We start from the raw sequence: 72089 nt of genomic DNA, 5'->3' as shown, positions 1-72089 counted from the left end.
AGCTGGGAAACAGTTTGTCATCAAATTGCATCCCTGTTTATCAGTGGGTACATTCAGACCTCAGAGGTTTTCTCGAAAAAAGAATAATGTCAGACAGAACTGGTTCAATGGCAAGGAGGGCGTGGCAGAAGATGGGGCTGGTAGGTTACAACTCTATAATTTGTTATTGGCAAAACAACCTCTGAGTCACTTTTAATTAATTATCAGTGGCTAACATGTCAGGAAAACAAACTTTTGTAATGCAGCTGTACATTATATTGTAGCGTATAGATTGATTGTAAATCTAATCTTAATCATTTAATATTGCTCATCTCGATTTTCGAACAGTTTTCATTTTCTGGTACATTTTTTGATACTTTTACCATTAATAAACTACTATCTTGTACAAGTTGGAAGAGATGGTGGAATTGTATTGTGTTTCTCTGGGAAAAATTATTTATATTACGTGTAGTTTGAAAGTTGTATGCCCTCCCTGTGAAGGTTTTTTTGGGTTGAACCCTTCCACCCCTCCAGAAATTCCAGTCTAACTTCATACTTTTCTATAAAATATTTGGCTTTTGAGATCTCCCACAAACTGGGGATTTCCAAATTACGATGCTCTCAACAAATATAAGCTCTAGGGTGGGTATGGATATTTCCTCAAACCACACATTGGGTATAAAAAGTAACTTTTTAAACCATTGAGTACATATTATATATAAAACGTTGCTACATGTACAATAAGTATTAATATTTATTTGCAATGTTGTGGCCTCTATTAACAATAATTCTTTTCTTGTTTTGTGTTATGTTTTTTAGACACAGGAATACCAACACCTCATTACAACGCCTTGGTGTTGTCTGACATGTTCTTGGAGCAGCACCTTCACCATTTGTATAAGTGCATTACTGATTTCCCAGGAATGAAAGACGCAGTGGCTCTAATAAAAGTTTGGCGCATCAGTGCGAACTTGATCAGGGTTTGGCATTTTCTGTTTCCATTTTACACTTTGTCTTGTAAAATTTTATAGTTAACTCGGACTGAGGTGTAAGTGGTGACACCACTTTCTAATATTCTTTCTTCACACAGGGACGAGGCCGTTGTGGGGGATTTTTAGCGTCTATGTTGATCTCTCATTTACTGTCAGTTAAAAAGATCAACAAGCACGTGAGCTCATACCAGATTCTGAGAGTTTTTCTGCAGTTCCTTGGTAAGCAATCAACATATGATTTCTCCTTACAACTTCATGCATTATCAAGGAGACATTAAGTGATGAGAATAAAAAGAATCATTAATAGGCTCAGCCTTTAACATGGTTTGCACTGCTCCTAGAAGTCATTGAATACTCCTGGAATTTTAAAATGTACTTTTCAGTCCCATGGGAGGACTCATGGTTAGTGCGCTTGTCTCCGGATTGAGTGATCTGGGTTAAAGTCCTGGCCGGGGGACATTGTGTACATGTATGTTGTGTTCTTGGGCAAGACACTTCATTCTCACTGTGCCTTTCTCCACCCAGGTATATAAATGGGTAATGGCAAACTTAATGCTGGGGGTAACCCTGCCATGGACTAGCATCCCATCCAGGGGGGAGTAGAAATGCGGTGTATTCCTAGTCCCTTCATACTACAGAGACTGGGACAAGCTTTGGTCTGATGAGTCACTTGGCTGGTATGCAGCATTTCAGGACTTAGAAAATGTCTTGAAAATTCTCTTTTTTCCAACCTACCCCTGGAAAACTTGTGGAATTTTGTAGGAGAAGAAAATTCTATCAGTTAACTTGGTAATGTTAAGTCAAATACTCAGACCGTGTTTTTTAAAGCATCAATTTTTACACCATGAAAAAGACTGCGTTATATAGTATAGTTTTATAGTAGTTCGTACCGTGAAAAACATGGAATTCCTATCATTACTGAGTACGTAGTGCAAACTCTGTTTTAAGAAGAATGCAATTGGATTATCAAATGATAAACAATGTAAATCTGATTTATGATATTAGGGGTACATTGTGCATGATTTTATCAAGGGGAATCAAGGGCAGTTCTACATTTAGTATGTTTCATTAAAATGACTTTTATTATCCTTTTGTCGAGAACACCTCCAATGTTTATTAGGACCTCCACAGACCAGATACTTAGTTGTTGACAACTATTTTGTTATCGACACCTAAATATTATGGCACAACTAAAAAATGTAACGTACATGAGCTTTCGACAACTAAAGGCTTAATTTTTAGTTGGCAAAAACAAAGCGGTTTCCATTTTCGAAAAGGAAAACTGCTTTTAATTAGTTGTTGAGAACTACGTTTTGACGATTTTTCCCGTGTGTAGTCCTGAATGTTGGTTTAGTTGTCCACAACCATCAAAACATGACACACCTTTGACATGCTTATTGTGTTTTGAGCATGCATAGTGAATGTTCCCAAGGTCTTGCTGACCTGACTTGGACATCGACAACTAACACTCCAATGTGTGGAATGCTCACTATGGACACAATTAGTTGTTGATAATATTTAGTTGTTGTTAACAAATAGTTGTCAACAATGTTAACTAAGTGTCTAGTCTGTCGAGGCCCTTTAAGTCCACTAAGACAAAGAAAGGAGAGTTTCCACAGTGGTGCTTAATACATTTGGGATCCCCTGAAAAAATTGCCAGATATTTAATAGCTAGATGTTGTAATCTGTCTGACAGAGATGACAACACTGAAACTAATAATTCATAATTATTTGTTATTTCTAAAATGCTCATTAAAATCATGTTAGGATCCACTGACTGGACTAAAGAAGGAATAATGATGACCAGAGAAGACATTGAAGAAGGGAATGTGGTAAGCTGATTCTGTAGATTTGAATTATTTATTAAATACTAGCCCTTGCAGCTGTACACAAGACATTGTTTACTCCAGCACCACTGTTGTACATAGATTAGATAAAACAGTAGAAACCCACCCTACAGTTAAATTGTATGTTGTTTAACACAGCGAGGACGATTTTTTTCCCCAGTGTGGCCCTGCGCTTGGTTTATGAGACATAAATACGTAATATTTAGGTAACAAGCCTAATGCCTTTGATACATGTACTACCAGGTTTTTGTGGCATGCTGACTGTCAGATTAATAGGGTTCCACTATATATGAAGACATGATTGATCATCACAGTTATATACACAACTTTTTAAGCAGTTGTGAAATTAAAGCCTGAAAAAAGCTATCAGTCTTGAGCGGGATTCGAACCAGTGACTTCTACAATACCAGTGCAGTGCTCCATCAACTGAGCTACATGTATCAAGCCAACTGGGAGCTGAGAACGTGACCAGCTCCCAGTTAGCTTTCTTTTTTTAGGTTTAACATATATGTACTTGCTCTATTTTCTCAGGACAGTGCACAGTAAAGCAGTTAGAGGTTCTAAAGAGGTTTTTAAAATGTCAGATAAATGTTGTGTTGGACTGACTGTCATTTCATCATTGGCTTTCTTCTTCATGCCACAAAATGGCACAGTATACATGTAAGTTAACATGTATCAGTCCTCGTGCTCAAGGTTTCCGCAATCAATTATGTTTTACAGGGTTGGAAGACTAGCCCATTACTTACCCTCCAGGCTTGAGCTGGGAAGACCAGGACCTTTGCCCCTTTAGTCTTGTGAATTCCCTTACAGTTTGGGTTCTGATATCCATAATAAATAGTCACTGATTTTATTCAACGTCACAGCTTCACTCACAGTTTGCCCTAATCTTAGTAATTTTCCACTCAAATTGCTTTGTCACATAATACTCATTCCCGGTTGCCAACACCCCTTAGTCAATCCGGCAAACTCCTGTAGGCCAGACCCCCAGGGACTGAGGCCCCAACCAGCAAAGCTCCCACAGTCAATAACACATGCAATCTTCACCACCACTAGAAAGTTAAAAAAACTGTGTCTTTATTTTGTCATTCTTACAGTCCTCCAAGGCAGATTTTCATTCCGGGCTTGATGTTGTGTTTGTTGATCCATCTGGCTACCTTAACTTGTGTGCTGGGATGACTGCAGCTCAATACAGGAAAGTAAGTGAACTGTGTTGTCAGTATTAAACATTACCGGCCGTACCTAAATTTGCAATTAGGCAATCAGAAGCCTTGTCTGCTGTCCTGAGCATATAAGAATCTTCAATTGTCACATTTGTCGAGACTTGCGAAGTACATTTTAATGACACAGGAAAGATGCCATTTTGCTGTCATCAAGGGTTGTACTTTTCATGATTATTTCTCTGATTAATTGTCAGCTGCAGCACAAGGTCAGGTTGTTGCTGGAATTTTTGGACAGTTAAGTTTTAAAGACAGCTTTGAAGTGCTCTCCATGAAGCCTGTGCCATTTATATGAACATTTGATCAATTTTTACAGTGAGTACGAGCATGTCAATGTTGTTGGTTGTTGATTTAGCTGACATTGAATTTTAATTTGACATACGACTTTAAATGTTCAAGACTGAGTTTAAAGAACCCTGAGATTCACTGATGGGACAGAGAAATTACCAGCAAGTCAACTGCCATCAAAACATGATAGATTTTATTGCTAAATGTACGTGTAGGCAATACAGGAAATTTAAATTAAAAATAAATTGTTTTCAATTTTCTGTGCACATATGTACAATTTCAGTGAAATTATTTGTGATCATGGCTCATCATATTGCTGGGAAGGATTTGTGTCAAAATGTGCTGTTCCAGAAAACATGCATATTCCTCCCACAGATGGGATTGAATTTCCTGGGGGTGTGGTGGGGGTTAGGAAGTTTCTGTGAAATCAAAAAGTTTAAAGAAATGTAGGAAACTTAATTAAAACGAAGGGGTGGGAGGTCTTGGAAAAAAATCCCTTAACTGTGGGGGGACGTATGGATATTTTCTGGAAGTACGTAATCAGCGTTCCATGGGCAGAACTTGAGGTCCAGGTTTGTGTTAACGATTCACCCATACTCAAACACTTTTGTTGCAGAATTCCCAATATCAGTGCTTTAGAAGTGGTCTGCAGGAGAAATGGTCTTCTCTGTCACCTTATGGATCATCCAGGGGACTGGACCCCAGTTGTCACTGATTGGCTGCTTCATCTTGTCACTAGAGGCCTGGGAAAGAGAGTAGAGATGCTTTACTTCAAACCACAAACTCCACTTCAGGTGAATTAAATTTAGGAGATCGTCAGGGGAACTGCATTTGTCTTGATATTTTAGCAACTTCTTCAAACTAGTATTATAAGAAATGTCTGGTGCTGAGTAGAGAGAAGTTGTTTGTTGATGATGGAGTTTAACTGAGGCGGTTGTTTGCATGCTATTAAATATAGAATCTTTAGAAGTTCATATGTCACATTTTGGAAATCTTTTGGATGTCATTGGTACTTTTTGAGAAGTCTTTGTGTCAACTGGAAACTATTCATGCATTATAATTTTCAGCAATCTTTGCAGTAAATTTTCCTTGCATTCAACAATTAGTGCTTAAATTATCTTGATACAAAGCAACATGGAAACTACAACATACATGTATTTGTTTTGCAATTTATTCATTCCATCATTCATTGTAATCTTCAATTGCAAGAATTTTTATGATAAATTTGCCGTAGATTTACAACAGTTGGTGCTGAAAGTCTTGATATTAACAACAAAAATTATGAATTCATCAGAATTTTTACCATTTGGTTAGTATTATAAATTGATGGTTAGTTAAAGCATGCAATGGTTATCTACATGTATATGTTGTAGGTAATTTTTTTCTTCAGGTAAATTTGATTTTTACCTAGGTAATATTTTTTTTAACTAGGTAATTTTAAAACAAATTTTTCTACCTGGATATTTTTAATCTGTTATGATGTTCTTCATTTTCACATAGTAGATCAACGGATATTGACAAAGCTGGAGTGCCGGTTAGCCAGATTTTACCCGTTAGCCCGTGTCGGTTAGGGGTGACACTATTTGGCGCAAAGACAGAATATCACTAGTTTGCTTGCGGTTTGCTTTCACTTCAGTTTGCTTGCGGTTAGCTTTTTTTAGGTAGTTTAGGCAATATTTAATATTATTGTTGTTCCGTCATTCCACCTTGAATCGTCCACTGCTTTCGTTTAATGGCCGCTGCATCGGTCTTGGTTAGTCCAAATTCTGCTTCATTTTTGCTGTCATTCTTTAGCCAGTTTTTTACCTTGTCGTAAAATTGATCGTTGATAAACACAGTTAATTTGCTTTCCTTCTTTTTAGAGCTTTTTTGCGCATCTAACTTCTCATAAAACATGTCTTTGCTGACACAAAACGTGGCAGTTTCCATTGCTTTCACGAACGAAGTCCCGTTTTCATCCAAGTGCGCATGTGCACGTTTTGCATAAATTAAGTTTGGACCGAGGTGAGTCTGGGACCCAAAAAAGCAATAATTAGGAGAAAAAAAAGAAATTTTTTTCAACTTGAGCTGTGTAGTCTAGTGGAGATCGAGATGGACATGTAATCTGAAGGTCTTGGGTTCAACACACGGTAGGTACTTGTAATTTCCTTCTTCCTTTGAAATTAATAATTAGATAGGAAAATAAGAAGAGGTAGGCAAAGAATAGGGAGATAGTGAAAGAGAAGAAGAAGTAGGTGGGAGCAGGGAGAGATGAAGAGAAGAGTAGGAAATGAGATTTTTCTCCTCTTTTTTTACCTGGTTAAAAAAAAAAACCTAGTTAAATAATAAATTTACCTAGTTAAAAAAAAATTACCTACTGAATATTTTTAACTGCAACATATACACCCAGCTAAACCTTATTTTCTAAGTGTAATACCCTTTTGCAGCTATAGGGAATTAGTATATTCTCAGCTCCGACTATTGCATTTCTAGCTCTCTGATTGGCTCAAAAACTCCGACTATGAGCCATTAGTCGGAGTTTTACCTTATATGGAAAACAGTGCGCCAAGTTTAAAAATTTTCCGCTCTGTAAAATTGTTGAAATAAAAATCGGCGGCAAAAACCCGATTAAGAATATACTAAAACAATTATTCCATTCGACCTTGTTGGATATGAAGTGATCATAACCAACTCGCGCTACGCGCTCGTTGGTTATTTATCACTTCATATCCAACGCGGTTTCATGGAATAATTGTTAATTAGTTTTAAGTATGTAATGAACCACTGTGGATTTAGATTCTCTATGTAGTTAACACACGGTGTGTTGTTTCAAACTCTTGCTCTTTTAATGTAGTGGCCTGTGAACAAAGCTCCACTCTCCAGAAGTCAAAGCAGTGTGACACTGGGCTTGTTATTGAATTCTGACCATGCAGATACCGTGCTCGACACAGGGCCCCCAGCTGACAGTAGTGAGGTCAGTGGTTATCTGTTCTATTGGCATGTACTCTGTGTATGGTAGTCAATGCACATAGGACCCTGAGCTGACAGTACTGAAGGTCAGTGGTTATCTGTTCTATTGGCATGTACTCTGTGTATTGTAGTCAATGTACATAGGACCCTGAGCTGACAGTACTGAGGGTCAGTGGTTATCTCTTTTATTGTATGTACAGTGTACACTGCTAGTTGTTAATACAGCTCCTAGTGTGAGGGTCAGTGGTTATCTCTTCTATTGTATGTACAATGTACACTGTTATTAATTGTCAATATACATGTAGAACACTCAGCTGACAGCACTGAGAGTCAGTGGTGTTCTTTATTTATGTATGTACCAGTGTTCTAGACAAGCTACATGTACATGACCCAACAAATTGACAGAAAATCTATAATGATTTGGTTGGAGCAGTGGGAATTGACCCATTGGAATTCCATATGTTGACACCCTACATATGTACATTGGCAAATTAGCCAGAACCCTGACATACATGTACAGTACAATGTATCGAGCTTTCAATATCAGAAAAACAAAATGAAACAAAGTTTTCAGCTGCAAATGAGATACAAAATATTAAATAAATGTATATTGAGAAAAATCTGATATGCTTCCTGTACCTTCAATCTCCAGCCTCCCCTTCCTTTGCCTGTGTGTCCTTCCGCCCCCCCTCCCCACTGTGGTGGCCCAGTTGCCACTTGATAATACCTTTTTATTTACTTTGCCTTTAGTTCATAAGGGATGGATCTTTTTGTTGGAAGAGGTTGTGGGGGATTGGACAATTGCCAAAATGGAAGTAAAAAGACTGAAAACGTCCTTTTGACCTTGGGATACTGCGTTTGCTGAAAAATATCCTTGGTGAACTTAAGGGTGGGAAAAAATCTTCATGTTTGGTTAAAATTTTTCTCCTCCTCCCAAAGGAAAAGATTTGTTCCTAAACTGCACATGACGCATTTTCACTTATTGTTATTTTTTTGTCCTGGCAGGCTCCATCTTTCCGTGCATTTTGGGGTGAGAAATCGGAGTTGCGCCGATTTAAAGATGGTTCTATTCTTGAGGCGGTGGTTTGGTCCTGCGACAGCATGGCAGAGAGAAGAACTATCTGTGGGAGAATTATTAAACATCTTTCCCCCTTCCACCCTCCACCTTCTTCACCCCCCTCCCCTGAAGCCACCTTTAACTGACCCACTAGCATGGGGAAAGTTTATTAAAACTCAATTTTTTTTTGTAGACACGGTGGTGTTGATCCAGCATTGCTGACTTTTGTTGCGAATCAGCTGGACTGTGTACTGCAGACACATGGTGCATCATGTGACAGTGGAACAGGTGATGAAGAAGCTCAGAGAGTGATTCAGGTGTACAATGCTTTGTGTAAACAGATCCGTGCATTGGATTTGCCACTCAATGTCAACTCGATTCAGGGAATTAGTTCTGTTTTCAGAGGAGCAGAGGTAGGGAAAACACTTAGGAGTTTTTTGATCAACATCCAGTTTCCCCTTACAATGTCAGTACAGTCTCAAGCAGTCAGGTGCTGAGAATAAAGAAAACCATCAACAAGGAAAACTGATAAAGATCAGTTCCATCCCGCAGAATTTTTATCGGTTCCTGGCAAAGATGTTACAAGCAATTTGCCTTATACTGTAAAATGACGATAGTAAGATTTTTGCTTATTTTGTTCAAAAGGCTTTTTCTTTGGACGGCTTTCAGTAGGGATGCACATTTTACATGTAGTGGAAAAATTTTACATTTCAAAACTTGCCAGTTTTGTATTTGGAACAAACTTGAAGACAACGAAAAATTTTGTTACATTTTAATACATGTACATGAAAGAATGCTTAATGGTAAGCCACTCTAGGGATAACAATAAGAAGCACAAAACAAGTGAAAATATCAAAACTCAAAAAACGTTATAGCAGGGTAGTTGCTAAGCCTAACAATTTTTTTTTTTGCCTTAGAGGGCTACATGTGAAACAAAATAACTCTAAGCTTTGCATTTGGGAGGCCTTACTTACACTGTAGACAAAACTATGCACATAAGAAAGGTTTATGAGGTTTTGTTGTTCTTCTGTCTAGGTTTTTCCACCAAGCCCTTGTTTTAAAAATAGCAAAGTTAAGCCACAAATTGGTGATGAAAAGTTGGCGTGCAATGTACTCCTTCCTTCGGAAATAAAACACACAGTTTGGTGTCCAGCCATGGAAGGTGAGATTCTATAAAAGAACATTTCTCTTACAATGGCTGCGACTTCACAGCACCTTAGTTTAATAATAATAGTAATGGTAATGGTAATAATAATAATAATAATAATAATAATAACAATAATATTAATAATTGGTATTATTATTATTATTATTATTATTTTAATGAACTTTATTTACTGAGGGTGACACATGACAGTATGAACTGATAAGCTAGTGACCCTCTGTGCTAAACATCTATGAGTAATTATAAAATAACTTAGAATAGTACAAAGTATGAATATTAATTGCAAAAACATCTCAACATCTACAGATAAAATATCTATAAAATTAATTATTCAGAATTAAAAATTAATTCAAAGCACATGAATATCTCTATTCACAACACTATGCTAAGAAATGTTTTTTTCATGGCCGAGCTAAAGGAACCGATGGTGTCCTTTTAACGTATTTCTAGAGGAATTCCGTTCCAGAGCTTTGCCTCATGAACTTGAAAGGTCCTGCTTCCTTCCGTTTCTCTGTTCTACCACGGACACATTCTGCACATTAAATTATAATTCGCGTAAGCTCGTGATCTAAAGTTCATAAATTCCAATACAATTATGATATATAAGGGCCTCCAAAGACTAGACATTTAGTTGTCGACAAGTATTTGTTATCGACAATTAATTGTGTTCCATGCGAGCATTCCACACTATGGAGTGTTGGTTGTCCATAACTAAGTCACGCCAGCGAGAGCTTGGGAAATGACGTTCACTACGCGTGCCCAAAACACAAGACGCATGCTCAAATGTGTGTCATGTGACTCCCAAAAAACGGTCAAATCGTACTTGCCGACAACTAAAGCAGTTTCCCTTTTCGAAATGGGAAACTGCCTAGTTGTCTTCAACTAAAAATTTATCGTTTAGCTGTCGACAATTCATCTCACACACTACGTTTTTTTAATTAGTTGTCGATAACATTTAGTTGTCCACAGCGAAGTGTCTAGTCTGGAGGCCCTAACAGAAGGCCCTAACAGAAAAATAGTCATGAACAAGCTAGTGAGTAGCGTGTATAAATTATGGCAATAAAAACATTGTGGAAAATTGAAAGAACTACTTTCTCTAAGAGTAATGTATTGTGCTGTCAGCAAGTTAGAGTTGCTTGTTGCTCTTTGTTTGAAGTCTTGCAGACTCAAAAATGTAATTATGGAGACTGATAGCAATAACACATTAGTATAACTTCAGATGTGGCTAGCAGGTTGGGTTTTATAACTCTTAGGCCAGTAAAAAACCAGCCTCTAGTATTTCGTGAAATTGAAACTTGACAGAGTTGTTATTTCCGATAAATAGCCAAATAAGATTGTAAAAATTGAACACAGTTGGAATTACGAAAGGTATATCTCTGGAATTTGTTTAACTTTAACCTCTCCAATATCTACAGTTTTCAACGTTTCAATGATTTTATATCTTGTAAGCTGTAATGAAGCATTCCAAAAGAAGAAAGAAAAAAAATGGAAACCTAAATCTGACTAGTGGAAAATCTGGCGAGTTAAAAACTCAGTGTTCTGGCTGGTAAAATCTGACATGCCACTAGCCTGTATTAAAAAGTTAATCTCCATTCCTGAAATGTCTTTTGTGTTTGATGCTGTAAATTTAGTTATTTTATGTTAAAGGAAAAAGTCTAAAGCTCTAGCTTTCTCCAAGTTGTTTTACAGTTCGAGACCAGTGGTAAATGGCCGGATGATCTAGCTGCTATTGAACACATTAAAGCAGCTTTTCACATCAGACTTGCTAAGTTGCTGAAAAGCGAGTGTTCGCTTGTAACTGCGGCTTCGCCTCAGCATGTAGATGTTCTCAAGGTGAGTAGCTGAAAAATTTCGGTTCAAAGGATTAACGCGTCAACAAAACCAACTGGCTTTCCACAAATAGGATTCATCTAAGGCCTAGTCCACACTGCGGCGAAGAAATTCGAAAACCAATCTTTATTTCTACGGTTAGGTCTGCAGTCGACACTAGTCCGTCAAACGGGAGGAACTTGAAGACGCCGGCTTTGCATTTTCTTGTGAACAGAAAATAATTTGAAAACGGAACTTTTAAAAAATAGGTGACGTCACGATAATCATGTGATTTGCCTGCCCCAGTTCTCCTCAAACACAAATCCAAAATGACCGGTGATTGTTGCGTTTTCCAATTTCTCCTGCTTAGTACTGTGGACATATAACCTGCAATTCGCGGCAGCAAAAAAAGATTGTCTGTTCACAGGTTATCATAGCGCTGTTATTAACCCATCAGGACCTTTACTTTACAACAGGAAAGAATGGTTTTGGCTATTTTTGACATTGTTTTTGCTTGTTTTCCGACCACTTGTATTATCAAACCAACAAAAGTCTCGTCCGCTGGAAAGGAAATTTCACGTGCGATATTCTGCCACTTGATTGGCTAACGAATTTGGAAAGCCAACTAAATGATAGCGGTCTTACTAACAATATTTTTCCGCCTCACTGAAGAGTCCGCTTCCGTGACGTGAGGGGTGCAAACTTGAGTGGGTCCAACTTCATTGGGATCGAATCAGACACCTCTTTATCGCGCCTTGGTTGGTGGTGCTTAATTTGAAATGTGAGCTGATGAGAACCTTCCTAGCATGCAATTCCTGTGTTTTTCTCCGGCAGGATGGCCTTGTATTTAGAATCAAGATTATGCATTACCGGGAAATGGTGTTGCTTCAAAAGAATGAAATCACACAGGAGCTTAAAACAGATTACGAGAAGAAAGCTAAAGAACTGGAACGAGAAATAACGCATTTGCCGCTCTTAACAAGCACACTCCATGGGTAGGTATTGTTCAGAAATACTCTTCTACGTCTACACATACACTTAGTTAAGTCGCTAAAACTCGTAAGATGTCACACCAACTGTAAAAATCTGAATAAAAAATAACACAATGGGATATCAAAAAATTAAAACATGAAAAATCCATAATAAAACTAATACAATGAAATATTCATAACTAACTAACTGTGATTCAAAGCTACCTAGGTCATTGAGTTTGTGGAATAAACCACTCGCTTGGTTAATAAGACACATGTATCCTTTCTATTTTGGTCAAAATTCACAGGAGCGTGTATGTTTGCGAGTGACAAACCAAACTGGCAATGCCTCACTTGTACTTATCATTTCGTTTTGCTATTTGTTTTTTTTTTTTTTGCAGCATACAACAGCATTACCGCGGATTTACCGGAACTATCCGTTTGTCCAAACGCTGGGTGGCCGCTCAACTGATGGCTGATCACGTGACTGATGAGTGTATTGAGTTACTGGTGGCTTCTCTCTTCCTCTCCCCAGCCCCCTTTACTCCTCCCGGGTAACGCAATAGACCACCTCCGGCTGAGTTTCTTTACGTCCCTGTGAGGACTAGAGAAGAGTCTTTTTCGGAATCATTTGTTGCACCAACGTGTTGATTTTCTTGTAAATCGAACTCAATTTTATATGAAATGTTTTAAACAAGGACTCGTTGTGAAACAGAGGCAAAAGGCAAGTCGGAAATGGAGTATTAATTTAACATTCCAACATGGAAATGAGTGTTCTTAGAGTTGCAAATTCTCTTCTCAAACTCATTCATAATTCATCAAGTTAAAATAAAGAAAATTCACAACCACGAGGGAGATTTGGATACCAGCTCTTGATTAGCATAGATTTTGACGATTTTACTTCTCCGTTTACTCCTTAGTTTTTGTTTTGATTGGGAAGATATATTAAACACTCGAGAGAGTGTTTCATCGGCTATCCAAACACCTTGAATTTCGTCAAAAATACATCGCTGCGCGTCGTATTTTCAACTCTAGTCAGTTAATGTGTTGTTTTCGAATTAGTACCTCTTAGATTTGAAAAGAATTTTAAGCCACGCCCTCTAAACAGGATCCTGTTACCTCTTAGAGATTCTTTTTAACATTTCCGACGATCACCGCTGTCCTTTTGACATGGGAGTGCCCACGGGCTTTGCAGAAGTCGATCGACTCTCGCCTACTTGGCTTTCTTCCTCACGAATAAGTGCACTTGAAATGATAAATACGTATTTACTGCAGAAAATTTGTTCAGTTTACACAATACTCCTTCTTACAGGTCTCCCCTGGTTGGATTTCTCCGATTTCTTCGCCTTCTTTCTTCAACCGACTGGGAAACAACTCCTGTCATTCTAAATTTTAACAACGACATTTCTGGTGAGTGAATGAGGTTTCGTTATTTATCGTTCACTTCTTCAATTTTTTTTTTTTAACAAGTTTCAAGCGAGAAGGGTTTGGAATTGAAGAAAGCAGTCATTTTAGAAATTGTGGTGACCAAAAATCAAATTCTCCCGTGTCAATTTGAAGGGGATATATGGACAACAGTGAGAAGAATTGTCATGTTGATCATGACTCTTGAGGGAAGTCGTAACCGAAAGCGTAATTGGCTTGTTGTTTTCGCTGCAGCGACTTAGAAACTGTGATGACCAAATGTCAAATTTTCCTATGTTAATTTAAAGTGAATGTATGAACAACAGTGAGGAAAATCGATATGTTGACTCATTAGACAGTGTTAACCACCAACTTAGAAACTGTGGTGACCAACTGACCAAAAATCAAAGTCTCCCATGTTTATTTAAAGAGAATGAATAAACAACAGTGAGGAGAATCGATATGTTGATTCTTGGACGTGTGGAAAATGCTAACGTAAGTGAACTTGTGTTGTTTTTCTCAATAGTGGCTGACTACTAAGAAATATCCTCCAAGTTTTACAAAAACAGAACGCAACTTCCAGCAATATTTATCTCTACTCCAAAGGACAAGTTCAGCTCTATGTGGACCAAAGATAAGCCTTCTAAACAGGTCAGTTGATTTGTTTGGACTATTTCGCTTAGTTTTGACTTTCATCGTTCATTTAGTCTATTGTGAGGATGTGAGGATGTTGTGCACCGAAGAATTAACTGTAGATCAGCCCGAAGTTCGCACTGAAAAGAACTGAGAAAATTGGATTTTTGTTCCTTATAGAATTGCAAAACACCAAAGTTAACGTGCGTTCCAAACTACCAGTAGATAGAACGTCTTGTCCATTATTTAGAACAGTATCTACACTTGAATCAGTATTTACATATTATGTCTTTCCCGCTATAGATTGTCAACAGACTCTCTGTGCTGGCAAGGGAGTCACACTTGATCGTGGAACGTCAAATTCAAACATGCGCACTACAGCCAACCGATTTCAAGGTAAGACGATGACCTGATGACTGAGGCGTCACCTTAGTAACTGTCAAAAGTTGAACCCTAATTCCTTTCGAGTAAGGTACTTTCCAACAGTATCACCGGTAGGGGTTTCTCTAAGTTGTTGTTTTTGTATTTTTTTGACAAGTTATGTCTGTCATACAATTCAAATTAAGTAAGGTTCCATTATCCCAAACACAAGTTAGCCACTTTGCAGCACGTGATGCCTTATGCAAAGAAGGATTTTACACGACTTGTCTAAGAATGATGTATGGCACACTGCCCCACCCACCCGACCCCTTATTCTTTGCACGACCCTCACCCAAGACAGACTTAGCGTATTGCCGATATTCAGCAAAGAAGACCATGCTTATACAGTAAAAGCCCGCCTGTAAGAACCTATTGGTTTAAGAACCTACTGGCAGAAATTTGCCATTTTAATACCCAAAGATATAAGAACCTGTTAAGCCAAGCAAGATCAAGCAGGCTCGATTATGTGAATTACGGTAAAACATTTTCACCAAGGAATGTGAATTTGAGAGGGCAAATTTGTGTTACAAGAAAATACCTGATACGGTAGTGAATAAGTACTGCATATTTAAGGACCAAACCCAATTTTATTGATTTTTCTGGTAATCAATAACTATATCTCCCTCATGGAAATTAAGAACCCAAATAAAAACCTACTTAACCTCGAATGCCAAAAAGCTACCTCAAAATACAAGGAACTATTTTGCCAGACTTCAAAAAATGTTGGTTCTTACCCACGGGTCTTCACTGCAACTCTTCCACTCCTGTCTTTACTTTCCTCAGCAAATCTTCTGCCCGCCTTTGGATCACTATGACGTCATCATCCATCTGCACAGTCGTCTTCTCCCTCTTAGAACCCAAGCCCTTGATAAAGGGAAACATCCGGCAGAAGCCTCGTTTTCACGTCCTTCAGTTTTACTTCCGGTCGTAAACTTTGATCCTGCACAGTTGTATCTTAAAGAACTTAAGGTAAGGAAAGATTCGACGAGCAATCTTAAGCTGTTTCTGGCGTAATTTGAGTAATCCTAAGTTACGAAATTTACCCTGCAGAATATGGAGCAAACATTTGCCTTTTTGATCTTAACACCCTGAGAAAAGCCTCTGGAAGTAGTTATATATATATATGTTTCTGATCCAATGAACGAAATGTCAAATTTTATTTGCAAGGAATATTCGGTACATAACGGAAGTGAAGTTATACCCACTGCAATCTGACAAATACTCTGTTTCCTTGGTTTCTCTGTTTTGTTTTCTTCCAGGATGCTTTTTCTGACATTGCGCTGTTCTTTCACGATGTGTACGGAGGCGACTTGATAGGAATTCTATGGAAGCCTCAGAGTTTTGTGCCGGCCCCGTTCAAGGTACAGGTAGCATTTAGAGTCTTTTATCCTTCAGTCTTAGTATAGATTAATTTCTAGATTCTCCATACCGTGTCCTGTGGGAGGCACGGTGGCTTCACGGTCAGTGCGCTCATCTCCGGATCGAGCGGTCCGGGTTCGTGCCCTTGCTGGAGACATTCCCTTCTGTCCCTGGGCAAAACACTTCACTCTCTCGGTGCCTCTCTTCACCCAGGTGTATAAATGGGTACCGGCAAACTTATTGCTGGGGGCAACCCTGCGATGGACTAGCATCCCATCCAGGGGTAGTAGAGATACTTCTAGTCGCTTCATGCTTCAGAAACCGGGATAAGCTCCAGCTGATAGACCTCTTGGCTCGTATGTAGGATTGACCTTTTACCTTTACCATACCGTGTCATAACAGTTTAAAGTACTCGCGTCATAAATGTGAATGACTGTAGCATCAGAGATAAAACTGGTCCTCACTTAAACATCGTTTCCCCAGTTTCTTTGTTTGGGTTCTGTCTGCCTAAACCAACGTTGGCATGGTAACAAAAGCCAGGTCGACATCTACAGCTATCAAACTGCATTTTCACGATCAACGAAACTTGTTTAGCTTAGCGAAAACCTGTTTATCTGAAACCCGTTTCGTGAAAAACAAGTTGGTAATTTTTATTCCTTTGTTCGCATAAGGGGCGCGTTCCATTCAATCAAAAATTTCGGAATTTGCGTAATAGGAACTAATGGTACGGAAATATCCGGGGGAAGTTGCCAGGAAATCCAAAAATTATTGGTCCTCGGGCAATTTCTTCTTCTTAAGTCTCGTCCCTGACAGGAACTCAAAGTTCACATTTTTCGTCTGAGCTGCACCGAAACTATTTCAATCATTCTCAAAATAGACGCATTTCAATCATGATTCATGCAAAGCCCCGCCTGATGTGAACGCTTTTCCTGATGAAACATTCATTAGTTATTAGACCATCTACCCCCTACCCCGTCAAGTCTCCCGTTTTGTGCTGGCGTCCAGCTCTCGCGATTTTACCCGCGCGTTCAACGATCGAATAAAAATACAAGAAAAAATGGCTGCGAACAGTCTAATGTTTTATTCGTGATTAGTCTAAACATGTTTATTCCTAATGTGAACGCAGTATGACATGTTCCTTATCTCGAACCAAGATGTCCTAAGGATCTGGACACGAAAGTCGGAACAATGTCATAACGTGGCATAAAGTAATCTAAAACGTTACCAAGTTGAAATGGTATGGGGCGGACATAACCCGAGTAAAACAAGTTTTCCAGTCTGTGGAATTCATAGAAAATAGATCTGTAAACGAGTGATTAGAATTTATATCTACTAACCCTAGAACTTGATGTGTCAAATTCTTTTATTGCCGGTTTTCATGTGACGTGGCCATATTCCAAAATTAAAAATTACCTTTCCATTTTCAGGTTTCAGTTTCATCATACAAAAAACCCTTTAGAAACTTGACATTTTAAAATGTCTTAGCTCGACAGGGTTCTTCGTTTTGTAACTGTAGGACACATTTGAATTTCCTAGCCAGGCTGTCGCGCAGGTCAAAAGATGAGTTCTCGCTTTAGTTTTTGCAAACTGAACAGTTCTTGCACTAGAAGAATTATTTATTTCAACGTGCCGGAGCTCAAGAGTAATAACGCTTCGTTTCAATAGCGAAACTCAACGACAGATGTTTCTGTTACTTTACGGCCGCCATGTTGGTGCCCCTCCGAGGGGCACCAACATGGCGCCTCCATTATATCATCGATCTGTCATATCCCGGATTCTTGACTTAATTTACTCAATGGTTACGATTTTTGGTTTTGATCACATGACCAGTGAAAACCAGCAATTGCCACTGTTTTGTCTCCTTATCCTTTCTTGTTGATTTGTAATTTGTTCACGTTTTATCAGGTGTTACACGCGCAGTGCAAGATGCCATTAATCAATCCTCAAACGGCTGAAAAGGTTGGTAACTAGATATATAAACAATAGCCTCCATTTGGCGCGAAAATATGCTCGGATATTTGTCCGCCGACATTATTTGTTTCAAGAAGCGCACAGCTGTCCGAGAGCGTAGCTCGAGGAAAACTGTGAGCTTTGAGGAACAGATAATGTCCGCGGACAAATATCCGAGCATATTTTCGAAGTCAAATGGAGGCTATTGTGTTTACATGTATTATCCTTCAAATAGTTTTCGCAACACGCGCAGTTTTGAAAAGTGAGAAATATTCTCAGATATTTCCCTGTTTTAGCTGGGGATTATTAGGTCACGTGAGGCGTTTAGACTAATCGCGCGTGTGAAAATGTTTGATGGATTATAAGTAATGGTAATCGGACTGAGTGGAGTCCAATTCGGTGATATCTATGTACTTCGTAAATGGACTAAGAGCATAAACGGGGATCTCGACGGAAAACTAAAAGGAAAATATCTCACAGCAGGAGAATGGCACCATAGACAGTATTAAATTGACCCTTTTTTAACGTCCGGTCAGCCTTCCAATTTGTTTTATAGTGTAAAAGGTGAAGATGATATACTTCTCATGCGATAAAATTTAACTTTTTTAGAAGTTAACTATGAAAATAGATTGTTTAAAATAGATTGTTTTTCAAAATTCCACGAACTCTCCTTCACTTTTGTAAGAAACCCCAACCCTCACCCCCACCCCCACACCGAACACCCCACCCCCACCTATAAAAACGCAGCAAAAGTGAATGATCCCAAAGGGTAATCAAAACTCCAACCAAAATATGCAGCCGAAGCGAAGCGCGGGGAAACATGAAGTCAACGCCAAGCGCGGGAAAACATGCCAGCGTTGCCAAGCAACAAAAAGCATACAAACGCTGGGAAGCGCGGGAAAAGTTGCAAACGTTGCTAAACGGGAAAAAGCATGGAAACATTGCCCATTGCGAGAAAATATGGAACTGATGATAAGGGCGGGAAAACGCACGGAGGTAAAGTCCCAATTGGTTTCCCCTTTGCTCCTGATTGGTTGAAAACTCAATATGTTTGCTCAGGTTGGTAAGATTACGATGTAGCTTTCGAATGCTTTTGACAATCAATCGAAAAACCGTTTTATTGAGATATTCTCGAGTAACGTTTTCATAGTAAAGCAACTGTTTAGTTGTGGTGATAACTTTTGATGCTGTTGTTGTTTTGGTTGTTGCTGTCGTTGTTGTTGTTGTTGTTTTAAGTCGTTTTTTGTATTCAGTCCAAACAGGGCCAGACCTGGGTCATCCCGAACATATCAGCCATCTTGTCTGATTTTCAGACCATCGGAGAGGGACTGGTGAAGAAGATCGAAGTGTTGAATGCGTGAAAGGGGAGAGGACAAGCGTGACATTTAAAAGTGAAATAATAAAGCTTTGATGAAGTCAAAAACACCTCCATTAAAGGAATCGAATACCTATAATTACGTTTCCATCTATTTGATTGCAATGAACGCAGATAACCATATATATTTAGAATCTTCTTTGCAACCGCTTTTTAGGATGTCACGGTTAAGCGTTGCGTGACATCTTAAAAAGACGACTGCGGAGGAGACTATGTATTTTAAGTTATCGCAACGAATTAATTGTCTAGTAAGCCTAGTACTTAAACATTTTAACCTTTTTAATCTTTTCCTAGTACGCAGAGTCAGCTTGTTTAAAAAATGACCAGAACTGTTCTGGTCTCCTTCAAAGCCGTTATTAAGTTGGTCACGCAATGCTCCTCTCCAGTAACGGCGCGGAGTGCGGAATATTTGAGCGAAGCTGTCATTGGCTAAGACGCGCAAACGAACGTGGTTCAGGTTGAAGCAGCTGTCATTGGGAAGAACATTTGCGTGACCTAAAAATATCGGCTGTCAAGAAGACTAGAATTGTCAGAAAGTGAAATGTTTTGGGTGAACTTGGATGATACCTAACAACCCACTTTCGAACCACAGAAGGCTTTGACCTGCTTATATTAAGCTTGTGATAACACTTGTGCTTTACACGCGTATTCAGATTACTCTAAAATTCTGGTTATTATTCCTCACGGTTTCCCCACCCCCCTCCCACTCAAAGATCCATCTATATATAAAAACTATTTCAGTTGTAAGATACTAGAAGCCTTTGTCTACTTTTTCTTGTTTCATTGATATAATCACTCATATAACAACGGGCCGTGAGTTCGAATTCTGAGTACAATGAAAGCTAACTGAATGATTTACTGTACTGAAAACGCTGATTGCTTTGTCAAGAACTTAAAAAAAAAACACTTTGAAGGAGGCTTTTCGAATTTTGGTTGAAATGCATAGAAAATGCCTTTCTCGGAAAATTTCACGAAAATAAAATCAACGTATTTTACACTTGGTTTGTCAGAACATTGCTTGCTTGTGTCTGCCAGGAGCCCTCCATTGCTGAGGTCATCACTTCCTGAAACAAAAACAAAGATGGAGAAAAAACAAGTTATAAATCATTTTTCTAGTAAACCAATTCCCTTTGAAAGCTGTAGATTAACGCAGTTTCGCCCCAGTTCCCCCTGCAGGTTACCTTGTAGTCCATTGCCCAGCTAAAGTGAAATCTTTTTACTTACGTTTATTTCCAAAGTCAAATGTCACGTTTGCAAGAAGGTTTCAGGTCATTGCTTGCTTGATGTCTGCCTGGAGCCCTCCATTGCTGAGGTCATCACTTCTTGAAACGAAAAGAAAGATAGAAACAAACCAAGATATCAATCATTATTTCTTCTGAGCCAATTTGCTTTTATTTATGCTTGACATTAAGACAGTTTGGCCCCAGTTCCCCCTGCACGTTACATTGTAGTCCATTCCCACGCCAAAGTGAAAGTTTGTACTTACTTTTATTTCCAAAGTCAATTGTCACGTTATCTCCAATCAGCATAAACGGCGCCCACTCGGAAACCTTGGCGAAGCCGTTTTCTCTCATCCACTTCATGGCCTGGTGAAGGGATTCACTGGCACTCACCCCACGAAAAAGATGCTCGTAGAAACGACTCATCAACTGCTCAGTCGCCTCGTCTTCCAGAGCCCACAGTGCCACCAACACTGAGCGCGCACCGGATCCTAAGAACGCTCGAGCCATTCCAACAACTCCTTCGACTTTAATCTGTCCATGGGCACTGTGACAACAGCTTAGTACAACAAGTTTGGCTCGTAGCTGAACTTGCGAAATGTCACTCACCTTCAATAAGCAGTCGCTTTCACGTGGAAGTCGACTACCAGTTCTAACAGGCACAAGAATAATTTCTCCTTTCTCCGCATTACCATGTGCAGCGAAGTGTATCAGGCTCACTGAATTTATTCTTTGAAGAACCGCCTGCTTAGTTGCTTGCTGTCCTATCAAAGGCTGAACACCCAGCAGTCGTCCAACCATCTCTGCTTCCTTTCTTGCAAAGGGCAATGGTGGGATGGTTTTTCGGCAACCCTTCCAAAGCACTTCACCAACGTCAGGATCACCCACTATCAGAGCTCCCGTCTGACTGTGATAGTCGGTAGGACTGTCTTGAATGCATTTGAGAGTCGTCAACGAAGGAGCAATGCGAATCCTGAAAGTCTCTGATAAGTACTTCCCACTGTCATCAAGTAAAGCTGGAAATGGAACACGGTACAGGTGGCGATCAGGAACAATGATGATCTCGGACCCCTTGAGTAAGTCGGCCACAGGAGCGATGATCATTTTGTAGAACAAAGTTAGATTTTGTCTGGGATCAACTTCACGTCCCTGTTGTCGTAAAACGGCGAGGTTGTCTTCCTCAGAGGAATCTGGTGTTTCTTCAATGCCATTAAAAGATCGATCTTCGCAAAGCTCCGGGGGTAAAATACCAAAGCTGCGGAAGCTTTCAGCCACGTTATTAAAAAAGGTATCCAAATTTTTAGCTTTATTAGTGCGCAGTGTCTTTTTCTCTACTTTGCTTTCTCGGAAGTCAACGACTCCATTTGCTTTCAGAATCCACAATAATACATTTTGATTATCATATGAAATGTACAGACAGTTAGAGTCGCTTTCTAGGTTGGCGACATTTTCAATGCCAGTCCATGATTGCGGGTCAGCTGAGATTTGCCGTTCAACAGAGTACTGAGCTGCCATCAAGTCTGATAGGGCCCTAGCCCTTCCGAGCTCTTCAACATAAAGAGCTTTATTAGGATTCCCAACGGCACAAAGCAATGTACTGAGTCTTTTGTAGGGAGAGTTGTACTGATCTGAATAAAGTACCTTGAAGTCATCATTGTCTTTGAGAAAGCCTCGGCATTCTTCGCATTTTTGAATACTTTGAAACAAATAAAGAAACGCTTCCTGTTTCTTGTCCTGTGGTATTTTTGCATTTGCCATGTTTGCATAGCAGAAAAACTCTGCTTGAAAGTCTTGAACTCCCTCCTTAACTATTGAAAGTGCCTTCTCGAGGTATTCTTCAGCCATGACATATTCATTGCGAAGTATAAACAGATCTCCTAAGGTATAGTACATATTTGCTTCTCCTCTTCTGTCACCAATTTCAACGAAGATAGAAAGTGATTTCTCATAATATTCTTTGGCCTTGACATGGTTACGCAGACGTGCAAACAGAATTCCTAGCAAACTGTAACATGTTGCTTCGCATCCTCTGTCACCAGTTTCAGTTGCAAACAGAAGTGCTTCCTCGAAATATTTGTTAGCGTCAGCATATTTCATACCGAGATATAGTAACGCGCGTCCTAAAAATAGCCGAGATCTTGCTTCTCCGCTTCTGTCACCAATTTCAGTTGCGATCGCGAGTGATTTCTGATAATATTCTTTTGCTTTGACATAGTCACCAAGAGACATAAACACATCTCCTAGGTTTGCATAACATGATCCTTCTACCTTTCTGTCACCAATTTCAATTGCGATCGCAAGTGCTTTCTCGACATATTCTTTTGCGTTGGCATAGTCAGCAAGAGATATAAACACTGTTCCTAGGTTTGCATAATATGATCCTTCTCCTTCTCTGTCACCAATTTCAATTGCGATCGCAAGTGCTTTCTCGACATATTCTTTTGCGTTGGCATAGTCAGCAAGAGACATAAACACTGTTCCTAGGTTTGCATAACATGATCCTTCTCTTTCTCTGTCACCAATTTCAATTGCGATCGCAAGTGCTTTCTCGACATATTCTTTTGCGTTGGCATAGTCAGCAAAAGACATAAACACTGTTCCTAGGTTTCCATAACGTGATCCTTCTCCTTCTCTGTCACCAATTTCAATTGCGATCGCAAGTGCTTTCTCGAGATATTCTTTTGCGTTGGCAAAGTCAGCAAGACACGTAAACACTGTTCCTAGGTTTCCATAACATGATCCTTCTCCTTCTCTGTCACCAATTTCAATTGCGATCCCAAGTGCTTTCTCAAGATATTCTTTTGCGTTGGCATAGTCAGCAAGAGACATAAACACAGTTCCTAGGTTTCCATAACAGGATCCTTCGTTCCTTCTGTCACCAATTTCAATTGCGATTGCAAGTGCTTTCTCGAGATATTCTTTTGCGTTGGCATAGTCAGCAAAAGACATAAACACTGTTCCTAGGTTTCCATAACGTAATCCTTCTCCTTCTCTGTCACCAATTTCAATTGCGATTGCAAGTGCTTTCTCGAGATATTCTTTTGCGTTGGCATAGTCAGCAAGAGACATAAACACTGTTCCTAGGTTTCCATAACGTAATCCTTCTCCTTCTCTGTCACCAATTTCAATTGCGATTGCAAGTGCTTTCTCGAGATATTCTTTTGCGTTGGCATAGTCAGCAAGAGACTTAAACACTGTTCCTAGGTTTCCATAACATGATCCTTCGTTCTTTCTGTCACCAATTTCAATTGCGATCGCAAGTGCTTTCTCGAGATATTCTTTTGCGTTGGCATAGTCAGCAAGAGACATTAACACTCCTCCTAGGTTTCCATACCATGATCCTTCTCTTTCTCTGTCACCAATTTCAATTGCGATCGCAAGTGCTTTCTGGAGATATTCTTTTGCGTTGGCATAGTCAGCAAGAGACACAAACACAGTTCCTAGGTTTCCATAACATGATCCTTCGTTCTTTCTGTCACCAATTTCAATTGCGATCGCAAGTGCTTTCTCGATATATTCTTTTGCTTTGCCAAATTCACTAAGAGAGTAAAGCATAATTCCTAGCCCTGCACAAGCGTGTGCTTCCTCTTTGCTGTTTCCTGTTTTGTTCATGATACTGATCGCTCTCTCATAAAGTCCTTTTGCCTCAACATACTTATTTTGAGCCTTATATATTGCTGCCAGCTTTATACAAAGTTTCCCTGCATTGACTGTTTCACCTCTCTCACGTTCAATGCTGAGAAGCTTCCTGCCGTATGTTATTACATTTGTGTAATCACGGATAAGAAGGTACGCCTTGAACATTACTTTATAGATTGCCTCGCAAAGAAATTTACCAAACTGCTCTTCTTTCTCCAGTGCTTTATTATTTAGTAAAAACAAGATTTCTCTGCATAACTCGATTGCTTTTTTAGCACGACCGGTCATGTAAAGGAATGTGGCAACAACGACGCCAACATAGATTGCTTGTATAATTTCTTCAATGTCGTTCATGACGCCCTCTTCTGTAAGTCTTGTAAAAAAAAGAAAATTCTCTTATCAGAATAAAACAAAACGTATCTATTTCGAGGATATATTGTCATAAATACGAATAATATAAAAAATTGGGTTCCCCGTGCTTGTTAGTGAGCTATAGCCATTTTTCAACTGAGAGAGCTCAATATCAAGGCAAATCCGTCATGTTTTCAATATGCGCGTGCACGAGCGCGCGCTAATGACGCCATAAATTATCCGCAGTAAGGATGCGCAATGCAAATGTGAGGAATGACCTTAACATCACTGAAAGCTGATTTACAAGTTTGCAAATACTTAGCACAATCGCGTTACATCTGGACTAATATAAGCGACGATTCATGATTCATGGTAGTACGTCGATTTGAAGCGGAGTCACCTACAAAATCACTGCACGAGTTGAAATAGTTCAAATAGCTGATTAAATAAAAAGATCGTCCTTAGGGCAGACATGTTTACGCAAATATTAGCCATGATAACAGACATATTACCCGCTGCCTGCCTTTCTGATTTGCCAGAAGTTAAAATAATACCGAGCCGAGCGACATAGAAGTGACATGAAAGAGTTTCTTAAAGCGGGCGAAAACTCTTTCGATGAGTAATCTGAATCTAGCTGCAAATATAAGTCTGAAGCGAGCGACAGAAATAACTCTGAATATTGAGCGAAAATTAAACAACTCCCAACGAAAAGCAACAAGGTTAAATTGTTTCTCGGCGACAAAACTGTTTTGAACTCAGCGCAAAAAATAAATCGATCTGTTCTAAGCGACAATTGCAAAAATAATGAGCAACAAAACAATTCTGAGGCCAGCGACAAATATAATTGGAAACTCACTGGCTAAAAAAATTATTGCATTATTATGAAATGCACGGCTAATAAAATTCTGAATAAAGCAAAATCCATTTAGTTTGATTGCGAGGAAAACCTGTGTGATTGGTAATCTGGATGTAGAGCTATTAAACTGCTTCAAGTTTTTGAGGCGCAAAAAAAAAAAGGACCAGGCAGTAAAATCTGGAAGCACTTGTTTATCACTGAATTAAATTTAACCATAAAATGGAAACAATATATTGAAATTCTTCTTGAACTTTGCAACTAAAATATAACTAGATTTATATTAGTTCTATTTGAGTTAAATGTTAAATAGAAGGTCTGGAAGAAGTTTAAATTATAGTAAAGAATTGATTAAAATTTGAACTGTCAGCTAAGAAATGACGCGATTTTAAATCGATAGCTCAGATTTGTGACCTGTCAAATTCACTGATCGTTGAGAAATGGGCTGGAAAAAAAAAATTCACCGAAAAAATGACTAATAACTGAAATTCCAGCACTCTCATCCAGACCTTCTAAATACAGATGAAGAAAATACAATGTCAGTTGTACTTACCACGCCAACGTAGAAACGAAATACTGAAACTGATTCAAAATCTCGTATTCCTTGCATGGAGTAAATTACACTCAGTCAAGTTCATTTTATTCTGTTCGCTTTAGAAACTGAAAAGACCGGAAATCGGTGAATCTCAACGTCAGCCGTTCATCTGAGAAATTCGAAAATGACATTTTCTAGGTAGATTTCATTTCGTGTTCTACAAGAAGAATGAACAACAATGTGCTTTCACTTTCCCCAAGGATAATGAAGCTTTAAAAAAGCCACCTTTATAGCGTATTTTATATAGCTTATTTTGTCGAGATTAGAAAACACAATTTTCCATTCCTCTAAATAAATTGAAGGCGTTGGTTGTGAATTTTTAGCGCCGGACTGCTGTACAGAGTAGGCAAATATGTTTACCCCAGTCTCGGTCAGTTTTAAATCAAGCTGAACAAGTTTTCATCTCTCTTTAGAAAAGAGCAAGGATAAAATTAAAATAATATGGTCCATACGATGGGGCCGAAGTCAAAAGCGTAACTTGCAATTGTCACGAGCAATATTTTGGGCGAATATACGTCAAAAAAAGGATGAAAGCATTTGGAATAGTGTTATTAAGAAAAAACAGCTATGCAAAATGATGGCGAGGGTATTTTTAGAAATCTACGGTGGCAAGGAGTGAGAAGGCGGTTTCAGACGATTTTAAATTTCGTTACTGCCAGTAAATTACTAAATTAGAAAGAGAAAAAATACTAGTTGATACAATGATCTTAGTAACAACACCGAGAGAACACCAAGAAGGTTGAAAACTAAAGGCCTCCCAGCGGGGTTACATGTTGCCCTAATTATTGAGAAAAATTTATATTTCTTCCTAGTTCGCCATTAATAAACGTTTTTGTTCTTGGCAATGTTTTACAAAATCACGGTGATTGAAAGAACACGTGTAAATAAGACTTAAAAACTACGTTTCCAAGCTAATAAATGAAAAATGATTTATACATGTACGTAAACCACGTTTGTTATTGATTTTATCAATGAATGACATTTTCCTAGCCCAGAGTAAATTAATATTGTGATCTAAATCTTATCATCTTATCATTGTATGTGGGCCTTTTATTTCATTATTTCTTTACTTTTGTCATACTTTTTGATATTTAGTGACAGGTCCACGTTGCCTATTTTTACCTGTATTGTTAAACAACGGATGTATGTATGTTCAACCTTTCATTTCAAGAGGGAATGTTGAAAACTTTCTTTTGGCGCATTTAAAAATATTTAACGACGTTATTAGTATGTTTCTTCTAAAATTAACAAAGGAGTATAGTAATAATATGTATATCGAAATGTTGTTTGATTGCCCTCTTTTGTGGGAAAATGAATGACTCCTATCACATGACATTCCAAGGAGGCAGATTGTGATATCCTACAGGGAAAACGAGAACAATGATTATTGCAGAGTGTTACAAAGGTTCTAATGAGAGTAAAACAATTTATTTAGATTTTTGTACGTTCGAATTACAACAATGAGACAGGCTTACACAAAAGTTGGAAGTTTCATAAATACATTCTCATCTTCGGATTAAGAAAAAAAAAATAGCAAGATCAGCTAAGGCTGGCTTGTTTCAGTAAAATGTTTTGGTTTCGAAGCATTATTATTGTGCCTTTGTTTAGCCAGCGTATGGTTTTGGTGGAGGGATAGGGGCAGGGGGTGGGACAGTGTTGGGTGGGTGGGGGAGAGTACCAGTGCGGGAGAAAAAGACTGCATGAAAAAACAGTATGAACGGCCGATAATGAAATTGAAAATACTGTTCTTCGGTTTTTCTACCTACACCTGTATTATACTGCATCGCGCTCTTTCATATTTCTTGCGACAACTATACATAGCACAAAACAAAAACTGTGCACTTTCTTATAGACAATGAGAGCTTTTATTTTCACGGGGTTTAGAATTAGCGACACCGTCCAAAGGTGGCCATTAAAATTTTCGTGATTACGTTTTCAGGTGCGCTTTTTTCTGTGAATCACGTTCAAAATCTGATAAAAGCAGAAAGCCTCAGATGGAAAAATAATATTAAAAATATTAAAAAAACACGAGTAACAACAGAAAGCGAATGTTATCGACTGCATGATCTTTGCAATATCGCCAGCCTTTGTGTCACAGCAAGCTAGTGTAATAATAAAATAATCAAAACGATGACATTCAGTGAATAAGTTTTGGCGGGTTATTTTTCATAAACGTTGTTTAATGATATGCTCGAAAATAATGAAAATATGCCAAACCCACGCCAAGATTCAACGAATTTGGCATTACGAGACAGAAAACCCTTAGGTCGGCTGAAAAATCGTGTTGGACGTGGAAAAATACTAATTGGTTGTACAGCTTGCTACATTTTAGGGCAGAGAACTCGTTGTAATCTCTTCACTGTAAACTTACGATAACAGGGGAATGTTTGTTTACAATACTTGCCTCGTTAGCATAAGCGTTTCAGTTTTCAAAGGTGCAAAAGTTTCAAAGATAAAGGCATGACGCGATTAACTTTGCCAAGGAACTGCTTAAAATACTTGCCGTAAATATTCGAAATTTTACAAAGAGCTTACTGGCGCTTAACTTTTGCCGCCCAAAACTCTTACATTGTTTAAGCCCTGAGTACCTCCTTCAATATAACACTCAAAAAACAAGAAATTACAACAATTACCAAGGTTTAAAAGCTATTTAAATATTTGGAGGCTTTTTATATCTGGCATGATGCCTTCACTAGCGAATTCGTTTACCAATGGTCGCCCTAAAAGCCCCCAAATCGCAGAAGAAAAAACTGTGGCATTAATAAACCCAACTCATGGTCTGATTATATTTAGATTTAACTCCTTCTAAAAAAGATAAAACTTTTGCCGGTTATAAACCTTCTATTGGAGAGCATGGTTGTATCTTACGTTCTTTAATACTCTCAAGGTCGACTTGAAAACGAGATGTTCATTTGTTTAAGGTAGAACTTGGCTTCATATCATTATTTTTAGAAAATCTTTCCACAAAATCTTGCACGCAACTTCAATTTTCAGACGCCATACCGCCCATTTTAAGCATAAACCGAAACATTAATTTTTAAAAGCAAAATTCTTTGTAGGTGTAAGCCTGCCCCCTCCTTTTGCTGTTAAGCTCTCGCCCAAAAAAGAATCCCGCCATTAAAGCCCTTTGAACAAAATCAGATATTAATACCCGGCGTTTATTCTCAGAATCTCACGGTATGCGGAAACCATTTAAGTTACTTTCATTTTACTCTGGTCTACCTCTTTGAGAACACTTACAAAATGTTGAAAACACTTGCTTACGATTGTTCTTTCTACACTTGCCATGTTCCTTGAAAATGCTTTCCTTTATGAAAAAGAAATGCATTGTTCTTGTTTCTTTTTTTGTGGATGTGGATTTTTGCCAATGTGACATAAATTCCCGGCCTTGATAATCTGTGATAAATAAGAAGTGCTGACATTGCTGGCTCTCTCCAGTTCCTCAGCATCTCTAACATTAGAACAACCTTTGTTACTGACACAAATTAGTTCCTTGCTTTTCTTTCCTGGGTGACCCTGTGGGTTTTGTGAAAACTTTGTTACAATGCTTCATCTTCATCCAAGACCGGCTTTGAGCGAGTCTAAATGTTGTCAATAAGATTTTCTTGGCTTTGCCTGTGTTTTAAAGATCCCTTTTAAAATTTAACAAATTAAGATTTTAATTTCTCGAAGGCAACTCGCTTTTTTAGACCAAGACCGGTATTGAAAAGATACTTATAACAATGAGTCTTATAAAAATGAACAAAACAAGTTATATGCAAAATATGGAGACAGACCTCTTGCCTATGAACTTCTTTTTACATCATCAGTGTAGAGTTGTGGTTTATTTTGTACTCCCGCGTTATAAGAGTCTGGGTACGTCAGTAGCCTCGTTTACGTTCTGTTACGTCAGATCTAAGCGCCCTGGCCTTGGATTAGGTTCGCCATGTGCTCGATGTAGCGTTGTATTTGTTGTTTTCATTAAAGCTTCAGTACTTAACAGTTGTGAGGGTTTCTGGAGGATTTGGTCAATTACATTTTAATCAATTTCCTCATTGTTGTGGATAAAAAAGATATCAGACTACTGTGTTTTTAAACTTTTAAGATAAGTACACCAGACAAAAGGAATCGTGCTTTACAGCACGGCGAATTTCACTTTGTAAAGTGAATCCACGAAACACTCGGCAAGGGACTTTCCCAATACTGTCATATTTTGTCACGCAAACAGCACCTGCTACAACTGTTACGCCGGTTTTCCAGCCTCGCCTAAGAAAACAAACCTTTAGACTGAAGCTATCTAAATGTGGAGACACTTAATAAGTATTACACGATAAAATTGAAGTTTAACTTGTTTTCAAGATGCATATACACTGAACAAATAAAACTGTACTTTATACCATGAGGAAATTCTCTTTGGAATGTGAAACCTCGAAAGTGTCGCTGGGGAATTTCCCAACGCTATATGTCACTATATTTTATCACGCAAGTAGCATCTGTTATTACTGACTTCGGACATTTTCCCGTCTCGACTCGGAAAACAAACCTTTGCACTATTCTGGAGTTTTTTCATTACTTTTTTTTCCTTAGGAAACAAATTTTGACACAGAAAACAAATTCCACGAACAGCTTACACTCTGTAATGCCAAGATATATTTCTCTTTAGTGCAAAGTTCACATTTGTCATTCGCAATCTTCATGCATTTTGAGGGTTGTTGTTGTTGTTTTTTTTCCAAGCTATTTTTGCGTCTACGTTAGTAAACAAACTGCAGTAAACAAACTAAATGTTAGAACGAAAACCATCAACTTATGAGTAAATAAGACTCAAAAACGTGTTTCCAAGCTAATATATGAAAAATGACTTATACATGTATGTAAACCACGTTTGTTATTAATTTTATCAATGAATGACATTTTCCTAGCCTAGGGTGAATTAATATTGTAATCTAAATCTTATCATCTTATCATTGTATGTGGGTCTTTTATTTCGTTATCTCTTTACTTTTGTAATATTTTAGTGACAGGTCCACGTTGCCTATTTTTACCTGTATTGTTAAACAAAAGGATGTATAAATGTTCCACCTTTCATTTCAAGAGGGAATGTTGAAACTTTCTTTTGGCGCATTTAAAAATATTTAACGACGTTATTAGTATGTTTCTTCTAAAATTAACAAAGGAGTGTATATAATAATATGTATATCGAAATGTTGTTTGATTGCCCTCTTTTGTGGGAAAATCAATGACTCCTATCACGTGACATTCCAAGCAGCAGATTGTGATATCCTACAAGGAAACCGAGAACAGTGATTATTGCAGAGTGTTACAAAGGTTCTACTGAGAGTAAAACAATTTATTTAGATTTTTGTACGTTCGAATTACAACAATGAGACAGGCTTACACAAAAGTTGAAATTTTCATTAATACATTCTCATCTTCGGATTAAGAGAAAAAAATAGCAAGATCAGCTAAGGCTGGCTTGTTTCAGTGAAATGTCTTGGTTTCGAAGCATTATTATTGTGCCTTTGTTTAGCCAGCGTATGGTTTTGGTGGAGGGATAGGGGCAGGGGGTGGGGCAGTGTTGAGTGGGTGGGGGAGAGTGTCAGTGCGGGAGAAAACGACTGCATGAAAAAAACGGTAGAACAGCCGATAATGAAATTGAAAATACTGTTCTTAGGTTTTCCTACCTACACCTGTATTATACCGCATCGCCCTCTTTCATATTTCTTGCGACAACTATACATAGCACAAAACAAAAACTGTGCACTTTCTTATAGACAATGATAGCTTTTATTTTCACAGGGTTTAGAATAAGCGACATTGTCCAAAGGTGGCCATTAAAATTTTCGTGATTACGTTTTCAGGTGCGCTTTTTTCTGTGAATCACGTTCAAAATCTGATAAAAGCAGAAAGCCTCAGATGGAAAAATAATATCAAAAATATAAAAAAAAACACGAGTAACAACAGAAAGCGAATGTTATCGACTGCATGATCTTTGCAATATCGCCAGCCTTTGTGTCACAGCAAGCTAGTGTAATAATAGAATAATCAAAACGATGACATTCAGTGAATAAGTTTTGGCGGGTTAACTTTCATAAACGTTTTTAAATGATATGCTCGAAAATAATGAAAATATGCCAAACCCACGCCAAGATTTAACGAATTTGGCATTACGAGACAGAAAACCCTTAGGTCGGCTGAAAAGTCGTGTTGAACGTGAAAAAATACTAATTGGTTGTACAGCTTGCTACATTTTAGGGCAGAGAACTCGTTGTAATCTCTTCCCTGTAAACCTACGATAACAGGGGAATGTTTGTTTACAATACTTGCCTCGTTAGCATAAGCGTTTCAGTTTTCAAAGGTGCAAACGTTTCAAAGATCAAGGCATGACGCGATTAACTTTGCCAAGGAACTGCTTAAAATACTTGCCGTAAATATTCGAAATTTTACAAAGAGCTTATTGGCGCTTTACTTTTGCCGCCCAAAAATCTTACATTGTTTAAGTCAGTACCTCCTTCAATATAACACTCAAAAAACAAGAAATTACAACAATTACCAAGGTTTAAAATATTTGGAGGCTTTTTATATCTGGCATGATGCCTTCACTAGCGAAGTCGTTTACCAGTGGTCGCCCTACAAGCCCCCAAATCGCAGAAGAAAAAACCGTGGCATTAATAAACCCAACTTGTGATATTATTATATTTAGATTTAACTCTCTAAGAAAGTTAAAACTTCCGATTATAAACCTTCTATTGGAGAACATGGTTGTATCTTACGTTCTTTAATACTCTCAAGGTTGACTTCAAAACGAGATGTTCATTTGTTTAAGGTAGAACTTGACTTCATATCATTATTTTTAGAAAATCTTTCCACAAAATCTTGCACGCAACTTCAATTTTCAGACGCCATACCGGCCATTTTAAGCATAAATCGAAAGATTAATTTTGAAACGCAAAATTCTTTGTAGGTGTAAGCCTGCCCCCTCCCTTTGCTGTTAAGCCCTCCCCCAAAAAAGAATCCCACCATTAAAGCTTTTTGAGGTTTATTCTGGGAATTTCAAGGTATGCGAAAACAATGTAAGTCACTATTATAATTTACTCCAGTCTACCTCTTTGAGGACACTTACAAAATGTTGTAAACACTTGTTTACGATTGTATTTTCTACATTTGCCATACTTCCTGCAAAAGCTTTCCTTTATATGAGAAAGAAATGCATGGTTCCCGCTTCCTTTTTTGTGGATGTGGATTTTTGCGAATGTGAAATTCCCGGCCTTGATAATCTGATAAATAAGTGCTGACATTGCTGGTTCCCTCCAGTTCCTCAGCATTTCTACCATTAGAACAACTGTTATTACTGAAACAAATTAGTTCTTTGCTTTTCTTTCCTGGGTGACCCTGTGGGTTTTCAAAATTAACCAGACTAACGTGTGAAAACTTTGTTATAATCCTTCATCTTCATCCAAGACCGGCTTTGAGCGAGTCTAAATGTTGTCAAAAAGATTTTCTTGGCTTTGCCTAGTGTTTTAAGATCCCTTTTAAAATTTAACAAATTAGGATATTAATTTCTCGGAGGCAACGCGCTTGCATTTAGACCAAGACCGGTATTGAAAAGAGACTTATAACAATGAGTTTTATAACAATGAACAAAACAAGTTATATGCAACATATGGAGACAGGCCCCTCGCCTATGAACTTCTTTTTACATCATCAGTATAGATTTGTTGTGGTGTATTTTGTACTCCCGCCTTATAAGAGGCTGGGTACGTCAGTAGCCTCGTTTACGTTCTGTTACTTCAGATCTAGGCGCTTTTGGATTAGGTTCGCCATGTGCTCGATGTAGCGTGGTATTTGTTGGTTTCATTAAAGCTTCAGTACTTAACAGTTGTGAGGGTTTCTGGAGGATTTGGTCACTTACATTTTAATCAATTTCCTTATTGTTGTGGATAACAAAGATATCAGACTACTGTGTTTTTAAACTTTTAAGGTAAGTACACCAGACAAAAGGAATTGTGCTTTACACCATGGCGAATTTCACTTTGTAAAGTGAATCCACGAAACACTCGGCAAGGGACTTTCCCAATACTGTCATATTTTGTCACGCAAACAGCACCTGCTACAACTGTTGCGCCGGTTTTCCAGCCTCGCCTAAGAAAACAAACCTTTAGACTGAAGCTATCTAAATGTGGAGACACTTAGTAAGTATTACGCTATTGAATTTAAGTAGAACTTGTTTTCAAGATGCATATACACTGAACAAATAAAACTGTACTTTATACCATGAGGAAATTCTCTTTGGAAAGTGAAACCTCGAAAGTGTCGCTGGGAAAATTCCCAACGTTATATGTCGCCATATTTTGTCACGCAAGTAGTATTAATTATTACTGGTTTTGGAGATTTACCGGTCTCGTCTTGAAAAACAAACCTTACCACCATTCTGGAGCTTCTTCAATATTTGTTTTCTTAGGAAACAAATTTTGACACAGGAAACAACTTCCACGAACAGCTTACACTCTGTAATGCCAAGATATCTTTCTCTTTTGTGCAAAGTTCACATTTGTCATTCGCAATCTTTATGCATTTTGAAGGTTGTTTTTTTTTTCAGCTATTTTTGCGTCTGCGTAAGTAAACAAACTGCAGTAAACAAACTAAATGTTCGAACGAAAACCATCAACTTATGTTTCCAAGTTCGCAATAATGGTAAAAAAGTTCCAGGGGCAGATCCTAGATTTTTTTTAGGAGGGGCTGCACCACTAAGTAAACAGATTGTAAATTTTTTTTGGCAGAATACCATTTGTATTAGAAAGCAGCAGGTCATGTCAGGGGAGCGGAGGTGCGCACCCCTGCACCCTCCCCCTAGATCTGCCGCTAAGTTCTTAGTTCAGGGTTATTTTCCCACTATATTTCTACGCGATCGCTTACTTCGATGTCAACGTCGGCTAAGTTCCTGCGTCCTACAATATGGAAGTCCTTGATATGTTCTGGTAATTCTCGGACGAAAGTACTGGGTCGAGTTCCCGGACGCCATCTTGAAGGAATCTTGGTTCGTCCGAAACAAACTCAAAGATGAGCCAAAAACAAACTCCAAGGGACTTTCTGAAGCAAATTATAGGCCGCCCTGTGGTGGTGAAGCTTAACAACGGCGTTGATTGTCGAGGTAAACAGCTTTTTTTGGCATGTGCATGCAAACCAGCTGAGAATTGATGCATTCATAAGTTGCTGTTTTCGTTTGACTGTTCATTCTATTTGTTATCAGCTGCAAACGTAAGCTTAAACAATAGGAAAGCGTTGTTAGAAGTCTGAAAAAGAAAGGCCGTTCAACATTCCCCTGAAGTTGTCAGCAATATCTTTCTAAGTTTTGTTGATACGAAAATAATCTTTAATCTTTAATCATTATTTATACACGGTAAAAATTCATCAGGTACAACAAATTCCCATAAAATGTCTAAGATCCTAAAGCTAAAATTCTAATGCTAAAATTATATTAACTAACAGCAATATTCTACTTATAAACCTGATTTCCATGAATGCCATGTGTTTAAAAATTATGATGGTGAAAGCGTTTGTAAAATTGATTTAATGAGTCAAACTCTCCAATGTTACAGGGTAAGCTGTTCCAAAGGGTTGCGCAGCTCTCACAGGGATTTGGGTATCCCCGTGTTTTGGGTAGCCCCGTGCCCAAATCCCTAGTGTTTTGGGTACCCCCGTACCCAAATCCTTAGTGTTTTGGGTAGCCCCGTACCCAAATCCCTAGTGTTTTGGATACCCCCGTGCCCAAATCCCTAGTGTTTTGGGTACCCAAAACACTGAAAGCGTAAAACTAGGGCAAGTGAAATCATCCACAATTCTGCTCAAAACCCATTTATCTTCTTACGAAACTTTGTCTCAATAAATTGAAGCATTCTTTTGCTTGATATAAACACAATTTGTTTCTGAAAATAGTCGCAATTCCTAACAGACTGTCGGCTGATCCAAGTCCGCAGTTACAACAATGTTTCACGCACTAAAGATCTTTGTATAAACATGCGCTTGTTGCCTCTCAATAACCCTTGAAATGTACGTTATTTTAAACGAGAAAGGCGCTTTTTAAACCTTGGATAGTGCGGTGATTGAATTCAATCAATATGCAAACAAGGGAGGAAAGACCTATAGAAATGCCAAACTGTAGGGGATACCCACATCCCTAGTGATATGGGTATCTCCTTCCAGAGAATCTGGTTGTCCTCGTTTCTTTAATTCATGATAGCCAAATGGACCGACCGTTAAAAGGAAAAGCAGACTTACAAAGATGAAAGTTCCAATGAGGAAAGGACTAGAAATGCCAAAATGTTGGGGATACCCAAATCCCTAGTGATATGGCTATCCCCTTCCAATATGTTTGGTTATTGTTTCTTTAGTTCAATGTAGCTAAATCGAGAGAAGATAAAAAGGTTTGCTTTGCCTTTTAATCCTCGGTCAATTTGGCTACCTTGAACTAAAGAAACGATAACAAACAAACACTCTAGAGGGGGATACCCACATCACTAGGGATTTGGGTAACCCTTTACATTTTAGCATTTCTAAGTCCTTTCCGCATTGGAATGACTTGCGTCTTTGTATTAAGTTGGCTTTTTATCTTCGGTCGATTTGGCTACCCTGAATTAAAGAAACGATAGCAACCAAACATATTGGAAGGGGATACCCATATCACTAGGGATTTGGGTATCCCATGCACTTTCCCAGTGTTCAAAGGAGTTAGTCTTGTCTACTTTATTTGCATTTTTTATAGATATCTCAGAAGAAAAAACAGCTTTAATGGCAAAATCTAATTGGAGGGATGGTCAAGGAAAGAGTGACAAAGAAATAAGTCTGAGACAAAGTTTATTTCAAACAGGCAACCGTACACAGAGGTCAATTACAGCTTGAGACCTGCGTATTGTGTGATGGCCATATCGTGGTGTTTTTGCTTGCATATTGATTTTATTCAATCCACAGGAACTTTGGTGCGTGAATGTGTTTTGTATGTCATTTATAATATTACTGCGGACTCGGATCAGACAGTCTGTTATAAATTTGGACTATTTTCACCAACTTTATGTGTTTATATCAAGATTAAGAAAGTTTTAATTTATTGAGACAAAGCTTTGTAAGAAGATGAATGGTTTTTCAGCAGAATTATGGATGATTTCACTTGCCCCAGTCTGTGGTATTTAACGCTTCCAGTGTTTTGAGTATCCCTACTGGGGATACCCAAAGCACTAGGGATTTGGGCACAGGGCTACCCAAAGCACTAGGGATTTGGGCATGGGGCTACCCAAAGCACTAGGGATTTGGGCACGGGGGTACCCAAAACACGGGGATATCCAAATCACTGTGACAGCGCCGCTGTAACTAAAACTATTTTTCATGTAGTTAGTTCTTGGAAAGGGAACAACAAGTTTGTTAACCAAGTCCCTCAGAGCATAATTTGATTCATTTTGCATTACAAATTTAGAAGTGAGGTATGCGTTAAGTAATGCAGTACATGTAAATTCCCAGTCTTTATCACATTTTGGTATTACTATGTGTTGGTTGTTTTAATTCTCAATTTGTAATTTGTAAGAATTTGTCTAATTGTAATGCACTTTTGACTGTTTTTATAGAAAAAGCACTATATAAGTAATATATGTTGTTGTTGTTGTAGGCTAAAAAGTGTTTTTATTATTGTTCCAACCACGTAACTCAACTTCTATCTGGAGTGCAACCAAAGAAAGACAGAAATAAAGCTCTGGATGACATTTTGCATGACCTGAATACTCTACTGCTGTCTTTACCTGATGGGAAAAAGGAGCAAGAGGTTAGCTAAGGCTGTCTTGGATGGATCATGTATTGCACTGGCTGATATACATATCACAGCATGTTTACATGTATTTCATGGCAGTTTATGAACCAAAGCATTATGGTACCCAGTCATTAAGCTCCCAAGTCAGTTAGTCTTCAGCCTGAGCTGTTACGGTTGTAGCTTCAATAAAGAAGTTGATTAGCCCCCAACCCAAAGTTGGTAACTCTAAAGCCCCTTTATAAGTCAACTGACTTGACTTATTCCCCTCCACTGCCTGTATGGAGCATAGGTCTATGGAAGCTGCGTGTCATCTGGTTCTGTTTCTGGTTAACTTCTCAATCTGTCTTTTCAAGTGCAAATGGAATGCATTCCTTTTTAAGCAATGACGTTTTGTGTGACGTCATCGCTTTATGCTGGCATGCAAGCATTCCTTTGGATAGTGATTTCGCATAATTTGTCGCACTTATGTCCGTGCGCTTATGTCATGAACGGTTTATCCCCCTGTGGAAGCGAAATGTACTCTGGGAGTTCTTTTGCTGCTTTCCTTTGCTCTTGGTAGGTTCAGCAGAGTGCTTTTAATTGTAGCTTTCAAATGAAGATTTAGGGGCAGATTTTGGTTTAAACAGTATTGGATAAATTTGTGTTCACTGGCAAACTCATGATAAGAACATACAGTATCCTCCATACATACAAGTTTAGATAGACAAGTAAGTCGCACAGGTGATAGGGGAAGGCTTTGTGGCTTTCCTTTGCTGTTTGTAGGATCAGCAGACTGCTTTTAATCGATATAACATGTATACAGTTAAAACAACAAATTAATTTCTGGTGAGGTAATTAGTGTTGCCAAATATTTTTACAGATATTAAGGTTACAGTATACCTTCAGGGGTGTCTCGCGCGCAAGCGATGTAGCATGTGCAGTTTAAGCTGTGGATACCTAAACCCCTATATCAAATTAAAGCTTATAGAGCTGGCTATCAAACTATACCAACAATTTTGAAAGAAAATGAATTGTCGAATTTTTCATGACCACTAAATGCGAGCGCCCGAATCACCTTTTGAAAGCTACAAGTCAGAGCGAATTTTGTTTTTCGCCAATTTAATTTTTTCCTCGATTTTAGGGCCCAAAGCGCTTAAAAAACGTGTCTGCGTTTTGGCATATTCAATTGCAGTAAAAAGTTACAGAACGTTTTCGAAATAGGATTAAAAAAATGTGGAGTGATCGTATAAAAATCGCTCTCAAAGATAAAGTATTTTGAAATTAACAATTCCCAGACACACTTTTGTAGTTTATATGTTAACCTAGCCACTGTCCAAATTTAAGAGCAATTGAACAAATTCCCTTTGAGTTATAACTGTTTGAAGTGTCTGCTTCAAGTGAAAAAATTTATTGGAGAAAACAACACTAAGAAAAATCTTCTGCTTCGCAAACCAACTCCGCCCACAAACACCTTCAACTGGGTTCTCAGATAACTAAGCCAATCAGTGCAGGGAAAATTTACTACCGTTAACCTCCTGGTGAAATTTACGCGCGAATCTCTAAAAATCTCTTGTGTTTCGCAATGCACTCAAGGAACCGAAGGCAGAGAGATAATTTTTCTGTAGCTCGGTTTTTCTTGAAGCTGGTCTGGCAAAATGGGTAAGACTAAAAAGGATACAAACACTAGAGTAACTGAACGAAGGAAACAAACAAAGGAAAGCGCGGAGAGCAACTGTGTGTGGGCAACTGTGCATGGATAATATTTCAAATGGTCTCAATGAGTCCGACGATTCGTCGATATCGGACTCATCAGAAGAGTCTCTGTCAGGATCCCTGTTATTGCTGTCAAGTTCCGAAATTTTTACAGAACCTTTCTTTTCTCTTACCACGAATATTTGCCCGCCTTATACGATAACTATAGCTTCATCCGCGTGGCGAACTTTCGCTTGTTCACTCATTGATATATTTTCATTCGTTCTTCACCGTTTGTGCTTTTTCGAACTGGTCCATGGTTTAAACGTGGTCTATGTTTACTTATAACTTAATAGAGACACACCTAATACCAAAAATGCTGGGTAGTCAGAACAACAATGCTGATCAACTGAGTAGTCAATTCGTGACATCCATATAGGTAATTCCCACGAAAATCGTCTCGGTTGATTGCATACGCACCATAGGGCCAATATTTAGCCTTTTTCAAAACATTTTTTCAGAAATTAGAGATTAGTCTTCGACCACTATTTTGACCCAAGAATCCAAATTTGAAGAAAATTGCCAACCCGAAGGTATACCATAACCTTAAGGTGTCAATTTCAGAGAGAGTACCATTCCTTTGTGGGTTTCCTTTGCAGCTTTCCTTTGCTGTTTGTAGGATCAGTGGAGTGCTTTTAATTTCAGCTTTTAAACAAAGATTTGGGGGTTGATTTTGGTTTATACAGTGTCAGATAAATTTGCGCTCACTGGCAAACTCGTAATAAGAACATATCATCCATCCATACAAATTTAGATAGACAAGCAAGTCGCACACGTGATAGCTGAAGGGTCTCTATAAAATTTACGGACTGGTAGCGCAGTTGTACTTTTTCCAGTCTTGAAGTGAATTAAATGAGCATTGTATGAGCGCTGAAATATACAGTTTACAGTAGTGATAATGAAGTCAGGGTACGATTCATTTGCAGTTTTCAGTTTTTTATGAAGTTTTGGAAATGTGTGTTTTATATTTTTTGTCAATGAAAGAGTGGTTGTGATTAAACAATTGATAATCGTTTTGTCAGGGTAAAGACAATATGAATATTCATTGATGACAAGTATACGGTTAACAACAAATTAATTTTCTGTGAGGTAATTAGTGTTGCCAAATATCTTTAAAGATAATAAGGTGTTGATTTCAGAGAGAGAAACTTGTACTTTGCGGCTTTCCTTTGCTGTTTGTAGGATCAGCGGAGTGCTTTTAATTTCAGCTTTTAAACGAAGATCAGGGGGTGGATTTTGGTTTATGTAATGTCGGATAAATTTGCACTCACAGGCAAACTCATAATAACATATCTTCGATACATACAATTTTAGATAGACCAAGCGGGTCTCACACGCGATGTGACAAGTCAAGAGAAAATGGTTTTGTCTGGGACAAGTATATGGTTAAAACAACAAATTAATTTCCAGTGAGGTAATTAGCTTTGCCAAATATCTTTAAAGATAGTAAGGTGTTGATTTCAGAGAGAGGAACTTTTCAGCAGAGTGCTTTTTATTTGGGTTGGTACATTTCACTGCCCCCTAGCACATGGACTAACAAGATGGACCTGGTACATGAACTACTTGAATGAACCACCAATGGACTACCCTAAATGTAAACCCCTAAAATTTCTAACCCAAAAGTTTAAGAATCAGTTTGTCTGCTCATATTCCAATCTTCTAGGAACAATTTTTAAACTTCATCGCTTCTGCATGCATTGCGTGCCGTTTATTTATGATATTCCCCCACGTGAGCCTCCATTGCAAGCTAGTTCCAGTCTAACACAAGAAATACGAATATGGTCTATTAACAATTTATTCCACCTACTTCTCTGCAGGTGGCAGACCACTCATGTCTTTCAATGGGAACCAAATTTCCTCTCCCCCCAACCCTCTCACCCGTGAAAGGAAAGTTCTGTTTTCGGAAACCAGAGAGTGTCAAAGTTGTTGGAAGTTATCTTCTTGGGACAGGAACGAAACCAGACTTGAATGTGGATATTGCTGTGGAGATGCCGAAGGTGAGAGGTTTTATGATTGCTTGACATTTTAGTTCATTCTTTGCTCCTCTACTGTACATGCATGTACATGTACATTGTACCTTGGAACACAATTTGAACATGGCAAGCTACAAGGGGTTGGCTAGGTACTTTCTGCAGGTTCATTCTGGAGTTCCTCCAATCTCACTGTTATCATTTTGAAAGGGAGAAATGAATGGTATTGTAATTGAACTTGTAGGTGATTGACTTGTCGTTTGTGTCGTCAGTCCAGCGCAGTGATCAGAGAGGTGGAGAGAGAGATAGCCTTTATTTTAAAACAATGGGAATTAAAGCTAAGAAGCTTTAATGGAAGGAAAGAAAAGACCATGAATGCTGTACATTCACTAGCTAGATTTATGGCTTCTCCTTCCATCTCTCACTTCCATGAAATTCAATAGCAATTGTATGTGTCTGCAAAGTCTCATCATTGTCATGCACACAGCCTTTTATGTAACTTCAGTAGGATAGCCTTTCTGCATGTAAATAAGCTATGGTATATTAATATAGATCTACACTGTCAACACAAACATTCTGTCCATTTCTAGGCTGATTCTCAGAGTAGTACTACTGTGCATACACAAATACATGTAATATTGAGCACTACATGTACATTGTACATAGATGTAAATGTACAATGGTGAATGCATTATAATACAACACATGTTTCTCGGACAAAGTTGAATTCCTTTTTAAGTGTCTAGCTCGTCATATATACATGTACAGTGTGTATAACTAAGTGAAATTACGTGAAATTAATGCAGGCTTGTAATATTTTTTTGGCATTAGGAGTGTTTTCAACCAAAGGACTATCCGAACCTGAGATACCATCACAAACATGCTCTATATCTGTGTATCATAGCAGCACATTTAATGAAGAGTTCATTGTTTGAAAGTGTTCAGTTCATGCACATGAATGGTGAGGTACTGAGACCAATACTTCTGGTCAAGTCTAAAGGTTAGTAACTTAACACCGCTTAAATACTGTATGTACTCTCTCCTCCACAGAGGTTTGAAACATCTGTTTTAAAAGCCACTGTGCAAGGTGAGTGCAGGTGCAAAGTCGAATGGATCACCATCGCCCTTCATGTAACCTTGCACCTGCACTTGTATTGTTCAATGGATTAATTCTCCCCACCTGAAAAACCAATTTTAGCCTCTGCTGAGTAGCAACGTTTTCGAGTCACAGGCGTGAGATTTTTAACCTGCAAGTGCCAAGATTTTTAGAAGGCACAACTACATGTATATCAAAAGATCAAACTTTCAAAAGTTTCTTCAGGAGAACATTCCAAAGATTTCTGAGGATGTTTCCAATAATTTTTATTTCCTAAGACCAGACTCCGAAAATGTGTTTTGTTTAACCGGCCTACACCTACAGGTGCAGTAGGAAGTTTCACACAAGTGGCAAATTTGACATCTTCTTGAATAAAAAGTGCTTACAACTGATTCCTCTCATAGGTATAAAGCTGGGAAACAGTTTGTCATCAAATTGCATCCCTGTTTATCAGTGGGTACATTCAGACCTCAGAGGTTTAAGAATAATGTCAGACAGAACTGGTTCAATGGCAAGGAGGGCATGGTAGAAGATGGGGCTGGTAGGTTACAACTCTATAATTAGTTATTGGCAAAACAACCTGTGAGTCACTTTTAATTAATTATCAGTGGCTAAGATGTCAGGAAAACAAACTTTTGTAATGCAGCTGTACATTATATTGTAGCGTACAGATTGATTGTAAATCTAATCTTAATCATTTAATATTGCTCATCTCGATTTTGGAACAGTTTTCATTTTCTGGTACATTTTTTGATACTTTTACCATTAATAAACTACCATCTTGTACAAGTTGGAAGGGATGTTGGAATTGTATTGTGTTTCTCTGGGAAAAATTATTTATATTGCGTGTAGTTTGAAAGTTGTATGCTCTCCCTATGAAGGTTTTTTTGGGTTGAACCCTTCCACCCCTCCAGAAATTCCAGTCTAACTTCATACTTTTCTATAAAATATTTGGCTTTTGAGATCTTCCACAAACTGGGAATTTCCAAATTACGATGCTCTCAACAAATATAAGCTCTAGGGTGGGTATGGATATTTTCTCAAACCACACATTGGGTATAAAAAGTAACTTTTTAAACCATTGAGTACATATTATATATAAAACGTTGCTACATGTACAATAAGTATTAATATTTATTTGCAATGTTGTGGCCTCTATTAACAATAATTCTTTTCTTGTTTTGTGTTATATTTTTAGACACAGGAATACCAACACCTCATTACAACGCCTTGGTGTTGTCGGACATGTTCTTGGAGCAGCACCTTCACCATTTGTATAAGTGCATCACTGATTTCCCAAGAATGAAAGACGCAGTGGCTCTAATAAAAGTTTGGCTCATCAGTGCAAACTTGATCAGGGTTTGGCATTTTCTGTTTCCATTTTACACTTTGTCTTGTAAAATTTTATAGTTAACTTGGACTGAGGTGTAAGTGGTGACACCACTTTCTAATATTCTTTCTTCACACAGGGACGAGGCCGTTGTGGGGGTTTTTTAGCGTCTATGTTGATCTCTCATTTACTGTCAGTTAAAAAGATCAACAAGCATGTGAGCTCATACCAGATTCTGAGAGTTTTTCTGCAGTTCCTTGGTAAGCAATCAACATATGATTTCTCCTTACAACTTCATGCATTATCAAGGAGACATTAAGTGATGAGAATAAAAAGAATCATTAATAGGCTCAGCCTTTAACATGGTTTGCACTGCTCCTAGAAGTCATTGAATACTCCTGGAATTTTAAAATGTACTTTTCAGTCCCGTGGGAGGACTCATGGATAGTGCGCTTGTCTCCGGATTGAGCGGTCTGGGTTCAAGCCCTGGCTGGGGGACATTGTGTACATGTATGTTGTGTTCTTGGGCAAGACACTTCATTCTCACTGTGCCTCTCTCCACCCAGGTATATAAATGGGTAATGGCAAACTTAATGCTGGGGGTAACCCTGCCATGGACTAGCATTCCATCCAGGGGGGAGTAGAAATGCAGTGTATTCCTAGTCCCTTCATGCTACAGAGACTGGGACAAGCTTTGGTCTGATGAGCCACTTGGCTGGTATGCAGCATTTCAGGACTTAGAAAATGTCTTGAAAATTCTCTTTTTTCCAACCTACCCCTGGAAAACTTGTGGAATTTTGTAGGAGCAGAAAATTCTATCAGTTAACTTGGTAATGTTAAGTCAAATACTCAGACCGTGTTTTTTAAAGCATCAATTTTTACACCATGAAAAAGAATGCTTTATATAGTATAGTTTTATAGTAGTTTGTACCGTGAAAAACATGGAATTCCTATCTTTCCTGAGTACGTAGTGCAAACTCTGTTTTAAGAAGAATGCAATTGGATTATCAAATGATGAACAATGTAAATCTGATTTATGATAAGATGTACATTGTGCATGATTTTATCAAGGGGAATCAAGAGCATTTCTACATTTAGTATGTTTCATTAAAATGACTTTTATTATCCTTTTGTTGAGAACACCTCCAATATATGATTATTAGGACTTCCACAGACCAGACACTTAGTTGTTGACAACTATTTTGTTATCGACACCTAAATATTATGGCACAACTAAAAAATGTAACATACATGAGCTTTCGACAACTAAACGCTTAATTTTTAGTTGTCAACAACTAAGCAGTTTCCATTTTCGAAAAGGAAAACTGGTTTTAATTAGTTGTTGACAACTACGTTTTGACGAGTTTTCCTGTGTGTAGTCCTGAATCATTGGTTTAGTTGTCCACAACTATCAAAACATGACACACCTTTGACATGCTTATTGTGTTTTGAGCATGCATAGTGAATGTTCTCAAGGTCTTGCTGACCTGACTTGGACATCGACACCTAACACTCCAATGTGTGGAATGCTCGCTATGGACACAATTAGTTGTTGATAAAATTTAGTTGTCTTAAACAAATAGTTGTCAACAACTAAGTGTCTAGTCTGTGGAGGCCCTTTAAGCCTACTAAGACAAAGAAAGGAGTGTTTCCTCAATGGTGCTTAGTACATTTGGGATCCCCTGAAAAAATTGCCAGATATTTAGCTAGATGTTGTGATCTATCTGACAGAGATGACGACACTCAAACTAATAGTTCATAATTATTTCTTATTTCTGAAATGCTCGTTAAAATCATGTTAGGATCCACTGACTGGACTAAGGAAGGAATAATGATGACCAGAGAAGACATTGAAGAAGGGAATGTGGTAAGCTGATTCTGCAGATTTGAATTATATATATTAAAATACTTGCAGCTGTACACAAGATTTTTGTGGCCCACTGACTGTCAGATTAACAGGGTTCCACTACATATGAAGACATGATTGATCATCGCAGTTATATATGCAACTTAAGCAGTTGTGAAATTAAAGCCTGGAAAAAAAAAAAACAGTCTTGAGCAGGATTCAAACTCATGACCTCTACAATACTGGTGCAGTGCTCTACCAATTGACTGAGCTATCAAGCCAACTGGGAGCTGGAAACATGACCCACTCCCAGTTGGCTATTTCTTAGGTTAAACTGTACTTCCTCCATTTTCTCAGGATAGTGCACAGTAAAGCAGTTAGAGGGTTTAAAGAGGTTTTTAAAAATGTCAGATAAACGTTTTGTTGGACTGACTGTCATTTCATCATTGGCTTTCTCCTTCATGCCACAAAATGGCACTGTATACATGTAGCAGTACTCATGAGGTTTCCAAAATCAATTAGGTTTTACTGGGATGGAAGACTAGCCCATTACTCACCCTCCAGGCTTGAGCTGGGAAGACTAGGACCTTTGCCCCTTTAGTCTTGTGAATTCCCTTACAGTTTGGGCTCTGATATCCATAATAAATAATCACTGATTTCATTCAACTTCACAGCTAATCACTCAGTTTGCCCTAATCTTAGTAATTTTCCACTCATGTTGCTTTGTCACATAATACTCTTGTTCCCGGTTGCGAACACCCCTAAGTCAATCCGTCAAACTCCTGTAGGCCAGACCCCCAGGGACTGAAGTCCCAACCAGCAAAGCTCTCACAGTCAATGACACATGCAGTCTTCGATACCACTACAAGTTTAAAAAACTGTTTCTTTATTTTGTCATTCTTACAGCCTTCCCCCAGATTTTCATTTAGGGTTTGATGTCGTGTTTGTTGATCCATCTGGCTACCTTAACTTGTGTGCTGGAATGAGGGTGGCTCAATACAGGAAAGTAAGTGAACTGTGTTGTATTAACCATTACCGTGCCCAAATTTGCAATTAGCCAATCAGAAGCCATGTCTACTGTCCTTAGGATATAAGAATCTTCAGTTGTCACATTTGTCAAGACTTGCGACATAATGACACAGAAAAGATGTCATTCTGCCATCATCAAGGATTGTACTTTTCATGATTATTTCTCTGATTAATTCTCAGCTGCAGCATGAGGTCAGGTTGTCGCTGGAATTTTTGGACAGTAGTTTTATGGACAGCTTTGAAGTGCTCTTCATGAAGCCAGTGCCATTTATACAAACATTTGATCAATTTTTACAGTGAGTACAAGCATGTCAATGTTGTTGATTGTTGATTTAGCTGACATTGAATTTTAATTTCACATACAACTTTAAATGTTCAAGACTGAGTTTAAAGAACCCTGAGATTCACTGATGGGACAGAGAAATTACCAACAAGTCAACCGCCATCAAAACATGATAGATTTTATTGCTAAATGTACGTGTAGGCAATACAGGAAATTTAAAATAAAAATAAATTGTTTTCAATTTTCTGTACACATATGTACAATTTCAGTGAAATTATTTTGATCATGGTTCGTCATATTGCTGGGAAGGATTTTTGTCAAAATGTGCTGTTCCAGAAAACATACATATTCCTCCCACAGATGGGATTGAATTTCCTGGGGGTGTGGTGGGGGTTAGGAGGTTTCTGTGAAACCAAAAAGTTTAAAGAAATGTAGGAAGCTTAATTGAAATTAAGGGGTGGGAGGTCTTGGAAAAAAATCCCTTAACTGTGGGGGGACGTATGGATATTTTTTTGAAGTACGCAATCTGAGGGTTCCATGGACAGAACTTGAGGTCCAAGTTTGTGTTAACGATTCACCCATGCTCAAACACTTTTCTTGCAAACACTTCAAACACTTTCTCTGGTCTGCAGGAGAAATGATCTTCTCCGTCACCTTATTGATCATCCAGGAGACTGGACCCCAGTTGTCACTGATTGGCTGCTTCATCTTGTCACTAGAGGCCTGGGAAAGAGAGTAGAGATGCTTTACTTCAAACCACAAACTCTACTTCAGGTGAATTAAATTTAGGAGATCATCAGGGGAACTGCATTTGTCTTGATATTTTAGCCACTTCTTCCAACTAGTACTATAAGAAATGTCTGTGGCTGAGTAGAGAGAAGTTGTTGTTCACGATGGAGTTTAACTGAGGCGGTTGTTTGCATGCTATTAAATAAAGATTCTTTAGAAGTTCATATGTCACATTTTGGAAATCGTTTGGATGTCATTGGTACTTTTTGAGAAGTCTTTGTGTCAACTGGGATCTATTCATGCATTATAATTTTCAGCAATCTTTGCAGTAAATTTTCCTTGCATTCAACAATTAGTGCTTAAATTATCTTGATACAAAGCAACATGGAAACTACAACATACATGTATTTGTTTTGAAATTTATTCATTCCATCATTCACTGTAATCTTCAATTGCCAGAATTTTTATAATAAATTTGCCGTAGATTTACAACAGTTAGTGCTGAAACTCTTGATATTAACAACAAAAATTATGAATTCATCAGAATTTTACCATTTGGTTAGTATTATAAATTGATGGTTAGTTAAAGCATGCAAAGGTTATCTACATGTATACGCCCAGCTAAATCTTATTTTCTAAGTGTAATACCCTTTTGCCGCTATAGGGAATTAGTTTTTAGTATGTAATGAACCACTGTGGATTTAGATTCTTTATGTAGTTAACACACGGTGTGTTGTTTCAAACTTGTGGTCTTTTAATGTAGTGGCCTGTGAACAAAGCTCCACTCTCCAGAAGTCAAAGCAGTGTGACACTGGGCTTGTTATTGAATTCTGACCATGCAGATGCCGTGCTTGACACAGGACCCCCAGCTGACAGTAGTGAGGTCAGTGGTTATCTGTTCTATTGGCATGTACTCTGTGTATTGTAATCAATGCATATAGGACCCTGAGCTGACAGTACTGAGGGTCAGTGGTTATCTGTTCTATTAGCATGTGTTCTGTGTAGTGTAGTCAATGTACAGGTCAGTGGTTATCTGTTTTATTGTATGCACAGTGTATGCTGCTAGTTGTTAATTCAGCTCCTAGTCTGAGGGTCAGTGGTTATCTGTTTTATTGTATGTGCAATGTACGCTGTTGTTAATTGTACATGACCCAACAAATTGATAGAAAATTTATAATGATTTGGTTGGAGCAGTGGGAATTGACCCATTGGAATTCCATATGTTGACACCCAACATATGTACATTGTAAATTAGCCGGAACCCTGACATACAGTACAATGTATCCAGCTTTCAATATCAGAAAAACAAAATGAAACAAAGTTTTCAGCTGCAAATGAGATACAAATGTATATTGAGAAAAATCTGATCTGCTTCCTGTACCTTTAAGTTCCATCCAGCCTCCCCTCCCTTTGCCTGTGTGTCCTCCCCCCCCTGTGGAGTCTCAGTTGCCACTTGATAATACTTTTTTATTTACTTTGCCTTTAGTTCATAAGGGATGGATCTTGATGGTTGTAGGGGATTGGACAATTGCCAAAATGGAAGTAAAAAGACTGAAAAAGTCCTTGTGACCTTAGGATCCTGTGTTTGCTGAAAAATATCCTTGGTGAACTTAAGGGTGGGAAAAAATCTTCATGTTTGGTTTCCTCCTCCCAAAGGAAAAGATTTGTTCCTAAACTGCACATGACGTATTTTCACTTGTTGTTATTTTTTTGTCCTGGCAGGCTCCATCTTTCCATGCATTTTGGGGTGAGAAATCGGAGTTACGCCGATTTAAAGATGGTTCTATTCTTGAGGCGGTGGTTTGGTCCTGCAACAGCATGGCAGAGAGAAGAACTATCTGTGGGAGAATTATTAAACATCTTTCCCCCTTCCACCCTCCACCTTCTTCACCCCCCTCCCCTGAAGCCACCTTTAACTGACCCACTAGCATGGGGAAAGTTTATTAAAACTCAATTTTTTTTTGTAGACACGGTGGTGTTGATCCAGCATTGCTGACTTTTGTTGCGAATCAGCTGGACTGTGTACTGCAGACACATGGTGCATCATGTGACAGTGGAACAGGTGATGAAGAAGCTCAGAGAGTGATTCAGGTGTACAATGCTTTGTGTAAACAGATCCGTGCATTGGATTTGCCACTCAATGTCAACTTGATTCAGGGAATTAGCTCTGTTTTCAGGGGAGCAGAGGTAGGGAAAACACTTAGGAGTTTTGTGATCAACATCCAGTTTCCCCTTACAATGTCAGTACAGTCTCAAGCAGTCAGGTGCTGAGAATAAAGAAAACCATCAACAAGGAAAACTGATAAAGATCAGTTCCATTCCACAGAATTTTTATCGGTTCCTGGCAAAGATGTTACAAGCAATTTGCCTTATACTGTAAAATGACGATAGTAAGATTTTTGCTTATTTTGTTCAAAAGGCTTTTTCTTTGGACGGCTTTCAGTGGGGATGCACATTTTACATGCAGTGGAAAAATTTTACATTTCAAAACTTGCCAGGCTTGTATTTGGAACAAACTTGAAGACAACGAAAAATTTTGTTACATTTTAATACATGTACATGAAAGAATGCTTAATGGTAAGCCACTCTAGGGATAACAATAAGAAGCACAAAACAAGGGAAATATCAAAACTCAAAAAACGTTATAGCAGGGTAGTTGGTAAGCCTAACAATTTTCTTTTTGCCTTAGAAGGCTACATGTGAAACAAAGTAACCCTAAGCTTTGCATTTGAGAGGCCTTACTTACACTGTAGACAAAAGTATGCACATAAGAAAGATTTATGAGGCTTTGTTGTTCTTCTGTCTAGGTTTTTCCACCAAGCCCTTGTTTTAAAAATAGCAAAGTTAAGCCACAAATTGGTGATGAAAAGTTGGCGTGCAATGTACTCCTTCCTTCGGAAATAAAACACACAATTTGGTGTCCAGCCATGGAAGGTGAGATTCTATAAAAGAACATTTTTCTTACAATGGCTGCGACTTCACAGCACCTTAGTTTAATAATAATAGTAATGGTAATGGTAATAATAATAATAATAATAATAATAATAATAATAATAATAATAATAACAACAATAATATTAATAATTGGTATTATTATTATTATTATTTTAATGAACTTTATTTACTGAGGGTGACACATGACAGTATGAACTGATAAGCTAGTGACCCTCTGTGCTAAACATCTATGAGTAATTATAAAATAACTTAGAATAGTACAAAGTATGAATATTAATTGCAAAAACATCTCTACATCTACAGTTAAAATATCTATAAAATTAATTATTCAGAATTAAAAATTAATTCAAAGCACATGAATATCTCTATTCACAACACTATGCTAAGAAATGGTTTTTTCATGGCCGAGCTAAAGGAACCGATGGTGTCCTTTTAACGTATTTCTAGAGGAATTCCGTTCCAGAGCTTTGCCTCATGAAATTGAGAGGTCCTGCTTCCTTCCGTTTCTCTGTTCTACCACGGACACATTAAATTATAATTCGCGTAAGCTCGTGATCTAAAGTTCATAAATTCCAATACAATTATGATATATAAGGGCCTCCAAAGACTAGACATTTAGTTGTCGACAAGTATTTGTTATAGACAATTAATTGTGTTCCATGCGAGCATTCCACACTATGGAGTGTTGGTTGTCCATACCTAAGTCACGCCAGCGAGAGCTTGGGAAATGACGTTCACTACGCATGCCCAAAACACAAGACGCATCCTCAAATGTTTGTCATGTGACTCCCAAAAAACGGTCAAATCGTACTTGCCGACAACTAAAGCAGTTTCCCTTTTCGAAATGGGAAACTGCCTAGTTGTCTTCAACTAAAAATTTATCGTTTAGCTGTCGACAATTCATCTCACACACTACGTTTTTTTAATTAGTTGTCGATAACATTTAGTTGTCCACAGCTAAGTGTCAAGTCTGGAGGCCCTAACAGAAGGCCCTAACAGAAAAATAGTCATGAACAAGCTAGTGAGTAGCGTGTATAGATTATGGCAATAAAAACATTGTGGAAAATTGAAAGAACTACTTTCTCTAAGAGTAATGTATTGTGCTGTCAGCAAGTTAGAGTTGCTTGTTGCTCTTTGTTTGAAGTCTTGCAGACTCGAAAATGTAATTATGGAGACTGATAGCAATAACACATTAGTATAACTTCAGATGTGGCTAGCAGGTTGGGTTTTATAAAAAACAGTAAAAAAACAGCCTCTAGTATTTCATGAAATTGAAACTTGACAGAGTTGTTATTTCCGATAAATAGCCAAATAAGATTGTAAAAATTGAGCACAGTTGGAATTACGAAAGGTATATCTCTGGAATTTGTTTAACTTTAACCTCTCCAATATCTACAGTTTTCAACGTTTCAATGATTTTATATCTTGTAAGCTGTAATGAAGCATTCCAAAAGAAGAAAGAAAAAAAATGGAAACCTAAATCTGACTAGTGGAAAATCTGGCGAGTTAAAAACTCAGTGTTCTGGCTGGTAAAATCTGACATGCCACTAGCCTGTATTAAAAAGTTAATCTCCATTCCTGAAATGTCTTTTGTGTTTGATGCTGTAAATTTAGTTATTTTATGTTAAAGGAAAAAGTCTAAAGCTCTAGCTTTCTCCAAGTTGTTTTACAGTTCGAGACCAGTGGTAAATGGCCGGATGATCTAGCTACTATTCAACACATTAAAGCAGCTTTTCACATCAGACTTGCTAAGTTGCTGAAAAGCGAGTGTTCGCTTGTAACTGCGGCTTCGCCTCAGCATGTAGATGTTCTCAAGGTGAGTAACTGAAAAATTTCGGTTCAAAGGATTAACGCGTCAACAAAACCAACTGGCTTTCCACAAATAGGATTCATCTAAGGCCTCGTCCACACTGCGGCGAAGAAATTCGAAAACCAATCTTTATTTCTACGGTTAGGTCTGCAGTCGACACTAGTCCGTCCTGAAAACGGAGCTTTTTGAAAACTCTCTTCAAACGGGAGGAACTTGAAAACGCCGGCTTTGCATTTTCTTGTGAACAGAAAATAATTTGAAAACGGAACTTTTCAAAAATAGATGACGTCACGATAATCATGTGATTTCCCCGCCCCAGTTCTCCTCAAACACAAATCCAAAATGACCGGTGATTGTTGCGTTTTCCAATTTCTCCTGCTTAGTACTGTGGACGGTAAATATTTGATGCGTTTTAGGAGTGAAAAGGCCGTTTTGAAATTGTTGTCCGGCGTCGTGTAGACGTTGCCTAAGTTATTTGACATATAACCTGCAATCAGGCGTTCTTTACTTTCACGGCAGCAAAAAAAGATTGTCTGTTCACAGGTTATCATAGCGCTGTTATTAACCCATCAGGACCTTTACTTTACAACAGGAAAGAATGGTTTTGGGTATTTTTGACATTGTTTTTGCTTGTTTTCCGACCACTTGTATTATCAAACCAACAAAAGTCTCGTCCGCTGGAAAGGAAATTTCACGTGCGATATTCTGCCACTTGATTGGCTAACGAATTTGGAAAGCCTACTAAATGATAGCGGTCTTACTAACAATATTTTTCCGCCTCACTGAAGAGTCCGCTTCCGTGACGTGAGGGGTGCAAACTTGAGTGGGTCCAACTTCATTGGGATCGAATCAGACACCTCTTTATCGCGCCTTGGTTGGTGGTGCTTAATTTGAAATGTGAGCTGATGAGAACCTTCCTAGCATGCAATTCCTGTTTTTTTCTCCGGCAGGATGGCCTTGTATTTAGAATCAAGATTATGCATTACCGGGAAATGGTGTTGCTTCAAAAGAATGAAATCACACAGGAGCTTAAAACAGATTACGAGAAGACAGCTAAAGAACTGGAACGAGAAATAACGCATTTGCCGCTCTTAACAAGCACACTCCATGGGTAGGTATTGTTCAGAAATACTCTTCTACGTCTACACATACACTTAGTTAAGTCGCTAAAACTCGTAAGATGTCACACCAACTGTAAAAATCTGAATAAAAAATAACACAATGGGATATCAAAAAAATTAAAACATGAAAAATCCATAATAAAACTAATAGAATGAAATATTAATAACTAACTAACCGTGATTCAAAGCTACCTAGGTCATTGAGTTTGTGGAATAAACCACTCGCTTGGTTGATAAGACACATGTATCCTTTCTATTTTGGTCAAAATTCACAGGAGCGTGTATGTTTGCGAGTGACAAACCAAACTGGCAATGCCTCATTTGTACTTATCATTTCGTTTTGCTATTTGTTTTTTTTTTCCAGCATACAACAGCATTACCGCAGATTTACCGGAACTATCCGTTTGTCCAAACGCTGGGTGGCCGCTCAACTGATGGCTGATCACGTGACTGATGAGTGTATTGAGTTACTGGTGGCTTCTCTCTTCCTCTCCCCAGCCCCCTTTACTCCTCCCGGGTAACGCAATAGACCACCTCCGGCTGAGTTTCTTTACGTCCCTGTGAGGACTAGAGAAGAGTCTTTTTCGGAATCATTTGTTGCACCAACGTGTTGATTTTCTTGTAAATCGAACTCAATTTTATATGAAATGTTTTAAACAAGGACTCGTTGTGAAACAGAGGCAAAAGGCAAGTCGGAAATGGAGTATTAATTTAACATTCCAACATGGAAATGAGTGTTCTTAGAGTTGCAAATTCTCTTCTCAAACTCATTCATAATTCATCAAGTTAAAATAAAGAAAATTCACAACCACGAGGGAGATTTGGATACCAGCTCTTGATTAGCATAGATTTTGACGATTTTACTTCTCCGTTTACTCCTTAGTTTTTGTTTTGATTGGGAAGATATATTAAACACTCGAGAGAGTGTTTCATCGGCTATCCAAACACCTTGAATTTCGTCAAAAATACATCGCTGCGCGTCGTATTTTCAACTCTAGTCAGTTAATGTGTTGTTTTCGAATTAGTACCTCTTAGATTTGAAAAGAATTTTAAGCCACGCCCTCTAAACAGGATCCTGTTACCTCTTAGAGATTCTTTTTAACATTTCCGACGATCACCGCTGTCCTTTTGACATGGGAGTGCCCACGAGCTTTGCAGAAGTCGATCGACTCTCGCCTACTTGGCTTTCTTCCTCACGAATAAGTGCACTTGAAATGATAAATACGTATTTACTGCAGAAAATTTGTTCAGTTTACACAATACTCCTTCTTACAGGTCTCCCCTGGTTGGATTTCTCCGATTTCTTCGCCTTCTTTCTTCAACCGACTGGGAAACAACTCCTGTCATTCTAAATTTTAACAACGACATTTCTGGTGAGTGAATGAGGTTTCGTTATTTATCGTTCACTTCTTCAATTTTTTTTTTTTAACAAGTTTCAAGCGAGAAGGGTTTGGAATTGAAGAAAGCAGTCATTTTAGAAATTGTGGTGACCAAAAATCAAATTCTCCCGTGTCAATTTGAAGGGGATATATGGACAACAGTGAGAAGAATTGTCATGTTGATCATGACTCTTGAGGGAAGTCGTAACCGAAAGCGTAATTGGCTTGTTGTTTTCGCTGCAGCGACTTAGAAACTGTGATGACCAAATGTCAAATTTTCCTATGTTAATTTAAAGTGAATGTATGAACAACAGTGAGGAAAATCGATATGTTGACTCATTAGACAGTGTTAACCACCAACTTAGAAACTGTGGTGACCAACTGACCAAAAATCAAAGTCTCCCATGTTTATTTAAAGAGAATGAATAAACAACAGTGAGGAGAATCGATATGTTGATTCTTGGACGTGTGGAAAATGCTAACGTAAGTGAACTTGTGTTGTTTTTCTCAATAGTGGCTGACTACCAAGAAATATCCTCCAAGTTTTGCAAAAACAGAACGCAACTTCCAGCAATATTTATCTCTACTCCAAAGGACAAGTTCAGCTCTATGTGGACCAAAGATAAGCCTTCTAAACAGGTCAGTTGATTTGTTTGGACTATTTCGCTTAGTTTTGACTTTCATCGTTCATTTAGTCTATTGTGAGGATGTGAGGATGTTCTGCACCGAAGAATTAACTGTAGATCAGCCCGAAGTTCGCACTGAAAAGAACTGAGAAAATTGGATTTTTGTTCCTTATAGAATTGCAAAACACCAAGGTTAACGTGCGTTCCAAACTACCAGTAGATAGAACGTCTTGTCCATTATTTAGAACAGTATCTATACTTGAATCAGTATTTACATATTATGTCTTTCCCGCTATAGATTGTCAACAGACTCTCTGTGCTGGCAAGGGAGTCACACTTGATCGTGGAACGTCAAATTCAAACATGCGCACTACAGCCAACCGATTTCAAGGTAAGACGATGACCTGATGACTGAGGCGTCACCTTGGTAACTGTCAAAAGTTGAACCCTAATTCCTTTCGAGTAAGGTACTTTCCAACAGTATCACCGGTAGGGGTTTCTCTAAGTTGTTGTTTTTGTATTTTTTTGACAAGTTATGTCTGTCATACAATTCAAATTAAGTAAGGTTCCATTATCCCAAACACAAGTTAGCCACTTTGCAGCACGTGATGCCTTATGCAAAGAAGGATTTTACACGACTTGTCTAAGAATGGTGTATGGCACACTGCCCCACCCACCCGACCCCTTATTCTTTGCACGACCCTCACCCAAGACAGACTTAGCGTATTGCCGATATTCAGCAAAGAAGACCATGCTTATACAGTAAAAGCCCGCCTGTAAGAACCTATTGGTTTAAGAACCTACTGGCAGAAATTTGCCATTTTAATACCCAAAGATATAAGAACCTGTTAAGCCAAGCAAGATCAAGCAGGCTCGATTATGTGAATTACGGTAAAACATTTTCACCAAGGAATGTGAATTTGAGAGGGCAAATTTGTGTTACAAGAAAATACCTGATACGGTAGTGAATAAGTACTGCATATTTAAGGAGCAAACTCAATTTTATTGATTTTTCTGGTAATCAATAACTATATCTCCCTCATGGAAATTAAGAACCCAAATAAAAACCTACTTAACCTCGAATGCCAAAAAGCTACCTCAAAATACAAGGAACTATTTTGCCAGACTTCAAAAAATGTTGGTTCTTACCCGCGGGTCTTCACTGCAACTCTTCCACTCCTGTCTTTACTTTCCTCAGCAAATCTTCCGCCCGCCTTTGGATCACTATGACGTCATCATCCATCTGCACAGTCGTCTTCTCCCTCGTAGAACCCAAGCCCTTGATAAAGGGAAACATCCGGCAGAAGCCTCGTTTTCACGTCCTTCAGTTTTACTTCCGGTCGTAAACTTTGATCCTGCACAGTTGTATCTTAAAGAACTTAAGGTAAGGAAAGATTCGACGAGCAATCTTAAGCTGTTTCTGGCGTAATTTGAGTAATCCTAAGTTACGAAATTTACCCTGCAGAATATGGAGCAAACATTTGCCTTTTTGATCTTAACACCCTGAGAAAAGCCTCTGGAAGTAGTTATATATATATGTTTCTGATCCAATGAACGAAATGTCAAATTTTATTTGCAAGGAATATTCGGTAAATAACGGAAGTGAAGTTATACCCACTGCAATCTGACAAATACTCTGTTTCCTTGGTTTCTCTGTTTTGTTTTCTTCCAGGATGCTTTTTCTGACATTGCGCTGTTCTTTCACGATGTGTACGGAGGCGACTTGATAGGAATTCTATGGAAGCCTCAGAGTTTTGTGCCGGCCCCGTTCAAGGTACAGGTAGCATTTAGAGTCTTTTATCCTTCAGTCTTAGTATAGATTAATTTCTAGATTCTCCATACCGTGTCCTGTGGGAGGCACGGTGGCTTCACGGTCAGTGCGCTCATCTCCGGATCGAGCGGTCCGGGTTCGTGCCCTTGCTGGAGACATTCCCTTCTGTCCCTGGGCAAAACACTTCACTCTCTCGGTGCCTCTCTTCACCCAGGTGTATAAATGGGTACCGGCAAACTTATTGCTGGGGGCAACCCTGCGATGGACTAGCATCCCATCCAGGGGTAGTAGAGATACTTCTAGTCGCTTCATGCTTCAGAAACCGGGATAAGCTCCAGCTGATAGACCTCTTGGCTCGTATGTAGGATTGACCTTTTACCTTTACCATACCGTGTCATAACAGTTTAAAGTACTCGCGTCATAAATGTGAATGACTGTAGCATCAGAGATAAAACTGGTCCTCACTTAAACATCGTTTCCCCAGTTTCTTTGTTTGGGTTCTGTCTGCCTAAACCAACGTTGGCATGGTAACAAAAGCCAGGTCGACATCTACAGCTATCAAACTGCATTGTCACGATCAACGAAACTTGTTTAGCTTAGCGAAAACCTGTTTATCTGAAACCCCTTTCGTGAAAAACAAGTTGGTAATTTTTATTCCTTTGTTCGCATAAGGGCGCGTTCCATTCAATCAAAAATTTCGGAATTTGCGTAATAGGAACTAATGGTACGGAAATATCCGGGGGAAGTTGCCAGGAAATCCAAAAATTATTGGTCCTCGGGCAATTTCTTCTTCTTAAGTCTCGTCCCTGACAGGAACTCAAAGTTCACATTTTTCGTCTGAGCTGCACCGAAACTATTTCAATCATTCTCAAAATAGACGCATTTCAATCATGATTCATACAAAGCCCCGCCTGATATGAACGCTTTTCCTGATGAAACATTCATTAGTTATTAGACCATCTACCCCCTACCCCGTCAAGTCTCCCGTTTTATGCTGGCGTCCAGCTCTCGCGATTTTACCCGCGCGTTCAACGATCGAATAAAAATACAAGAAAAAATGGCTGCGAACAGTCTAATGTTTTATTCGAGATTAGTCTAAACATGTTTATTCCTAATGTGAACGCAGTATGACATGTTCCTTATCTCGAACCAAGATGTCCTAAGGATCTGGACACGAAGTTCCCATGTTCTATGTCAACGTTTCCCCACCCCCCTCAGCTAAAGTCGGAACAATGTCGTAACGTGGCATAAAGGAATCTAAAACGTTACCAAGTTGAAGCGGTATGGGGCGGACATAACCCGAGTAAAACAAGTTTTCCAGTCAGTGGAATTCATAGAAAATAGATCTGTAAACGAGTGATTAGAATTTTATATCTACCAACCCTAGAACTTGATGTGTCAAATTCTTTTACTGCCGGTTTTCATGTGACGTGGCCATATTCCAAAATTAAAAATTACCTTTCCATTTTCAGGTTTCAGTTTCATCATATAAAAGACCCTTTAGAAACTTGACATTTTAAAATGTCTTAGCTCGACAGGGTTCTTCGTTTTGTAACTGTAGGACACATTTGAATTTCCTAGCCAGGCTGTCGCGTAGGTCAAAAGATGAGTTCTCGCTTTAGTTTTTGCAAACTGAACAGTTCTTGCACTAGAAGAATTATTTATTTCAACGTGCCGGAGCTCAAGAGTAATAACGCTTCGTTTCAATAGCGAAACTCAACGACAGATGTTTCTGTTACTTTACGGCCGCCATGTTGGTGCCCCTCCGAGGGGCACCAACATGGCGTCTCCATTATATCATCGATGTGTCATATCCCAGATTCTTGACTTAATTTACTCAATGGTTACGATTTTTGGTTTTGATCACATGACCAGTGAAAACCAGCAATTGCCACTGTTTTGTCTCCTTATCCTTTCCTGTTGATTTGTAATTTGTTTACGTTTTATCAGGTGTTGCACGCGCAGTGCAAGATGCCATTAATCAATCCTCAAACGGCTGAAAAGGTTGGTAACTAGATATATATAAAATAGCCTCCATTTGGCGCGAAAATATGCTCGGATATTTGTCCGCCGACATTATTTGTTCGGAGAAGCGCACAGGTTTCCGAGAGCGTAGCTCGAGGAAAACTGTGAGCTTTGAGGAACAGATAATTTCCGCGGACAAATATCCGAGCATATTTTCAAAGTCAAATGAAGGCTATTGTGTTTACATGTATTATCCTTCAAATGTTTTTCGCAACACGCGCAGTTTTGAAAAGTGGGAAATATTCTCGGATATTCCCCAGTTTTGGCTGGGGATTATTAGGTCACGTGAGGCGTTTAGACTAATCGCGCGTGTCAAAATGTTTCATGAATTATAAGTAATGCTAATAGGACTGAGTGGAGTCCAATTCGGTGATATCTATGTACTTCGTAAATGGACTAAGAGCATAAACGGGGATCTCGACGGAAAACTAAAAGGAAAATATCTCACAGCAGGAGAATGGCACCATAGAAAGTATTAAATTGACCCTTTTTTAACGTCCGGTCAGCCTTCCAATTTGTTTTATGGTGTAAAAGGTGAAGGTGATATACTTCTCATGGGATAAAAGTTAACTTTTTTAGAAGTTAACTATGAAAATAGATTGTTTAAAATAGATTGTTTTTCAAAATTCCACGAAATCTCCTTCACTTTTGTAAGAAACCCCAACCCTCACCCCCACCCCCACCCCGAACACCCCACCTCCACCTATAAAAACGCAGCAAAAGTGAATGATCCCAGAGGGTAATCAAAACTCCAACCAAAATATGCAGCCGAAGCGAAGCGCGGGGAAACATGAAATCAATGCCAAGCGCGGGAAAACATGCAAACGTTGCCAAGCAACAAAAAGCATCCAAACGCTGCGAAGCGCGGGAAAAGTTGCAAACGTTGCTAAACGGGATAAAGCATGGAAACATTGCCCAGCGCGAGAAAATATGGAACTGATGATAAGGGTGGGAAAACGCGCGGAGGTAAATTGGTTTCCCCAATTGGTTTCCCCTTTGCTCCTGATTGGTTGAAAACTCAATATGTTTGTTCAGGTTGCTAAGATTACGATGTAGCTTTCGAATGCTTTTGACAATCAATCGAAAAACCGTTTTATTGAGATATTCTCGACTAACGTTTTCATAGGAAAGCAACTGTTTAGTTGTGGTGATAACTTTTGATGCTGTTGTTGTTTTGGTTGTTGCTGTCGTCGTTGTTGTTGTTGTTTGAAGTCTTTTTGTGTATTCAGTCCAAACAGGGCCAGACCTTGGTCATCCCGAACATATCAGCCATCTTGTCTGATTTTCAGATCATCGGAGAGGGACTGGTGAAGAAGATCGAAGTGTTGAAAGCGTGAAAAGAGAGAGGACAAGCGTGACATGTAAAAGTGAAATAATAAAGCTTTGATCGAATCAAAAACACCTTTATTAAAGGAATCGAATACCTATAATTACACTTCCATCTATTTGATTGCAATGAAAGCAGATAACCCTATATATTTAGAGTCTTCTTCGCAACCGCTTTTTAGGATATCACTGTTAAGCGTTGCATGACATCCCAAAAAGACGGCTGCGGAGGAGACTATGTATTTTAAGTTATCGCAACGAATTAATTGTCTAGTACACCTAGTACTTAAACATTTTAACCTTTTTAATCTTTTCCTAGTACTCAGAGTCAGCTTGTTTAAAAAATGACCAGAACTGTTCTGGTCTCCTTCAAAGCCGTATAAAGTTGGTCACGCAATGCTCCTCCCCAGTAACGGCCCGGAGTGCGTCATATAAAAAGGCGACATTACTGGCGCTTGGGTTGACGATGAGACACGACTTTTGATTGGCGTACAGGGAACATTTTGGCGTCACATACTCAGGAATATTTGAGCGAAGCTGTCACTGGCTAAGACGCGCAAACGAACGTGGTTCAGGTTGAAGCAGCTGTTATTGGGAAGAACCTTTGCGTGACCTAAAAATATCGGCTGTCAAGAAGACTAGAATTGTCAGAAAGTGAAATGTTTTGGGTGAACTTGGATGATACCTAACAACCCACTTTCGAAGCACAGAAGGCTTTCACTTGCTTATATTAAGCTTGTGATAACACTTGTGCTTTACACGAGTATTCAGATTACTCTAAAATTCTGCTTATTATTCCCCACGGTTTCCCCACCCCCCTCCCACTTAAAGATCCATCTCTATATAAAAACTATTTCAGTTGTAAGATACTAGAAGCCCTTGTCTACTTTTTCTTGTTTCATTGATGTAATCACTCATATAACAACGGGTCGTGAGTTCGAATTCTGAGTACAATGAAAGCTAACTGAATGATTTACTGTACTGAAAACGCTGATTGCTTTGTCGAGAACGTAAAAAAAAATACTTTGAAGGAGGCTTTTCAAATTTTGGTTGAAATGCATAGAAAATGCCTTTCTCAGAAAATTTCACGAAAATAAAATTAACATATTTTACACTTAGTTTGTCAGGACATTGCTTGCTTGTGTCTGCCAGGAGCCCTCCATTGCTGAGGTCATCACTTCCTGAAACAAAAACAAAGATGGAGAAAAAACAAGTTATAAATCGTTTTTGCAGTACACCAATTCCCTTTCAGAGCTGTAGATTAACGCAGTTTGGCCCCAGTTCCCCGTGCAGGTTACCTTGTAGTCCATTGCCCGGCTTGAGTGAAATGTTTGTACTTACTTTTATTTCCAAAGTCAAATGTCACGTTTGCAAGAAGGTTTTCAGGTCATTGCTTGCTTGATGTCTGCCTGGAGCCCTCCATTGCTGAACTCATCACTCCCTGAAACGAAAAGAAAGATAGAAACAAACCAAGATATCAATCATCATTTCCTCTGAGCCAGTTTGCTTTTATTTATGCTTGACATTAATATAGTTTGGCTCCAGTTCCCCGTGCACGTTACATTGTAGTCCATTCCCACGCCAAAGTGAAAGCTTGTACTTACTTTTATTTCCAAAGTCAATTGTCACGTTATCTCCAATCAGCATAAACGGCGCCCACTTGGAAACCTTGGCGAAGCCGTTTTCTCTCATCCACTTCATGGCCTGGTGAAGGGATTCACTGGCACTCACCCCACGAAAAAGATGCTCGTAGAAACGACTCATCAACTGCTCAGTCGCCTTGTCTTCTAGAGCCCACAGTGCCACCAACACTGAGCGGGCACCGGATCCTAAGAACGCTCGAGCCATTCCAACAACTCCTTCGACTTTAATCTGTCTACGGGCACTGTGACAACAGCTTAGTACAACAAGTTTGGCTCGTAGCTGAACTTGCGAAATGTCACCCACCGTCAATAAGCAGTCGGTTTCACGTGGAAGTCGACTACCAGTTCTAACAGGCACAAGAATAATCTCTCCTTTCTCCGCATTACCATGTGCAGCAAAGTGTATCAGGCTCACTGAATTTATTCTTTGAAGTACCGCCTGCTTAGTTGCTTGCTGTCCTATCAAAGGCTGAACACCCAGCAGTCGTCCAACCACCTCGGCTTCCTTTCTTGCAAAGGGCAATGGTGGGATGGTTTTTCGGCAACCCTTCCAAAGCACTTCACCAACGTCAGGATCACCCACTATCAGAGCTCCAGTCTGACTGTGATAGTCGGCAGGACTGTCTTGAATGCATTTGAGAGTCGTCAACGAAGGAGCAATGCGAATCCTGAAAGTCTCTGATAAGTACTTCCCACTGTCATCAAGTAAAGCTGGAAATGGAACACGGTACAGGTGGCGATCAGGAACAATGATGATCTCGGACCCCTTGAGTAAGTTGGCCACAGGAGCCATGATCATTTTGTAGAACAAAGTTAGATTTGGTCTGGGATCAACTTCACGTCCCTGTTGTCGTAAAACGGCGAGGTTGTCTTCCTCAGAGGAATCTGGTGTTTCTTCAATGCCATTAAAAGATCGATCTTCGCAAAGCTCCGGGGGTAAAATACCAAAGCTACGGAAGCTTTCAGCCACGTTATTAAAAAAGGTATCCAAATTTTTAGCTTGTTTAGTGCGCAGTGTCTTTTTCTCTACTTTGCTTTCTCGGAAGTCAACGACTCCATTTGCTTTCAGAATCCACAATAATACATTTTGATCATCATATGAAATGTACAGACAGTTAGAGTCGCTTTCTAGGTTGACGACATTTTCAATGCCAGTCCATGATTGCGGGTCAGCTGAGATTTGCCGTTCAACAGAGTACTGAGCTGCCATCAAGTCTGATAGGGCCCTAGCCCTTCCGAGCTCTTCAACATAAAGAGCTTTATTAGGATTCCCAACGGCACAAAGCAATGTACTGAGTGTTTTGTAGGGAGACTTGTACTGATCTGAATAAAGTACCTTGAAATCATCATTGTCTTTGAGAAAGCCTCGGCATTCTTCGCATTTTTTAATACTTTGAAACAAATAAGGAAACGCTTCCTGTTTCTTGTCCTGTGGTATTTTTGCATTTGCCATGTTTTCATAGCAGAAAAACTCTGCTTCAAAGCCTTGAACTCCCTCCTTAACTATTGAAAGTGCCTTCTCGAGGTATTCTTCAGCCATGACATATTCATCGCGAAGTATAAACAGATTTCCTAAGGTATAGTACATATTTGCTTCTCCTCTTCTGTCACCAATTTCAACGAAGATAGAAAGTGATTTCTCATAATATTCTTTGGCCTTGACATGGTTACGCAGACGTGCAAACAGAATTCCTAGCGAACTGTAACATATTGCTTCGCATCCTCTCTCACCAGTTTCAGTTGCAAACAGAAGTGCTTCCTCGAAATATTTGTTAGCGTCAGCATATTTTATACCGAGACATAGTAACGCGCGTCCTAATCTTAGCCGAGATGTTGCTTCTCTGCTTCTGTCACCAATTTCAGTTGCGATCGCGAGTGATTTCTGATAATATTTTTTTGCTTTGACATAGTCACCAAGAGATGAAAACACAGTTCCTAGGTTTGCATAACATGATACTTCTTCTTCTCTGTCACCAATTTCAATTGCGATCGCAAGTGCTTTCTCGAGATATTCTTTTGCGTTGGCAAAGTCAGCAAGAGATGAAAACACTCTTCCTAGGCCTCCATAAGATGATCCTTCTACCTTCCTGTCACCAATTTCAATTGCGATCGCAAGTGCTTTCTCGAAATATTCTTTTGCGTTGGCAAAGTCAGCAAGACACGTAAACACTACTCCTAGGTTTCCATAACATGATCCTTCTACCTTTCTGTCACCAATTTCAATTGTGATCGCAAGTGCTTTCTCGAGATATTCTTTTGCGTTGGTATAGTCAGCAAGACACGTAAACACTATTCCTAGGTTTCCATAACATGATCCTTCTACCTTTCTGTCACCAATTTCAATTGCGATCCCAAATGCTTTCTCAAGATATTCTTTTGCGTTGGCATAGTCAGCAAGAGACATAAACACAGTTCCTAAGTTTCCATAACATGATCCTTCTCCTTCTCTGTCACCAATTTCAATTGCGATTGCAAGTGCTTTCTCGAGATATTCTTTTGCGTTGGCATAGTCAGCAAGAGACATAAACACTGTTCCTAGGTTTCCATAACGTGATACTTCGTTCTTTCTGTCACCAATTTCAATTGCGATCGCAAGTGCTTTCTCGAGATATTCTTTTGCGTTGGCATAGTCAGCAAGAGACATAAACACAGTTCCTAGGTTTCCATAACATGATCCTTCTCCTTCTCTGTCACCAATTTCAATTGCTATTGCAAGTGCTTTCTCGAGATATTCTTTTGCGTTGGCATAGTCAGCAAGAGACATAAACACAGTTCCTAGGTTTCCATAACATGATCCTTCTCCTTCTCTGTCACCAATTTCAATTGCGATTGCAAGTGCTTTCTCGAGATATTCTTTTGCGTTGGCATAGTCAGCAAGAGACATAAACACTGTTCCTAGGTTTCCATAACGTGATACTTTGTTCTTTCTGTCACCAATTTCAATTGCGATCGCAAGTGCTTTCTCGAGATATTCTTTTGCGTTGGCATAGTCAGCAAGAGACATAAACACAGTTCCTAGGTTTCCATAACATGATCCTTCTCCTTCTCTGTCACCAATTTCAATTGCGATTGCAAGTGCTTTCTCGAGATATTCTTTTGCGTTGGCATAGTCAGCAAGACACGTAAACACTATTCCTAGGTTTCCATAACATGATCCTTCTACCTTTCTGTCACCAATTTCAATTGCGATCCCAAATGCTTTCTCAAGATATTCTTTTGCGTTGGCATAGTCAGCAAGAGACATAAACACAGTTCCTAGGTTTCCATAACATGATCCTTCTCCTTCTCTGTCACCAATTTCAATTGCGATTGCAAGTGCTTTCTCGAGATATTCTTTTGCGTTGGCATATTCAGCAAGAGACATAAACACTGTTCCTAGGTTTCCATAACGTGATCCTTCGTTCTTTCTGTCACCAATTTCAATTGCGATCGCAAGTGCTTTCTCGAGATATTCTTTTGCGTTGGCATAGTCAGCAAGAGACATAAACACTGTTCCTAGGTTTCCATAACATGATCCTTCGTTCTTTCTGTCACCAATTTCAATTGCGATCGCAAGTGCTTTCTCGATATATTCTTTTGCTTTGCCAAATTCACTAAGAGAGTAAAGCATAATTCCTAGCCCTGCACAAGCGTGTGCTTCCTCTTTGCTGTTTCCTGTTTTGTTCATGATACTGATCGCTCTCTCATAAAGTCCTTTTGCCTCAACATACTTATTTTGAGCCTTATATATTGCTGCCAGCTTTATACAAAGTTTCCCTGCATTGACTGTTTCACCTCTCTCACGTTCAATGCTGAGAAGCTTCCTGCCGTATGTTATTACATTTGTGTAATCACGGATAAGAAGGTACGCCTTGAACATTACTTTATAGATTGCCTCGCAAAGAAATTTACCAAACTGCTCTTCTTTCTCCAGTGCTTTATTATTTAGTAAAAACAAGATTTCTCTGCATAACTCGATTGCTTTTTTAGCACGACCGGTCATGTAAAGGAATGTGGCAACAACGACGCCAACATAGATTGCTTGTATAATTTCTTCAATGTCGTTCATGACGCCCTCTTCTGTAAGTCTTGTAAAAAAAAGAAAATTCTCTTATCAGAATAAAACAAAACGTATCTATTTCGAGGATATATTGTCATAAATACGAATAATATAAAAAATTGGGTTCCCCCTGCTTGTTAGTGAACTATAGCCATTTTTCAACTGAGAGAGCTCAATATCAAGGCAAATCCGTCATGTTTTCAATATGCGCGTGCACGAGCGCGCGCTAATGACGCCATAAATTATGCGCAGTAAGGATGCGCAATGCAAATATGAGGAATGACCTTAACATCACTGAAAGCTGATTTACGAGTTTACAAATACTTAGCACAATCGCGTTACATTTGGACTAATATAAGCGATGATTCATGATTCATGGTAGTACGTCGATTTGAAGCGGAGTCACCTACAAAATCACGAGTTGAAATAGTTCAAATAGCTGATTAAATAAAAAGATCGTCCTTAGGGCAGACATGTTTACGCAAATATTAGCCATGATAACAGACATATTACCCGCTGCTTGCCTTTCTGATTTGCCAGAAGTTAAAATAATACCGAGCCGAGCCACATAGAAGTGACATGAAAGAGTTTCTTAAAGCGGACGAAAACTCTTTCGATTAATAATCTGAATCTAGCTGCAAATATAAGTCTGAAGCGAGCGACAGAAATAACTCTGAATATTGAGCGAAAATTAAACAACTCCCAACGAAAAGCAACAAGGTTAAATTGTTTCTCCGGCGACAAAACTGTTTTGAACTCAGCGCGAAAAATAACTCGATCTGTTCTAAGCGACAATTGCAAAAATAATGAGCAACAAAACAATTCTGAGGCCAGCGACAACTATAATTGGAAACTCACTGGCTAAAACAATTATTGCATTATTATGAAATGAACGGCTAATAAAATTCTGAATAAAGCAAAATCCATTTAGTTTGATTGCGAGGAAAACCTGTGTGATTTGTAATCTGGATGTAGAGCTATTAAACTGCTTCAAGTTTTTGAGGCGCAAAAAAAAAGGACCAGGCAGTAAAATCTGGAAGCACTTGTTTATCACTGAATTAAATTTAACCATAAAATGGAAACAATATATTGAAATTCTTCTTGAACTTTGCAACTAAAATATAACTAGATTTATATTAGTTCTATTTGAGTTAAATGTTAAATAGAAGGTCTGGAAGAGGTTTAAATTATAGCAAAGAATTGATTAAAATTTGAACTGTCAGCTAAGAAATGACGCGATTTTAAATCGATAGCTCAGATTTGTGACCTGTCAAATTCACTGATCGTTGAGAAATGAGCTGGAAAAAAAATTCACCGAAAAAATGATTAATAACTGAAATTCCAGCACTTTCATCCAGACCTTCTAAATACAGATGAAGAAAATACAATGTCAGTTGTACTTACCACGTCAACGTAGAAACGAAATACTGAAGCTGATTCAAAATCTCGTATTCCTTGCATGGAGTAAATTACACTCAGTCAAGTTCATTTTATTCTGTTCGCTTTAGAAACTGAAAAGACCGGAAATCCGTGAATCTCAACGTCAGCCGTTCATCTGAGAAATTCGAAAATGACATTTTCTAGGTAGATTTCATTTCGTGTTCTACAAGAAGAATGAACAACAATGTGCTTTCACTTTCCCCAAGGACAATGAAGCTTTAAAAAACCCACCTTTATAGCATATTTTATATAGCTTATTTTGTCGAGATTAGAAAACACAATTTTCCATGCCTCTAAATAAATTGAAGGCGTTGGTTGTGAATTTTTAGCGCCGGACTGCTGTACAGAGTAGGCAAATATGTTTAGCCCAGTCTCGGTCAGTTTCAAATCAAGCTGAACAAGTTTTCATCTCTCTTTAGAAAAGAGCAAGGATAAAATTAAAATAATATGGCCCATACGATGGGGCTGAAGTCAATAGCGTAACTTGCAATTGTCACGAGCAATATTTTGGGCGAATATACGTCAAAAATAAGATGAAAGCATTTGGAATAGTGTTATTAAGAAAAAAACAGCTATGCAAAATGATGGCGAGGGTATTTTTAGAAATCTACGGTGGCAAGGAGTGAGAAGGCGGTTTCAGAGGATTTTAAATTTCGTTACTGCCAGTAAATTACTAAATTAGAAAGAGGAAAAATACTAGATGATACAATGATCTTAGTAACAACACCGAGAGAACACCAAGAAGGTTGAAAACTAAAGGCCTCCCAGCGGGGTTACATGTTGCCCTAATTATTGAAAAAATTTTATATTTCTTCCTAGTTCGCCATTAATAAACGTTTTTGTTCTTGGCAATGTTTTACAAAATCACGGTGATTGAAAGAACACGTGTAAATAAGACTTAAAAACTACGTTTCCAAGCTAATAAATGAAAAATGATTTATACATGTACGTAAACCACGTTTGTTATTGATTTTATCAATGAATGACATTTTCCTTGCCCAGAGTAAAGTAATATTGTGATCTAAATCTTATCATCTTATCATTGTATGTGGGTCTTTTATTTCGTTATTTCTTTACTTTTGTCATACTTTTTGATATTTAGTGACAGGTCCACGTTGCCTATTTTTACCTGTATTGTTAAACAACGGATGTATGTATGTTCAACCTTTCATTTCAAGAGGGAATGTTGAAAACTTTATTTTGGCGCATTTAAAAATATTTAACGACGTTATTAGTTTGTTTCTTCTAAAATTAACAAAGGAGTATATATAAAAATATGTATATCGAAATGTTGTTTGATTGTTCACTTTCGTGGGAAAATCAATGACTCCTATCACGTGACATTCCAAGGAAGCAGATTGTGATATCCTAGAAGGAAACCGAGAACAATGATTATTGCAGAGTGTTACAAAGGTTCTCCTGAGAGTAAAACAATTTATTTGGATTTTTGTACGTTCGAATTACAACAATGAGACAGGCTTACACAAAAGTTGGAATTTTCATAAATACATTTCATCTTCGGATTAAGAAAAAAAAATACCAAGATCAGCTAAGGCTGGCGTGTTTCAGTAAAATGTTTTGGTTTCGAAGCATTATTATTGTGCCTTTGTTTAGCCTGCGTATGGTTTTGGTGGAGGGATAGGGGGAGGGGAGTGGGGCAATGTTGGATGGGTGGGGGAGAGTACCAGTGCGGGAGAAAACGACTGCATGAAAAAACGGTAGAACGGCCGATAATGAAATTGAAAATACTGTTCTTTGGTTTTTCTACCTACACCTGTATTATACCGCATCGCGCTCTTTCATATTTCTTGCGACAACTATACATAGCACAAAACAAAAAGTGTGCACTTTCTTATAGACAATGATAGCTTTTATTTTCACGTGGTTTAGAATTAGCGACATCGTCCAAAGGTGGCCGTTAAAATTTTCGTGATCACGTTTTCAGGTGCGCTTTTTTCTGTGAATCACGTTCAAAATCTGATAAAAGCACAAAGCCTCAGATGGAAAAATAATATCAAAAATATAAAAAAAACACGAGTAACAATGGAAAGCGAATATTATCGACTGTCATTATCTTTGCAATATCGTCAGCCTTTGTGTCACAGCAAGCTAGTGTAATAATAGAATCAAAACCATGACATTCACTGGATAAGTTTTCGCGGATTAATATAACACTCAAAAAACAAGAAATTACAACAATTACCAAGGTTTAAAAGCTATTTAAATATTTGGAGGCTTTTTATATCTGGCATGGTGCCTTCACTAGCGAAGTCGTTTACAAATGGTGGCCCTAAAAGCCCCCAAATCGCGGAAGAAAAAACCGTGGCATTAATAAACCCAACTCATGGTCTGATTATATTTAGATTTAACTTTTTCTAAGAAAGAACTTTTACCGATTACAAACCTTCTGTTGGAGAGCATTGTTGTATCTTACGTTCTTTAATACTCTCAAGGTCGACTTCAAAACGAGATGTTCATTTGTTTAAGGTAGAACTTGGCTTCATATCATTATTTTTAGAAAATCTTTCCACAAAATCTTGCACGCAACTTCAATTTTCAGACGCCATGCATACCGCCCATTTTAAGCATAAACCGAAACATTAATTTCTAAACGCAAAATTCTTTGTAAGTGTAAGCCTGCCCCCTCCCTTTGCTGTTAAGCCCTCCCCCAAAAAAGAATCCCACCATTAAAGCCCTTTGAACAAAATCAGATATTAATACCCGGGGTTTATTCTCAGAATTTCACGGTATGCGAAAACCATTTAAGTTACTTTCATTTTACTCTGGTCTACCTCTTTGAGAACACTTACAAAATGTTGAAAACACTTGCTTACGATTGTACCTTCTACACTTGCCATGTTCTCTGAAAATGCTTTCCTTTATGAAAAAGAAATGCATTGTTCTTGTTTCTTTTTTTGTGGATGTTGATTTTTGTCAATGTGACATGAATTCCCGGCCTTGATAATCCGTGATAAATAAGAAGTGCTGACATTGCTGGTTCTCTCCAGTTCCTCAGCATCTCTAACATTAGAGCAACCTTTATTACTGAAACAAATTAGTTCCTTTCTTTTCTTTCCTGGGTGACCCTGTGTGTTTTCAAAATTAACCAGACTAACATGTGAAAACTTTGTTATAATGCTTCATCTTCATCCAAGACCGACTTTGAGCAAGTCTAAATGTTGTCTAAGAGGTTTTCTTGGCTTTGCCTAGTGTTTCAAGACCCCTTTTAAAAATTTACCAAATTAAGATATTAATTTCTCGGAGGCAACTCGCTTGCATTTAGGCCAAGACCGGTGTTGAAAAGAGACTTATCACAATGAGTCTTATAACAATGAACAAAACAAGTTATATGGAACATATGAAGACAGACCTCTTACCTATGAACTTCTTTTTACATCATCAGTGTAGAGTTGTTGTGGTGTATTTTTTACTCCCTCCTTATAAGAGTCTGGGTACGTCAGTAGCCTCGTTTACGTTCTGTTACGTCAGATCTAGGCGCTCTTGGATTAGGTTTGCCATGTGCTCGATGTAGTGTTGTATTTGTTGTTTTCATTAAAGCTTCGGTACTTTACAGTTGTAAAGGTTTCGGTAGAATTTGATCAATTACATTTTAACCAATTTCCTTATTCAGGGGCACCCTACGACCGTTTTCTCTCGAACGCTTTTAAATGCTGTTTTAGGCTAGCTGGAGTACTTTTAAAGCTCTGTAGGTTAATTTTAGGTTGCGCTAAAAAAAAAATTATCTGTTCGGTTATTCTATGGGAACTTGAGTATTCTCGAATCTATTAGGGCTTTTTTGTTCATTCTCCGAAAACCTTAGGTCTTATCGCCTTTCCGAAAATGATAGCTGACCTTTTTTCGGTACCCAAAACGACATTTTTAACAATCCGAAAACAACAGACATTAAATATCTCATATCACGAAAGTTCGAGGTGACAATTCTCTTAAGAAAATCAGAGAGGAATAAAGGCCTTCCGAACAGATAATTTACCGAAACGACTGTAGTTGGGTGCCCCTGCTTATTGTTGTGGATAACAAAGATATCAGACAATGTGTTTTTAAACTTTCAAGATAAGTATACTAGACAAAAGGAATTG

At 38.5% G+C, this 72089-nt stretch overlaps 2 protein-coding genes and 2 pseudogenes across 3 annotated transcripts; 2 read left to right on the top strand and 2 right to left on the bottom strand.

Moving 5' to 3' along the window:
* The window catches only part of LOC149107608 (nucleolar protein 6-like), a 21394-nt pseudogene extending 1900 nt beyond the window's left edge, over window positions 1-19494 (top strand).
* Window positions 19495-20175: 681 nt separating this feature from the next.
* On the bottom strand, window positions 20176-24659 carry LOC149107607 (uncharacterized). The gene is made up of 2 exons (XM_089296408.1): window positions 20902-24659; window positions 20176-20479 (listed from the first exon to the last, which is right to left on the bottom strand). Exons 1-2 carry the CDS (start codon window positions 24626-24628, stop codon window positions 20271-20273), a joined length of 3936 nt encoding a protein of 1311 aa, XP_089152534.1. The 5' UTR covers window positions 24629-24659; the 3' UTR covers window positions 20176-20270.
* A 10373-nt stretch (window positions 24660-35032) lies between these two features.
* LOC149107606 (nucleolar protein 6-like) lies at window positions 35033-60974 on the top strand (annotated as a pseudogene). The gene is made up of 26 exons (XR_016208946.1): window positions 35033-35200; window positions 36812-37025; window positions 37706-37858; window positions 41392-41571; window positions 42376-42548; window positions 43045-43181; window positions 43839-43999; window positions 44110-44230; window positions 45773-45850; window positions 46734-46822; window positions 47026-47140; window positions 47724-47902; window positions 48621-48740; window positions 49580-49724; window positions 49821-50044; window positions 50665-50791; window positions 52474-52628; window positions 53573-53733; window positions 54108-54260; window positions 55019-55116; window positions 55637-55761; window positions 56047-56139; window positions 56947-57132; window positions 57421-57522; window positions 59470-59523; window positions 60774-60974. The product of XR_016208946.1 is annotated as a nucleolar protein 6-like (transcript).
* A 1237-nt stretch (window positions 60975-62211) lies between these two features.
* Window positions 62212-64107, bottom strand: LOC149107605 (tetratricopeptide repeat protein 28-like). Its single transcript, XM_089295330.1, has 2 exons — window positions 62475-64107; window positions 62212-62311 (listed from the first exon to the last, which is right to left on the bottom strand). The coding sequence occupies exons 1-2, from the start codon at window positions 64099-64101 to the stop codon at window positions 62253-62255; spliced, it is 1686 nt and encodes a 561-aa protein (XP_089151456.1). The 5' UTR covers window positions 64102-64107; the 3' UTR covers window positions 62212-62252.
* Between the last annotated feature and the right edge of the window lie 7982 nt (window positions 64108-72089).

This window comes from Orbicella faveolata, unplaced genomic scaffold (assembly GCF_042242905.1).
Source record: "Orbicella faveolata isolate gen_17 unplaced genomic scaffold, um_ofav_v1 contig_26, whole genome shotgun sequence".
Taxonomy (NCBI): Eukaryota; Metazoa; Cnidaria; class Anthozoa; order Scleractinia; family Merulinidae; genus Orbicella; species Orbicella faveolata.
Note: the sequence above shows the minus strand (reverse complement) of the source record. Positions and strands in the feature narration are given on the sequence as shown.

Coding starts and splice junctions, on each gene's coding strand:
- LOC149107607 (XM_089296408.1), bottom strand. CDS start 24,628: ATGAACGACATTGAAGAAATTATACAAGCAATCTATGTTGGCGTCGTT. Junction 20,480..20,901: donor AATTGACTTTGGAAATAAAA/GTAAGTACAAAC, acceptor TTTTTGTTTCAG/GAAGTGATGACCTCAGCAAT.
- LOC149107605 (XM_089295330.1), bottom strand. CDS start 64,101: ATGTACTATACCTTAGGAAATCTGTTTATACTTCGCGATGAATATGTC. Junction 62,312..62,474: donor AATTGACTTTGGAAATAAAA/GTAAGTACAAGC, acceptor TTTTCGTTTCAG/GGAGTGATGAGTTCAGCAAT.